This window comes from Homarus americanus, unplaced genomic scaffold, assembly GCF_018991925.1.
Source record: "Homarus americanus isolate GMGI-L3 unplaced genomic scaffold, GMGI_Hamer_2.0 scaffold31037, whole genome shotgun sequence".
NCBI lineage: Eukaryota > Metazoa > Arthropoda > Malacostraca > Decapoda > Nephropidae > Homarus > Homarus americanus.
The window spans coordinates 5,309,245-5,381,333 of record NW_024722227.1 but is presented as its reverse complement, the minus strand read 5'-3'; the positions used below and the strand labels follow the sequence as shown (position 1 = coordinate 5,381,333).

Sequence of the window (72,089 nt, the reverse complement as noted above, 5' to 3'; positions counted from 1 at the left end):
GTTTGCAGTCTACAGTATCTTGTTGACCCCGCAGCTTTCACAGCATACTTGTAGAAGAACGCCTGGTAGCTGTCTTATTGTTAACTGCTGGGCTGATTATGTCATGTTATGACTAGATTCACCAGTGTGATATTTTCGTGGTGAGGTGACGAAGTGAGTTTTTTTTATTAAGACGGCCATCCTAAGAGGCCTCAGTCGACATCTTTTATAATCTATGGAAGTGGGTCGCATAGTCCTGTAAGGGGCACTACGGATACAGTACACCTAATACTAAGCCTCCGGAAAAAGCAGTGTGGCCAGCGCACCACTGTCACATTTACTAGTTCAACTGTAAAGTTAAGTACCCGTTCACAGCTGGGTTGACTAGGAGTGTCATGGACGCGAAGCAGTGACCTTATTATTAGAGGCGAACACTATCCACTCGGCCACTACACCTGTATGGTATGAAAATGGGGTTTGAATATAAACAATTGTAATAGTGATATTGCTTTTGAAGTATATTGCATTTACAGAATTCTAGGAGTTGGTGTTGAACACTGCTCCGCCAGACAAAATTCATACGTAGTATATCAGTAAGCTCCAAATTTGGAGTGCCTAGTTTTATGCTAATTAACATAAAACAAATTTTATGTTTCACTAATAGCTACAGAGGATAAACGCATCAGTACAAAAATACAGAAAAAAAGGCTTTATATCCTAGTTGTTCGGGTCAGGGATGAAAAGTTCTCCTAATTACATGTGGAAATGTCTGAGATGACGTATGCTCCACCAACTCGGTGGGTGTTTCAAGGCAACTTTCAACGCACAGTACAGTACTAATATGTGGCAGCCATAACCATTTCTCGGGCTGTTTGCACCCACCACTACGCGTGCATAATAATGCAAGAGCTTGTAAGGTTTCTCTGTCAATCATGTTATGCTAATATATATTGCGGAATAATTTATTACATAGTGCATTCATTGTTTTGGGAACAATGTACAATACAACGAAATAATGTATACACCAAGGCTTAACATTTTCCTGAGTATCTTACTTTGATGTTGCTATTGTATTAAAATTTCAAGAATTAGTTACATATACCGGTATTGTGTTGACACTAATTAAAGTCACACATTTAGATGACGTTAAATGCTGACGCTCCATTGTGGAAAGTTGTGAAACACCTTTGGGTTTGACGTAAAGCATCCTGAAGTTTGGTGTAAAGATCTTATTGTTTCGTATATTTATCAAATATTTTTTTATACAAGTAATATTGCATTAACTTGTCACGTAATTTGAAGTGGATGTGAATGGCTTAGAGGACAAAATTGTAACCACCGGTGAGAATCAATTAGTTGTGTGTTGTTAGACGTAGCGGGGAAGATGAGAGCTGAAGCACTGCAGTGAGCTAGCTGGGGGGAAGGGGAGTGTGATGCGACTATATATTATGTGAGAGGAGCCCGGCAATAACTTAATGGATCACATGCTGGAGCACCCGTGTAGTGAGATGTACACCGCCTCCAGCATAGTGGGAGAGATTGGGTAAATTGAAGCAGGTGCTGTGTAGTGTTGGGCTGGGCGTGAGTGGCGGGTGTCGTGTTAGCTCTCATGAGTTGCTCTCGTGTGAGTGGTACTCTTGGTATTGGTGGTGCTGGAGGTGGTACTGTTGTTGTTGCTGCCGGTAGTCACGGTAGGATTGCTGTTTATGGGGGAGAACTTTCTGCTGGTGCTGGTGTGTAGTAGCGTGTTGGATGGAAATGGTGGTGGTAGGACTGTTTTAGGTGGAGTGGTTCTGGTGGTGATAGTTTATCACATCCAACAACCATCAAAGTTCACCCAAAACATGGGTGAACTAATTTTTTTTTCGGGGGGTCTAGGTTATAGTTGAAGGTCATGGTCATCGAAAGTTCAAAAGTCACATTTTTCGTGGCAACTCGCACAAAAGCTGCCACATAAAACCCAAAATATCTTGAGAAGTCAAAGATCAAGGTCACAATGACCGAAGAATGTTATATTGTTTTTAATATAATTCATATCTCAAAGAATGGTGGGAAAAAAATCTTCTAATTTGATAGAGAGACACTCTTTGTAGGACCAGCATCCGTTCATAGGATAAAAACGCGATCAAACAGTGAACGGACGTACCAGTAATGAGCGTAGGGTTTCCCTTTTGAAATTTAGATAGAGGACAATAATGTTGTGTGTGGTTCCCAGTCTACAAACTATGGTGTACAGTATTCTTAGCAGGTGAGGCAGATGATGCGTCACGGCCAGGTGTATCAGTTAACACTCAAGTTAAAGATTTCCACTCCAACTAAAACAATTGTTAGGGCTTACTCAAGTTGGTCTTCAGTTAAAAACTCTAGGAACTTGAATGTTTTCACTTTATTTTGTATAAACTTTGCTTTTACCTTTTAATTTATATTCCACACAAACAAGTTTTTCATCCCCATACTGGAAGAGTGTTTGTTAAGGATCAGGATATACAGTAGCTGTGTTCTGGCGTATTGACTGTACATTATACCCTGTCCTGTACGAGCAATAATTTACTTTTTTTCGTGATCACTTATTTAACTTGTGTTTCTCCTGGCTATATTTCATTGGTGACGTTAATGGGCGACGACTATAACTTATCTCAATTTATTACATTTCGTAATGAAGATTAAGTTAGGTTACAAATCATGAACACCTAGACCCAGGCGTCCTCTCACATACTTAACTGGGAAAGAGCGGAGAAGGATAACGAGGATCGATGATAGTGGCTGAACAACAGCCCATAGAGTGGTGGTTGGCACTGACCAGGTAGAGACTGTTTATGTTAGTTGAGATATGACCACGTATTATGAAGAAGTTAAAGAGATTTAACATGCACTTTATCATGTCGGACTTGAAGATGTCTTTGTTGTGATCACTTCAGATTAGATAAGCAGTTACTTTATAGATCTTTTAATAGCTGCTGTCCTGACATGTAACCAAGTATTTGCCGCAGTCTCTTTATTTCCCGTTTCACTCACGTTATTTTCTTGTGTATTGCCAAAAACCTTTCACAGCAAGTTTAACTGCTTTCCCTTCATTGAAGATGTGTTTTCTTATTTATCTGTAGTATTTAATTGTCTTTGCTTAAAGGAATTTTTCATTCAGATCATTAGTGTTCCTGGCGAGAGCTGGGATGAAGTTATTAATTGTTCATATTTTTTCACTGTCAGATATAAGGCTGAGGAATGAGAAGGAACAATTACTGTACCCGGAGTTACAGTGGTTGTATCTACCAGGGCTTCCATTTTGAAAATTTAATCGTACTCTGAGATTTATGGGGAAGGACGTTGAAGGTGTAACCATTTTGCATTTTGGAAAACAAATTATGAAAATCTTGTACGATTCACTTCGTCATTTTAGTTCACTTGCAGGGGCGTTAGTAATCGACATTGTCGTGGGCGTTGGCATTAACAAACGTTTTTTTTTTTTTGTATGTTTAAAGTTCATTTCAGTCTTGAAACGCAACACTTATTAAACTTAAGGGGCATGATTGAAGGATACTAAGTTACCTCGCACAAAATTAGGTGACTCTTATTTGTTGGTAAAGTATATGTAAAGACATAACCAACTTCAGTTCTGCACTAATGCAACATTAAGGTTGTTTTGACTATATAATTATGCATGGTCATCTAAACCACATTGAAAAATAAGGGTGACTGTGACCTGCTTTTGGACAGGTTTAGGTCACAATTTGTGGATGATTATCAAATGCTGTTTAAGTACTTGCCTGGAAAACATATATCTAGCCTGTTTTGCAGGAATTATAGGCCGTTATGTTTTGCGTCCAGCTCTGCTTAAACAATATTGCAACATTCTGCAATCTCCGAATTTTATAAGAATGATTAGGAAACGACACGTAGTTGCCTCCCCGAAAGGAAGTACTGTACTGTACAGCTTAACAAATACCCTTTATTGACGAACTATGTTGATTTCTGACTATATGTTAGCTTTTTTATTTTGTTTTTCCTGACTTGGTTCTCCCTCCACTTGTCACGAGTCATCTCTCATCTCAGGAGTGATGTATCCTACCTCCCCTTGTCCAGGGTGACACATCATACGGGTGTAATAACATGCTTTTAACCTTGATGAAGATGGATACCAACCAGCTGGTACGACTGCTGCTCATATACAGTTATGTACAGAGTAGTGGGACTATTACACGAGCTCTATCTTCGCACGCGTCTTTTCTGGTTTTGACAAGGAATCATATCTTACGTTCTCTATTTGTACACACATTAAGTTTTTACCCGTGTCACGTCTCCCAAGATAGTGCACATCTGCCAGGAGTGGAGACGATTACTATATTAGTGTCCAAAGGTCATATTTACCGTGGTTCACTATCGTGATCTACCACGACCCTGTGTTGCATGAGGAGTGCTGGATCGATCCCAGACTCGCAATTAGTAGAACATTAAAGGTTGGCTTTATTATGGCGTGTGGTGACGTGACCAGCTACCTGTGTTCACCTCCACCACTGGCTTTGGTTAAATGGTGTCTAGGGTGCAACCGGCCAGGGGTTTCTTGACGATTGTGGTTCATTTTGAGGTCTTATTATCATGATTTCGTGTGGGCCACTTTGAGGCCTCACTGATGTGTTGAAGATCCCTTGTGGCTCAGCATTAGGGCTTTTAACCTTGTGGATGCCACACGACTGCACACAATCTGGGAGGATTGGCAAAAAGAGTTGAGGATTGAGACGCTAGTCTCATGTTCCTTATTTTTCTTTCATCTTAATTTGCTCACTATCCACACCGGGGGCCCCATGCGGGCGCTCTGGCCTACAGTACCCCACTATTACATCCCACGTTGATCCAGATACTCTTGTACCGTGTTTAATTCATAGAATACGTTCTGTGAATCACCAAGAAGTGTAACATATTCTTATTTGTACTATGTCTCCATCCTGAAGGCCAGTCGTGCATCTATCGATAACGCCGGGGGTAGTTTATTGGGCACCCTCTTGCATCCCGTGCTACAGTTATTTGATTGAATATTTAATTTTCCTGCTCAGCTTAAATGTATCGGGTAAATAAACTACCGGAATATACTCTGTTCAATCCAAGCTTGCAGCTGGGCCAAATAAAAGGAAGCTCGTGATTGGTGAAGTGGCATCGGGTATATAAACACGACAGGGAGGTAGTCAAATAGTTGGACGTCGCTGATTGGTTCTTTTTCACTTGTATAAATACATTATCAATGTGTTTCACATGCTAATGGTTATTTCCCGGCTTAAGATATCTCTTATTCAACATATAATTAATAATATTACTTGCAATTATAGAATATAAAGAGTAAAAACAAAATGAAGAGTTCTGGATTATCCAACTGTCCTCATTTCGCTAGCCAGTCAGCCCTGGTGCCAAACCTCATGTGAGCGGAGTAAAGGTACAATGTTGTCGTACAAGATTATATTTACTATCAGAGAAATTCAAAGTATCTTGACGTCTTATACCTAAACCGAATACGATTAATAATTTTGTAGATTGAAGTGAGTACCGTAATGTAACGGAATGTACAGTCTTAAGATAAAAGTCGTATCTGAAATTTGGTGAAAACATATGCCGAAGGGCTAAAACTTTTGGTGCGCTCTGCCTTGTGGTAGGGGGCTCATAATATTTCGAGTTATATTTAATCTTCGGACAAAACCGCGACACGACTTTTGTCTTTGACTGTACATCGCTAAACTTGTCTTAAACGAATGATTATTAAGGTCCACAAGTTTTTAGCTTTTTAACAAATATTTAATGACAGTGCTCTGTAAATATTGAATTAAGAATTAATCCATTTCTTTCAAAGTATTGTGTGTTGTAGTGAAAACAAAATAGACTTGTTAGCTACTTATAAACTTATTCAAGGAGGTAGGGGGTGGGGGGGGGAACACCACCTTTCGGTGAATTTTGTTGAATTAAAAGGTCGGTTAGTAAAAGCTAATCATGACATGTTACACAGGTTGATGATAATTGTGTTCATTACAAAATATTACCGGTAATATCTTCTGACCCAGTTTTAGCTGACAAGCGTAACGTCCGGGGCAACAACAGTCGTTACATGTTATAATTTTAATGGAAGTTTATATCCACTCACATTCTCTCTTCCCTTAGATCTGCAACAATTGTGTAAGAAGTACCGTATCGCTCCTTCCCTCAGCCATCCCTCTTTCTTCTCATCACTGGAGGCAGTGGGAAGGTGGAGCGGGGAATACTGCTGTACACTAGAGCGTGAGCCGGTCCCTCACCGCACCACCCTTCCTCCACCCCTTCCCTTCTCTCCCAACATCTAGTTTAGACACTTGTTGCTCCTTGCCGTGTGGCCCGGTGGCACTCTCAACCAGTGCCACTGTGAGGTGTGTGTGTGGTGTGCCACACCGAGTTGGCAGCCGGCTCATTGCTACTGACTCTACCCCTATCCCTGAATGTTCCCACGGCTGTTAACAACGCAAGTGACGCACGAACCAACTTGTTTGACCCCCGTGTATATTTTTTTCAGTAAATAATTTCAAGAACACTGAAAAATGTTGGAAATAAGGAAAAATATGAGAGAGGTTGCGTCAAGAAACCTATTTATATTTAGAACTTGAGTTTGGGGGGGGGGGGTTCATTGTCATACTCTGATTAGTAAGAACTTATGAAATTGGAAACGATCGACATAAAACTTTTGGAAAGATATCCTCATGGAAAAAGTTCATAGTTGTTCATCTAGAGTTAATAGTTAAAGGAAACATCTCTCTCTTAATTGCTACTCATGACGGTTCAGTTGAGACTACGGGAACAGTTTTCCTCAGTGCGATAAAAAGCTTTTGGGTATTGACACTATTGTGATTGTGGTCCTGAGTAAGTGTAACACTATTGTTATCAAGTAACACAGACCACCATGCTTCTGTGCTGTATATATCACCCTGGTTTCACTAACTATTCTCTCCCTCTCTTCCTGGGATGAATTTGTGTGTTTTTTTATATTTTTTATCTTTTAAAATTACTATTATAATGAAAGTGATATGTTTATACAGAACGGTATATATTTTTGTGGTTCAAAGAGCAATTATATGATTTGAGTAACGGATAATATAATAGTTTTATTGTGGCATGATTAATTGTTCATTATCATTCTTATTGAATTAACAAAGTTTAAATAGCAGGATGAGCATCACAGCTAAACGAGTGAGAGTTACTCTTTAACCAAAACAACATTTCCTTCATTAGTGATGAAGTGTCCATACATCTGTGTAGTGCTGCCGTGTGTTGGTTAGATAGTGCTGCACACGTCGTGGCTTGTTTATAATATCTGTAGTGTTTGTTGGGTGGTGGTAGAAGCACCTCACCATCGGTCTTCACCTCACCAGGAGCAACAAACTTAACAATCTTTTTGTCAGGCTTGTACAGCAGTAAATTTTGGGGAAAAGAAGCAAGTTTTTTGTATTCGAGTTTTCTGTTAACACGATATAAAACAACTAACTGTAAATTAGATTGGCGGTGGACTTCCCGCAACTCACGTTAAATTGTAGTGGAAAAAAAGTTTACAAAGTGGTAAATGTGTCCCTTGATGGAGAAAGGTTACTATTGGGTGAAATTAGTGATAGCATTCTTTGTTGACTGTACTGTACCTTCGTCCTGGTCCACCACTAGTGTAAGGCTTTTGTAGTAAACATTTGTTTTGATGTGGTGTGGATCCTTACCCGTTGTATAAGTATTTTCTGGTGTGTAATGTTATCACTGTGGTGTGGTGGGTGCCTCCTCCGGTGTTCCATTGAGGAGCTTAATGGTTTGGATATCCCTTTGTGCTATGTCCTGTCAGTAAAAAAAAAATCAAAACTGCTGTAATTGTTGTGACTAGCAGGCAGCATAGAGAGGGTGGGGCCACACAGTGAGCAGGAAGCGTGTGTGGTGAGGGTATGGGCGTGTGTGTGTGTACGACGTGTGTGTACATTAGGCGGGAAGGGACCCACGTCATGTGGTTATTAAATGACCCCGGTGTTTACTCTACTTCGATAAACAACCCACCCTTTCCTGTCTCTCCCCGCACTACTCTACCCTTTCAGCTTCCTAACCCCTCTTTGATTTCCCCCTTCATTTTTTTCCTTCCCTTTCTCTCCACGTTTCCTTCCCCATTTTCTCGTCTCCCTTTTCACATGCTTCTTGCTTTTCCCTTCCACTCCTTCAATTTTCCTTCCCTTTGGTATATCCTTCACATTTCATCCTTTTCCCTCCCCACCCACTTCACCTTTCCACTTCCCCTCTTGTTTTTCATCTCCACTCTTTTGTTTTACCTTGCATCGATCTTGCTCTTATCTACTCCTCTCCATATTTCCTTCCTCTTTGATATGTTCATCCTCCCCTCCCCCCTTATTCCGTCCATATGACCATTTACTCCCTTCCCCCTATCGTGCTCTTCCCTTATTCCTCTCCATATTCCTCCGTCCCCCACTATTCCCTTTATCCACCGCCCGTTTCCCTACCTTTCCTAATCCCTCCCCCGGGTGAAGCCATTGACAGTGAACAAGCTCATAATATCCCTAACGATGGTTGTTAACAGCGACAGATAAATCCTCCAGGGATTACTGTGTGACACCAAGCCCCGTGTATGCTAATTAATGAACCGAGGGAGTTGAATGCGTGAAGGGGTTTCTCTAGCTAGTCAGTGAATCCTTTCTTGATAGTTTGGTACACATGCACTACGGAATGTGTATGCGTGCGTGCTTACACATACTTTTTTACGTGCACTTATTCGGCAAGTCAACGCACGTGTGTGTAATGAGGGGAGAAAGACTATATTTTACTTTAAGATAAGAGAAATGCTTCGTTACGTTTGTTATGGTATGTTTAAAGCAAGAAGGACGGTGTGTGTAAGACTTACTGCTTGAGTGAATGGATGAAGCCAGAGCAGATACGTGTTAGATCCAGCTGCCAAAGTACGTAAGAAAAATATGAGAAAATATGAGAATGTTTCTATAACTTTAATCCTTCAACTCCAGCAGAAGGCCAAGCCCATGACGTAGCGGAGACACTGATAAGGATGGCGTCTATTGTTTTGGTGTTGGTTTGGGCCTGGGATGAACGCGGTGTTAGCCATTATAATATACTTACACTGCTTCAGCCGTACCCGCATATTCATTATGTGATTATGGAAACTCGGCAAACGTTACCGCCCCTGTTGTTATTGTCTGGCGTATCATTATGGTACACTTGAGGTCGTGACGAATATATTTGTCTGCAGACTTACACCAGCATCCATGAATTGTTTGAGAGATTGACCGCACGTGGAGATGATCCTCGCTGATACCCTTAATGAGTCGTTAAAACAGTGGCCGGCGTATTGCATATCCCGAAACACTCATCAACACGATGAGTCACACTTCTCCACCCAACATTCATGGTGAGATAGACGTCTTGTTTGCTTGGTCATTGTCTCTTCTAAGGTCACGTTCCGAGCTGCTTCAGTGTTGGCAAGATGCTTCTTTGTCACGAGTCGCTTGACAATTACCGTGGATACAGGTCCATCGTAACGAGTGTGTTTAGTGAGCCTTCTCGGCCCTCTCGAGTAAGCTAACCCGGTGGCAGTTGATTCAGTCTTCGTACCCAAACAACTCACTTGTCCCAGAGGCCATTTGCATACCAAAGATGCTGGCCACTTAAGCAGCAGCGACCAACTGTTGAGGGTCAGGGAGTAGGGAAGTGTTAGGGGCAACCTCTTGGAAGGGCCTGGCAGCGGCGTTGATGATTCTTAGGGATTTATTTTTATTTTTAGGAGTAAAATTAGAGTAAAAAGTGATCAGTTGGCTGTGGGTTCCGATGTCTATAAAGCGATCCTGCGTATTGTGTACAGTACATGTGTGCGACGTTGTGAGAAGTAAAAACGAGGGAGTTAGTTATGGTATTTGAAGCCTGGAGGAAAGGAAGACATGAATTACTAAAGGAATATGAGGGAGCGAGAAGTGGTCCACCATGTAGGCGTGGCATCTACTATTCTCTACTGCCCTGGTGTGGCTAGCTGGGGTATTAGCTTGCCTAGTATGGCGAGGAAGTTGATCTCTCACGCTGTATTGATTGTGCCAAGTTGTTAGTAACAGACCTAGTGACCAGGTATGTTAGGTGAAGACTGAGTGATGGTTTAAAAAGTTAATTGTTGGTCATGTTCTACCAGTGAGGTTTAAAAAGTTAGTGTTGGTCATGTTCTACCAGTGAATTCCTTCTATTTCGAATGAATGTGTTCACGCCCATTAAAATGCTGTGTTTGTATGTATGAATAAGCAAGAATAATATTTATATAACTCCGTTTTTTCAGTATTTCCTCCGTTCACCTTCCATCATTTTAAGGCAATTATTTAGATTTATAGTATTATATTTCAGGTTGTATCGTTGCCAAGTTCATGGACGTAGCCCGTTGTGAAGCCTCCCTTGTCGTCCTCTGTCGGTCCCTATTTCAGACCATAATGGATGAGTGAATTGTAAATCGGTTGAGGTATACAATTTCCTTTTGTAGTGATAGTTAATTTTAGATGTGAAGTGCGTTAGTGGTTATACTTACAGGATGTACGCTTGTGAATATTCGACAAAGTGGTAATAGATTAAAGGATATGAAAAGGATTTTGTTATGCGATGTTTGCACTCACGAATATAAGCAGGTTATTTTAGGGAAACTGCCTTGTACAGTACCTTTATGTTCAGAGCAGCAGTGGTGGGCACGGTTCCGCTAACCGCTAATTAGCGAAGCTAACTTTCTCGTTAGCGGATTAGCGTTTTCGCTAACTTCGGAAACCATTAGTGGACCAATAAGCTTCCTCTAAATTTAGTTCCGCTAACTTTCAGTCGCTAAAAAAAATTATACATGTTTGTTCCTGTCTGTTGTAAGCGTGTCGCGGCGTGTCTCCAACATCCAGTCAGGCACGCTTGGCTGACTGCGTGTTAGTGCGTGTAAAGCTTAGAGTTTTCTGTTTATTTACATGACTAAGACCAACAATAAGTTGTATAAAAATGCACTGGTATAATGACTAAGACCAACAATAAGTTATATAAAAATGCACTGGTATAATGTGTATGTGGTTGGTATTGCATATTTACATGAATAATGAATAAGGCCGATAGGTTGTATGAGAATGCAAATTAATTATTTGTGAAATTGTGTACAGTGTACACCTTGATAAGTTGATCATCATCTGATCTTGGCATGATGCTATTTGCTACCTATGCTATACAGTACTATAGTTTTGGGATTCGTTTAATACTTTCTGTCTTTTCGTACAGTAAATAAAGATTATAAAGTGTATGTTGAAACTTGAATGTAAACTAATGTTTAATTTCATTTGTTCATTTAATTATTTGTGTACACCTTGATCATCATCTGATCTTGGCATGCTATACCATTTTTGGAAAGCTCTGTCTAAGCTACAAGACAACATTTGAAAATTTCAGCTCTCTGGATCTGTTTTTAAGGGTTTTAGAGCCGCCCCCCCCCCCTCTCACAAAAAGAAGCTAAATTCATATAATAAAAGTTAGCTGTTAGCGTTAGCTAACGCTATTTTTTTTAGCTGTTTAGCATTAGCGAAGTTAACTTTTTAGTTAGCAGATTAGCGGTTAGCGAAGCTAACTTTTCGTTTAGCTGTGCCCACCACTGCAGAGCAGTTTTCCATATTATTTCCCCATGTTTCTTTTGATAAGCTTACAATAACCAGTGCCTAACCCTGACATTCAGACAGACTTCTGAACCGGAAAGAGTAGTTCACTTTAATAGCGGTATTATTAGGTTTACGCAGCCATCACGTTAATCATTGTCAAGACTGGTTGTTATGTCACCATTATATACATCATGTAGCTAATGCGGCAGCTGTCTTTTCCCTCATCCAGACTTTCTTCGTAAGTTTGTTTGTTAGTTCGTTTACACAAAATGGATCCCATGTACAGTAGTTTAATCGTGTAGACTTTGTATTCATCCTCGAATTACCTGGTTGGATATTGTATTTAAGAATGTTTAAATTATGATTTTTTTCACCAATGGAGAATAAAAATTACTCAAATACAACTTAAGTGTTTCTTGTGTACAAGACTAATCCAGTTAACTGATAAGTGTATGCGTGCTCGTGTTCACCAAACCTGTTACGGGACCGCCCAAGGTAGTTGGCTCTTTGGCGTATTATGATAAAACTAGCACCGGCAATATTACTCAAGCGAATACAGTGTCTTCCCCGTCCTCACTCCAGACATCAGAGTTATTCATTTAGGTGACCTGTGACCTACGTGAAGCTACGAAATAACATAAATAACCGGATCACATGAAGATTACCCCAATCCAGCTTATTTCACCTGAATATTAACCCTTCAGACTAAAGATATGATGGCAAATTATCCCTTAGGGATTTTATTCTTGCTAACGCCAGACGATTTTATTCAGCTGAAGGGTTAAAGACCCTAACCCAAACTTCACCCAACCCATCCACCCAGGTAGCATTAGGGTATTTAATTACCAGGTGCAATAAGGTGTGGTGTTAATCTACATGTGATCAAAATAAGGAAATCAGTATACAGTGTAAGGTTGCTGCGAGGAACCTTTCTTCAAAATGTTGCTTATGTTAATAATTATAATAGAGATGATAGGATCAAACCTTCGTCGTTTGGCTACTTTATTGCGAGTTTTTATCCCAACAATATCGACACAGTCACGGGACATCATAGTACTCCTAGAATGGTTTAATGGTGATTGGTTGGTAGAGTAGAAGAATACCTCTAATTTCACTGTTTTCTTATAAACTTTGACTTGCAGCGTTTTGAATATTGCAAAAAAAAATTTCGATCTGTGGGTGTGACTTCTCGTGTGGTATCTTGTTTAGTTGTGTTGTGATTTGTCAAAACTCTAAAGGAATAATAGGCCAATCTCCCCTCCCCCCCCCTCCTTTTTTAACACGTGAACCTTGTAATAATATCAAAATGTACAATTATTAAGTGTACATGCTACCCTATAGGAGATGTCACCAAGATATGTTTGCTATCGTTGATTTAGCTATAGGTAATAATAGTTGTGGAGCAGCACTTAATTTGGAATATATGTTGTTTCCCTTACGAATAACATTAATAAATTTTCCAGCTTGACAACGATTTGTATGTGGTTAACTTGGCTGATGGAATACATGGAGTGATTTTTGTCCATAATATCGTGTATAAGGTAACGCCTCCGGCCGCTGATTGGAATGTGATAAGACCAATGGTTCTTACCATCGCAAGTATATATGGCTGATCAGTTGCTGGGTACTGATAGTAATGATAATTGGATCAAATGTTTACGTGCATTATCTTACGTTCATTATCAGTTAGACCAAACAAATACTATCACATACTTTTGTTGTTGTACAGCACGGTGAGTCATGTAGTGCCCATAACTTGATGGTTCTGTAACTGTTTTTGTAATATGTAGTTTCAGTTGGGATGGTTATATAAGCTCGTCAATTGCTCATGTAGGAACTCTGATAATAATTCACCGTGTCATTGTTTTAGATGGCCGTCGTGTTAATGAGAGAGGAGGCCTTTATTCTCATGAACTATTGTTGTGGATGATATCACAATCCTTCCCATTACGTTTAAGCCAAAACTAATATTGTGGTACTCGAATGTTGGTGGTGGCGCACGTTGGTCCGTTTGGTGTGTACAATACATTGCACTTGGTCATTTGTATTGATATCTTTGTGTCTCTCAGGTTGTGTGAATTGAATTTTGCCACAGTTGAATACAACGCTATTGGCAAATACATCAAAGGTTGTCGGCAAAGGTACATTCGAAATTTTGACTTGGAGTGTTGTTCTTACACAAGTCATACTCGTGGCGTCAACGACCATCGATCTGTCGTCCTCTTTAGCAGACAACAAATACATCTATACCCAGATGACCATTTATCCATGTTCCTTATGTGTCTGCTTATCTTAATGTCTTGTCTCCTTATAAGAAAAGCATCCAGCTGGTTCTTTCCTTCATAGATAGATAAACAAAGGACTTTTTCCATCCTGGATAAGCATCTCCCGGACTCTCCATATTAGGTTAACATTTAAACAATACTTTTTCGTCATTCGTACACACACAAATTCCCCCATCTTCAAAGGCGCTTCAACACATTCTCCTGGTAAACAGTCATTGAATTTCTAGCGTTTCTAGGTAAATATCCAATGTTTCACGTCTTCAAGTATTCATCCGCCCACGGATAGCTCCGTTTATATTACTATTATTCACCTCTCGTGTCTCCAGGGAGCATAGTAAGCCTGTGTTATCGTATCGCTTTACTTAAGCTGCCATCACCTTTCAACACGTACCCGTCTAAATATTTATTTTCTAATCAGAAAAGGCGTAAATTATATACCATCGTGTACTTTTGTGAAATCCAAATTTTTATTTATATGTTCAAATCACTATCAGCATGTGTCCAGAACATGTATTGCCATGCGTATTGCCAACATGTTAACTACAAATGATATGATTGGCGTTCGTCATCTCAGGGATTTTTTTCAGCGCGTTTTCAAGTGCAACTTTACTTCTCAGCTGGCACCTTTCTGGCAGCATAATATAATTGCTTCACGCCACCAAACGTCTGTTGTCGCTGTATCTCAACACATTTTAAGTTGATTTTCACCGCAGCAATTCGATTTTAATGGACCAAAATACTCGTATAAGATGTGTAGAGATTCGGGTTATTCAGGGTTCAGAAAGAGGATTTTTAGTTCTAGAAGGATAATTTTTGGGAGTTGATTCAGCACAGAAACTTTGTGGGGATGAGAATGAGATGTTTACGGGTCCGTTAGGTATGAGATTATACTCTAGTAGCCTAGCGGACGTGTTTGCATATTTTTGGCCAATTATGTTTAGTTATTGCCGTCGAGTTATTTAATCCTCACTCCTTGCACATTACTATGGAATAAAGCGATCATTGTCTTCATGTCTTAGACTACACTTAAGCGAGGTGCTGCTTATCTGGTGGTGCCTTTATCAGAGTTGTGATCTTAAGTTTTGTCCTTGTGTCTGTAAAATATAACACCTCCGCAGTTTTCATGGTCGATGTAAAGGTCAAGTATGAACACTTCTTCTTTCCGTTCTCGAGTTATACTTCCGATATACATGAAGATATAATTGGGTAAAGACGGCAGTGAGACATGGTACACACGACACTTCCTGCCTTATTCACACCACACAACCCCGTCGGCGCGATTAGCATCCGCAACGTTAGCGCAGTTGTTTGTTTGGTGAGATTAACTTTTAAGTCACTCACCCATAGGCATCATCAGCTACAGTATTACAGGCTCCATCTTATATGAAACATTTGTATTTGGGTTCACACAATCAACTATATTATCATCATGAATCTGTAACAAATCATAACACTTCAATTTTACTTACTGTATTTATATTAATAGATTGTCGCATCCTTATTCACAACACTTTTTCTGATCAAATTTGTAATTATATTAACTTTTAAACATTAATCGGTGAAATTTTTAGTGTAAAATATTTGATTGTAATTTTGAAGAGAGAACAAGCATATATATATATATATATATATATATATATATATATATATATATATATATATATATATATATATATATATATATATATATATATATATATATATATAAGATCCCATAAGTAGGTTTATAATCCTGAAGCTCGAGCTGCTGGAGATGTGACGACACTGTGATGATCACCGGGAAACATTCTCTCTTTGTCATAGAACAGTTTTGTGTTGGAGTAAGTCTTGACATTTTTAGATGTTCCTGCCTTCACTCGACGTCTGTCACGACTGTCACCCTGTGTTTCTAGTAAGCGTTGGGCGCCGGTAAATTACGGTCGTGTATTTGTTAGGGCAGTACCAGTCGCCTGTTGGCTTTGTTTTCCACACATTCAGTTATGTCTTTAATAATTTAAAAAAAATAAAATAAAATCATAGACTGTCACTCGGGAAAATACATGTCATATTCACCAAGTCTTCTCCAGCTTTTACGGGTTCGTGGCATGCACTGTGAATTGCATGTGGCCACACAATAGTTTCCTTGCGGGAAAAATAAAACAATGTGCAGGAAGCACTTCCCTGACTGAGACCACTGCAGCATACGAGGTCTTTGAATGTTTTAACAATAGAGGTATATGGAAACAAATACCACAAACAAATGTATTCTAGACATACATAACTTGACTGTGGACATGGTAAAGCTCCATGTTAGTTTATTAACTAACCATTAAAGATCTTAAGTATTTCATATATATATATATATATATATATATATATATATATATATATATATATATATTACAGAGCTGTAGGAAGTTGGGTGCCAAGAACAGCTCTGAAACTATCCAGTTAACTACTGTACAGTACGAGGGCGTGAACATAACACCGGAAGTGAATTTTGGTTTGTGCCACAATATTACACCATAGGACGTTTCGTTGTAGGATCTGTTAACTTCTTCAGTTTTGCAAGATTTGGAAAGAATATGTTTAGATTAAAATAAATAGAGACAGTTGTGTAAAACTCACTTGTCCACACTGGCTCTGCACTGGATACATTTTAATTAATTATGTTAAAAAACTTACGCGGGCCAGAAGTACAAACTAACGGACGTGCAGTTGGAAATTAATAGACACCCCTCGACATAACCAGTTGGGACAGACCCCTCTAGTTTAGGCAGCAAACTTTCTCACGCAGGGTAGAAGTGACCTGTTCCTTCAGGTTGAGTAACACGTTTACCTCACTTTTTTTCTGTAGTCAAGAATCACTGACACAAGATCACTAATTTACTAATACTGTAGTACATTTTTGCTAACCACATTATACACATATTTCACTTAGGATTTCCCGAGTTCAGTTTCGGGGGCAATTTTTTCTTATCTAAAATTCCCGTTTGTTTTGTTGATTCTCGCAGCTTGAGAACTAGTGTTTATATGCAGTACTGTCAGATTTAGGAAACTGTTACATCAGCAATTGTTTTAGCTTCACTTCCCTCCCTTCCACTTACTGTTGAAAAAAAAAGTGATACTCATGGCTGTTGAGGTTTGAAAAAATACACACAAAAGAAATGGACTAACAGTCATCTTCCGAGCCTTACCTATTATACTCGTGTGTGTGTGTGTGTGTGTGCGCGCGCGCGCGCACCATAATCCATTGGGGATAGAATGTTATTGTATATTTTTCAGAACATTTGAAGACCACAAAGTTCATCACAATGTGCAAATAGCCATTACATTATTATCTGGTGGCGAAAAGGTCATTGTCTTAGGCCTTCCCCTGTCTCTCCTGCGCTGCACGACTTCATACACTTATTTCGCCTTTAATTAAAGATGCTTCATAAAGTCTTACCTGATAGTTTCTTAAAATAGCAGGTAGTGCAGGCCCGGTGATGAGCACCATTTTTAACAGCACCCCACCCTGACGTTCCACTGTTCTGTCTTCGGCTGACAGCATCTAGACAGTTACCTCATTTCCATACCATCCATCAGTTTAAGGCTCGGATGATATCTACTTCCCATCTTCCTCCTTTTCGGTTCTTGGTTTCTGTCCACCTTCACATCCCGTCAAAAGCTTCCTGCCACACCGGGGTTTTGTATATAATGTTCCTTAACTAGCGGTGCTGTGGTCTAAGACACATGCCGGTGGTGCTGACACGTTAGATCACTCGCTCTTCTTAGGTAGACTCGAGTCACGCATTATGACTCACTCTGCCTTCACACATACTGTACATGTAAGTTGAATATTTTGTATAGACGAGTGCACTTCACATTTTTGTATCTTGTGTGTTGGGCATTGTCGTTATTATGCTGGAAGCTCTTATCTTTATATTCCGTTCACAATTTCATACCGTACAACTTATCCAAGTAGGAGAAAGGTTGACAGTGGCAAGCAGACCTCATTGCTTGTTGATCCCTATAGTACAGTGTTGCATTGGTATCTGTTGAAGAAAAATAATGTTAACGTTTAGTAACGACAAAGAAGGGGAAGTTGTTTGTAACATGAATGAGACAGAATGGTGGTGGAAAAAGTCAGTCGGGTGAGGTTACAGTTGCAGATTGCTGTCGCCGCCCTCATGGAGCGTAGCCAAGGATCACAAGGTGCACCGCCAGGCCCTGACTGCTCTACCATCTCCACCACGACCAGCTGCACGGCCAGGAGGAAAGAGGAAGGACGAGAGACATGTTTTCATATCCCAGAAAGAAGGGATAAAGGGGTTGCGACACTATATGTAAGAGCAATTTGACAGTGAGGTTGTGGTACCATCTTTCACAGCCGCTCAAGAGCCCATGATAATCAATGTTTTTACGCCACATTGGTTTGAGACGTGACTTACTCTGAATGCAGTTAGCTTCAGGTTAGAATGTTTTCGGGCACAGCACAACCCACACCCGCGCTTTTATCACTTTTATGAACAGGGTACTTTTAGCCTCCTTGAATCGCTTTTACAAACTCTGGAAGCTTCGGGAGCATGAAGTTCGACGAACAAAGACATACAGACGGGTTGAGAGATGCTTACGTGACTTAATATGATATATGTTTTTATGTACTCGACACTTGAAGGTTATTTGCTATTTAGTGTGAAATCCTGAGAGAAGTAAAGTTGTCTAGATTGTGCCATGTTGGGAGGATACCAACACTGCCGGGGACCGGGTTTACTGGCCACTTGGTGTTTACTGTACACGTGTTGACAAAATGCAGCTCTTTGTGTCATTCGTTCCTAATAATGCTCTGTATTTGATGTCTTGTAAAGTGGGGTTTTTCCTGGTCTAGTGACTTCCCACAGGTATTTTACTCACAGGACCTGCAGTAAAAAATTGAAATTGAGAAAAAAAATATTGTTAAAATGGCGCACGTTTTTTGTAGAAAAAATTATTTGGGAATTGTGGTAGGTAGAATGGTAGACTATAAATTTTAAACGCAGACACGGAAACTACAGTATATTAAAGATGTGTGTGTGTCATCTGTGGGGACGAGGAGGTCGGCGGATGAGGGGATTTGTTCATATGAAAGGTTAAGAAGTCCATCTAGTTGTGTTGCATTGTCTTCTTAACGTTGGTTGGCTCTCTCGTGTCTTGTTACAGTAAGGAGAAGACCAGTGCAAGTATGTAAGATATAATGATGTAGTATTTTGTTTCTCTTTATCAGGTAGTCCGTCCACCTTTACTCGTGCGATGCGTTAAGGTTAGACAGTAGACACCTCTCTTCTTCAGTCCTCACTACGTTATGTGTACTGAGAACCATCACCTCCACACCCTCTCTACCTCCCTCCAGCATCCTCATAAGTCACACCCTCACCCGCATTAACATACCATCATCGCCGCCATCACCACCACCACCATTATCATAATGAGAATCACTATCTCGGCGTTGTTGTTCCCCTCCCCCTCCCCCTAATCCTTTTGCGCTCCTGCTCACAGGATGAGTGTGGGGTGCACAATAAAGTAGCCGTTGTAAGCGTCAAAATCAAATCCCCCTCGTCACATGCCATTGTATAGTGACAGTGGATGAGGGCCGCGTGTCTGTCGGTCGTCTGATGCTGTTTGACTTGTTGACACGGATGTTGGAACAGGTCAAGAGGGAGTTATTATACTGTCTCTCTCTCGTCTGCTGGAGTACTTCGCCCCCCCATCCCCACCCTCCCTCTTCCCCAACACCCTACCTTAACCTACTAGTATTGGTTGGATCTCTAGAAATACCTACTGAGGTTCTTGTTATTGATGTTTCTACTACTGTACTACTGTTAACTACTACTATTGCTGTGTGTTGTTTGTTACTGTTGTTGCTGTTGCTGCTACTATTGATGTGTTGCTGCTGCTACTGTTGGTGTTTGTTACTTCTGTTGTATGTTACTGTTGCTGCTACTGCTGGTGTTTGTTACGGTTGTTGCTGCTACTGTTGGTGTTTGTTACTGTTACTGCCGCCACTGTTGGTGTGTTAACTGCTATTGCTGCTACTGTTGCTGCTGCTACTGTTAGTGTTACTGTTATTGTTGCTACTGTTGGTGTTTGCTACTGTTGGTGTGTTGCTGTTGCTACTGTTGGTGTGTTACTGTTATTGTTGCTACTGTTGGTGTTTGTTGCTGCAGATGACAAGATATGCAACTATCATGTGAAGTTAAGAGGCGAGTAATATGGGTCCCGTGTGACAGGTACTAGACGATATTATCCCCCCCCCCCCAGGCAAGGAGTTGTTCCCGTGATGGATGTTGAAGGTGACAACATCAAACCGCGGGGACACAACAGTAAATAAGAGTAGAATGTTGAATGTGGCGGATTGACGGGAAGCGACAATAGAGGCAGCGGTGTGTGCACACTGGGGTCAGAGAACCCATTGTGGAGTTCTGGTACTGCCTCTCTGCTGCAGTGCTCCCTCTGGTGACGCCACCTAACATTATTAACGGGGGTGATGTACAGTACTGTATATATTAGGCTCAAATGCCGAAAAGCGAACCAGAAAGCGAAATTTCGCTATAAGTTATGGTAGGTTAGGATGTGTTTGTTTGGGTTACGTTGGGTTAGTTTAGGTTAGGTTTTATGAGGTTTCATTAGGTTTGAGTAAAACCCAAGAAAAAAAATAATGCTTTCTGGTTATTTTGAAAAAGTCCATAATGAGTTGTGGTCGTTTTCGTTCTTGACCCCACACACACATACACATGAAACACACACGAGCGCGCGGGCAAGTAAATGGTTGTATGTGTGTGATCATCTGTGGCTTCCTAGACCTAACAAGATTGGACCAGGATACAACAAAATATCATAGTGCACGGTACCTCCCATCGCCCGTCACAGCTGGTGTATTGTACGGTGCACTTATTGATGTGAAGGCTGGTTACATGTGAGTTGTTGCCTACCGGCATGCGCTGCAGGGTTGATTGGGAGGATCACGGGGTGATTGGATCACCCAGTGGGTGGGGAGGAGTGATTCACGTGGAGGGTGAGTGGATCGCAGGGTGGGTGAGTGAGTGATTCATTTGGTGGGTGGAGGGTGAGTGGATCACCCAGTGGGTGAGGATGAGTGATTCATTTGGTGGGTGGAGGGTGAGTGGATCGCAGGGTGGGTGAGTGAGTGAGGTTTACTAAATTTAACCCACTGGCCAGCACAGCCGTTTGAGACGGGCGTGAGACTTAGTTAGGAGGTCCCTGGAACACTTATCTGATCACCGGTGGTCAGGTAATGGTGTTTACCTGTGGTGGGGATGGTCGTAGCAACCACCTGCACCCTCCCTAGAGGTGAGTTTGGTGTCCGTCGTGACCTGGACCTCAAAGGTAGAGAGAGAGAGATTTTTTTTTATCTACCCACGCTGGCACTATTCAGGATTATATTTTGACCACTATTTATCTGCGAAACAAGGGTGTTATGTGGAATACCAAATTATTGAATCTATTTAATGCTTACTCTGTCTCATGAAGTCCTGGCTTATAAGTTGAGCAGTGTAGAATGATGTCAAGTTATTAAAAAATGCAATATATTCATTCAGTGTTAGGTGGGGACAGTCCAAACAAACACACACACACACGCACATATACACATACATATACACACACACACAGTACGTACGTGTGGAGACGTTCCAGGGAGTGGGGCGCCACTAATCTTGTTAACGTTTCATTTAGTGGAGTCGCCGCCAGACAGGTTATGCTGTTTACTTCAGCTAACATAAACACACTGGAGTGTCATTTATTCATATTTACGTCACATTATTATGTTGTTTTTGCTATTTGTCAGTAAGTTTTCATTGTAAATATATATGGTAAATGTTTTATAATGGTTTCAACTAGAGTGTCAAGAGAATTCCAATACTGGTTTTCAGAGATCTACTGCTTCTAGTAGTAGTAGAGCCATAAACCAGCCCATGAATTTTATTGAAAACGTCAGGGATGAAGATCACGGTAAAGGTGATTATTACTGGCTTGCATCATTTTTGGTTGGTCGTCCTTTATTCACCATTACTGGACATGTGTGAAAGAACTACAGTGCCATTGATTACTTGTAGTCCACTATTTAATTTTTTTTTCTCTTGCAGGTAAGCCGAGTGGACAGTGGTAACTACTACTTTGTTTAATACAACGGAGGGAGAGAGGTAGGTACTATAAGACGTTAACGTGAAGCAACTTGGCGACGGCAGTAGATGGTTAACTGTAAGGCTGGTTTCTGAATCCTAAATCGTGCTCTAAGTTATGTGTAATTCGCTTGTGGTGACAGTTATCATAAATGTAGTTTAGTGGGACCCAGCCTACTTATGAATAGAAGTGTTGTCTAAACGCAAGTTAGGTTTGTTTTCTACACATAGTAAAAAGAAGGAGCGAGGGGTGTTGTGTTGGGGAGGAGGTAGGAGGACGGCACGTGACTAAGGTAACAGGTTTGCCCAGGTGGTGATGGTTGTGTTCATCAAGTTGTCCTGCCAACCACCCATCCACACACACACCTGGCTTGATCTTCCGTCGTTCCTCACCCCCCCTCCCCACCACCTATACCCACTCTGATATTAATATGTTACTCCTGTATCCTCGCGGCGCTCCTGGTAGTATTGTGGTGCAGTGTTTTTTTTTTATGGGGATTAGCCCACCCGGGCACAGGTCACTGACCCACATCAGGGCCTTGGGGGCGAAAATGTAATAATAATAATAATTCACATTAAATAAAATCTATAATAAAAATACAAAATTAAAAATGAAATAATAATGATAACAACAATACTACTACTATACTAATAATAATACTAATAATAATACTAATAATAATAATGATAAAGAAATAGAAAAATGAAAAAAATCAATAGTGAGAAACAATATATGTATGTTGTGTTGTCAAAGTAAGAGAAACAATTGAGGCCCTGCAATTGTGTGTAAATAAGGCAGAAAGTCAGATCAGCAACCTGGGACTTGGTCACAATTCTCGTGATGCCATATGGCAGCAGGGTCCACCATTAGACAACACATTATGCTTCCAATATCTTCCTAGGCGGTAGTACCTCCCTGTTTGGTAGCTGCCTACTACCTTCTACTCAAGCGTCTTTTATAACCCCAGTCTTTCTTGTAGTCTTACCGCGCTCTTATAACCCAATAACCAGACGTCAAGTGTGTTAGCCTCACACTAACTCAATACATTAATCCTGATAAGCCTCACACAGACACTGTAGCTTTACATATACTGTGCCCTGATAGTCTCAAGCTGCTCTCGTCGCCCCATTCCAGCCCTCAAGCCTTTCGCCGCCCATGATTCTTTGTTTAACCATCCTTGGTGTCCATCTCTCTTAAGAGGCACAGGACGGCTCCGGTGACCCTGTGTAACTAGCAGATGACGGCGCGTGTTAAGAAAATGTCGGGGACGGGAGAGAAATTGTTTCATACCTTTTTTTTTCTGGTTATGTGGTCAGGAGGGAGGCATGGTGCGAGTTAAATAGTTTCACCACCAGACAAATGTTGGGGTCACGGCTCTCACGTTGGACTACATGCCTTGTGTTCACCAGGACGAGCACAACGAACACACCCACTACGTCATCGAGATAGGGCGAAGTTAAGCCTATTGAACGGCCAAGTGCGGGCGGTGGATTTATCACCACGAGCAACCACCAGCTGATACAACATCACAGCGACAGTGACGGAAGGACAAGATGTGGTGATTCTGGAAGAGTGTTTGGGTGTTCCTACTCTGCTGTGAGACTCCACATTAAGAAATCCTACCAAAATATGTGGATCAGGAGCATGTACAGTGTATTGTTGCCACAAAATCAATAGTATGTTCTTACAAAGATGAAAATATTATTATGGAAAATTGATACAAGCTCAAAAAATGACACAAAATTACTATGAAATGCAAAGTCGAATCAAACTTTTGAAAATATATAATTCTTAAAACAAATCTGAAACAAGCAAATGTGACATTAAGCATTTTGGTTATGAATTGAATATTTAGGCAAAACTTAACTTCATAGATGTATCGATCGTCAACCAAATTTGTTTTTACACAAGTGATTGCCAAGCATGGGTGGCACACTTAAGCGCTTTGTTCGTTCGTTCAGGAAACCGAGTAATCCTTAATGGCACTAAATCCGATTGGGGTAACGTCACTAGTGGAGTACCCCAAGGATCAGTACTTGAACCAATATTATTTATTATATACGTAAATGGCATAGATATAGACGTAGAGAGCAACACAAGTAAATTTGCTGACGACACTAAAATAGGGCGTGTAATTAAATCTGATGAGGACTCCGCCAAACTACGGGGAGATCTAAAAAAAAAATTCGCGATGTCTGAAAAATGGCAGATGAAATTAAATGTGGACAAATGTAAAGTACTTAAGACTAGGTGATGTAAACAGAGAAACCAGATATCAGACGAACAAAGTTGATGTAGAGAAATCCGACTGGGAGAAAGATTTAGGGGTAATGTTAAGTAGGAATCTTAAAAACCAACAATGCGTATTTGCTCGAAACAAGGCTAACAAAGTACTTGGGTTCATAAAAAGGGGTGTTAGTTACAAGACTAGCGAGGTCATCCTAAAACTACATCTTGCGCTTGTGAGACCTCACTTGGATTATGCAGTTCAGTTCTGGTCACCGTACTACAAAATGGATATAGAATCCCTAGAAAGCATACAGGGGAGGATGACAAGACTAATCCCGGGCATTAGGAACATTTGGTATAGGGACATATTAAAGCATCTTGATTTGAACTCCCTCGAGAGACGCAGTATAAATCGAAGTCAGTGCTAAACAATGGTGATATAACAAGGTTCAGGGTACTTAAATTATCCAACCAGGAGCGAACTCGTAGCAATGATAGCAATTTAGATTTAGGCGCGAGTTAAGTAAACATTGGTTTGGAAATAGAGTAATGAGTGGAGCATCATTATTAACTGGAACACTGGTTAGCTTCAAATATGGGTTAAACGGTTATATGAGCGATAGGGGCTGGGTGTAAAGTTGTAAACTACTGCCCAGTATGGGCCAATAGGCCCGCTGCAGTTTCCTCCATTTTTAATGTTTTTCGCTCTCAACGATGAATAGTGACGTGCTTGTAAGCTTTGTGCACCCCATTGAACGTAAGGGTCACCGAGGCGGCTGCCACCACCACCACCACCACGAGTTAAACTTGTTGACAAAGTTTAAGGGATATTTTTCTGTAGTTAACGTTTCTTGTTAGTTTTTGTTAAGCACGAGTCCCCGCAGCAAGTATTTTATATTCCCCAGTCATTTTGTTGCAGGAGTCAGTGCATAGTTCTTTTTGGTCGTTAGTTTGCTGACCAGGTGAAGAAGATACCTCGAGTGCTGATGTTAATATGTGCATTGTGAGTTGAGCAGTAGACAAGAAGAAATTGTTGATATAGTAATTCATCCGTGGATCAGACAGAAAGGTGGTGAAGTGGTTGACGTGTTACCTCACCATGGGAAGTGGTTGAGGGCGATTCCCTCCACTGTGGTGGTGTGGTGGCTGATGCTACCGTGCTCTCTACCGGTTCCGGCCAATTTTGCCATCAGCATACCTGACACTTCCGCCCTTACTGGTGAGCAGAGTAGTTGATGGTGGAAACTCTTCTGTATCTTGTTGATATATGTGGATGTTGGTATAAGAGATTGGTTTCATGCTGCACAAATAAGTGCTATTTGCATTATCTTCTATTAAACTAACCTTCCTTGCTGTCGTGGTTTCAGACTTGCCCGTCTGTCTCAATTTACTGAACTGAGTACTTGAAAATGGTGCAGGCTGTTTTAGGGAAGACTGGTTTCTCTAAAACAGTTATAAGGGAAACCAATGCTTATACAGTATTTCTGTAATATTAAGTAGTTGGATATGCTCTTGTTAACAGTGGTGAGAAACAATGTTAAAGCAGAAGGAAGGTTTGATGACATACTGACGGTCTCTGTTACGAAAAAGCCTAACTCGCGTCATAGGAGTCTATTCCTCAAGGGAGTGGTTTTCATTCTCAAGGCAACTTATTTTTCTCGCGACGTCAAAAGTGTTCGACAGTGAAACACGTTAAGTTTCCAAGGGTGAAATGAGATGATTGTCCTGTAATCGCCAGATTAAACTGTGTGGGTTTATCAGGGTGTCAGTAAATGTAGGCCTGTCAGAAAGGTCTTTTTTAGCCGTACATGATTGTTGCATACCATAATCGACTGTTGAGTAAGCGTAAATGTATGTTTTCTCGAGTGTGGTGTTGTTATTACGCGAGGGATGAAATATTGCATACGTCAAGTGTGTAACGAAAATCTGCGGTACTAGTGTGACTTACAGACTTGATATAGAGGAAGGGGAATGTGCCGTAGTATAGTTGAGGTTAAGTAGTACATAGTTTAAAATTGTGCTTGATAAATATGTGTTTGTGTGTGTCGTGGCAGGCCGTCATCGTACTCCACGTCTTGATGACTCACACCTACTACTCCCACCCTCACCTAATCCGATTAACCATTTCACCTTTGGCCATTTATATCCTCTTATTAAATTCTTCCCTCTAGTTAACATCTTCAAACAGCTGTATTGACGAGAGATACAAGGCTGACATATTGAGTGATGGAATGGTGTGATGTTGACATGTCATCAGGTGTGAGTGAGAAATATTGGTAAGAGGAGAGTATCCATGCCGGTGTTTACGGCAGGTGACCGTCAGAAGCAGGATGTACCCTCATGCCTACAGTAGGCTCATGTCCTCACCACCCTCCAGCGCTCCCATGTGTTTCTACCTCTGGGCTCTTGAGACTCCTGTATGGCGTCTGCTGCCTGTTCAGTGAAGCTTATACGGTCTTAGTGTTACTATGGATGGATGACCCCGTGAATGTTGTTGAATTCTTAATGTTGCTATAAACAAAACCGTTGACTGTAAATATGCAGAGGCTGTTATAACTAGAAGGTGTTTTCTGAATGTGATTATGTGAATGTTGACGTGTTAAGGTTCTTCGTGCCACTGCGATTAAGTAGACATTGGCAGTACCTTTGTGGATGACATTGTGTTGAGGTTCATATTTTTGTTACTGTGACTATATGAAGTGCAAGATTTTGTTTGTTTGATTGTGTTAGGGTCTTTGCTGCTGCTGTGACGAATCGAATTTTGGTGGTTGTATGATTATGTTGAAACCTGTAGCGTTGCATTTGTGATAAGTAGGCGTCACATTGGGGCTCATACCTATACCTCCTGCTGGTGGCTGGAGCACTCGGTCTCACACCTACCCATCTACTTCATTGTTCACACACAAAATGTTTTGCTCTTCACTGACGCTGTGTACATGAAAAATTATGGTTTACTGTAGGTGTGAGCGGACGTACACGCAATCATCTTATCTACTACTGTACAGTATAATTTTGATAAATAAAGGGACAAGCATATGTAAATTTTCTCCCTGGTTCGTGTGGTGTGGTGTGGCTGTATTGGATTTCTCTTGGTGGTTATTTTTACACATACCGGTACCAACTCTGGTGTACATGTGCCTTGTCAAACTTGTCACGCACAAGCACGATCACAATTAGGCACGCAACGTTCCACCCCCATCTCTCTCTCAGATATAGTTGAAGCTTCTGTAACTGTCTCTTGATCTCACCCCGTGGAACACTGTGCTCCTCCCCCGCATAGACCGGAGGAGCAGAGTTGTTAGCCCTCCCGTACGTCCTTCGGTCCGCCATTGAAGTGCTGTTGCCTTGTGGTATCAGCTGACTCCTCCAATTTTTCATGACGCAAACATTTTGGATGGTTAGGTGTTGTTTATGTTCATATTTAGTTCATATTGAATGTTGTTGGTTTATTCCGTCTTTAAGCATAATATTTGTGTGTGTGTGCGCGCGCGCCAAAGTTTGTAAGGGTGGTAGTTTGGAGTTTGACCTACAGTGGCTCAGCCATGTTAATATTGTTATTATTATCCACTCTGTATCTATTTTTCTGGCTAAATAAACTGTTACAATTCAATTCAATTCAGTGTGTTCGAAAATTTTTTTGTTGGAGTGACGGAGGGTTGAGGTCAAGGATAGAGGGAAGGGAGGGGTGCTTAGGGTGTGGTGGAAGAGGAGGTTGGCTGGGGTGTGTTCGAGAGGGTGGCACTGGGCTGTGGAGGAGTAGGGTGTGGGGGGAGGATGTCGGGGGAATGGTATAAAAGTTGGGCAGGGAGAAAGGGAGGGTGAGAGTTGGAGAAGGGTGGTAGGGGACGTGGGGGAGGGAGGTATTGAAGGAGAGAGGAAAGTTGGGGGATGGGGGGTGCGGGAAGGAGTGGTTTAGGTGTGTAGCGGGGAGAAGGGGTGGGCGGGGGGTTGGGCTACCTCCCCCTCCTCCGGAGCTGCGGGGCCGGAACTATTCACCGGGAGTGGCGGCAACAGCCCACACGCCCGCTTCTCAGCCTGCACCGCCGCCAACTCCTCCTTTCTCCGTGTATTATCAGCCAGCTACAACACATAAGAACACCTCGGAAACCGAGGCAAGAGTTCTCTTGTCTTTTCCTTTTGGAAGGGATATTTGACGGGACTGTTATAACTGTCAAAGTGGTAAAGAAAATAATATTGTAAGAGTTCTTGCGGGGAGGGGGAAGAGAGAGGGTTCAGGTGGGGAGGAGGATGATATTGAGTGTGGGCTGAAGGAGAAAGGAAGGAAGGAAGGAAAGGCGACATACACAGAAGGGGAGAGGGCTCAGTGGAAGGGAGGGGAGGAGGTGGTAGTACAGTTCTTCCTCCGTATTACAGTTTCCCAGTAGGGGTAAATTGGAGGGCGGAGCGGCAGGCAGGAAGAGGAAGTAGACGTGTAGCTGGGGAGTAAGGGACTAGGGTGGTGACGAGGGACGACCCAAGCAGTGTGTGAGTGGGGTGTGAACAGCTATACTTGTTTGTATTTGGAACAGTAGGAGAGATGAAAAGAACATAAGGAGACACCAGACGAGGGGGGGGGTAATAAATGAGAAATATATTAATTATTAATACCGACTTCCAAAGCCGAAAGAGTCTGTGTAGGAAGAGAAAGTGATGTAAGAGGATGTATGGAGAAGACAAGGTATAAAAGAAGTGAGGGTGAAAAAAGTGTTGACAGAAGTTGTGGAATGTGTTGAGACAATATTTGTTGTTGTTACATCTTTTGTGTTCGTGACCATCATCGAACACAAGTACATTATCACATAACATTGGAATATAACTATCATTATCCTCACCACAAATAAGTCTGGGGGTCTTGAATGAAAACCAGACTCCGGCCAGCCTCGTCTTGTGTGGGAATTGCCGAGACGGAGCAGCTAAGCAGAAACCTCCATTATGTGGCGTCCAGCTCAGGAAACAACTTGGCCCCGACAAACATCTCCAGAGGCTTCGACAGAAAGGCAGGAGCCACCACCGCCACAAGGGATAAGCATCATTGGAGAAGAGAGGCAAGCTTGACTTAAACTGACTAAAGAGAACTGTAGAGATGGAATAGATAAGCTTAGACAAGATTGGGAATCCCCGAGGAGAGAGTACGACATCTTGACCCAGGTTGGAAATATCAGAGGACAAAGAGGAGAATAATAGAAGCGGGGAAGAAGGCAACGTTGGCCCAGGCCATTGCATCCCTGCAGGTCATCGTCTGACCCGAGACTTGATGGAAACTGAATTGTACTTGGCCGAGATACTAACTTTTACCGACCCTGACCTCTGACATGTTCCTTAAAGAGAAACCGGCGGGGAAATTACAAGTGTGATGATTTTACCGAAGACGGGATCCTGTACACGGAGGTCTGGGATCACGGTTCTCCTCTCTCTTGAATGTTTGAAAACTCAGAAGTAAAAATGGTGGATTATGGACATAGGGAAAGGTAGTTGCTGATAAAAAGTGTGAATAACAAATGCATCTCAGCCGCCAAGTTACTTACCCCTAGCCTAGCTCTTCACCTCCCGTTAGGGGGACTTACAAACAACCAACTTTTCCTAAACCTCGGCAATCCCCAGTAAATGAAAGAAGGACGAAAGGGCTAGATTTAAAAGGACGAAGATGGATATTCTAGGAAGGAGTTAGATGCTAGGTGGTGACAGGATGGAGAAGATGACTCAAAGGAAAAAGTAGGGTGTGTAAGGAAATGCCAAGAGATCCAGACAAGTTCTGAGGCACGAGGAACAAGACAGCATTCTTCCCTCTGTCAGGCGGACACCTGACTCACCTGACGATGACTTCCAGCACCAGGGAAGCTATTTAGGGAATGTAGGCCACCTTATGATTCATCAACACAACACAACACAGTCGTGTTGTACACATCAAGATACGGGAGGAGCTTTGCACAGGTGCTCATAGTACACTATTGTATCATAAATATGCCCTTTATTTGGCGTTAACCAAATAAAGTATTAAAAGTAGTGAAGGGGTTAGGATATCAAGCATAGGAATATTTCCCCCCCTTTTTTGCTTATGAAAATATCTTATGTTACTGGAATTAACAAAGTTCTTATTATTACTGAATCTAATGCATTCTTGTATTGTTTGTACCCTTTGACCTTCATCCACAGTTTAAGCCTCAGCCATCACGGCGACCCTCACCCATCACGGCGACCCTCACCCTTCTGGCCACACCACAGCCTCTCCTTACCCACCCACCAAGGACTGGTGCGTGGAAGGAGATACTTTCTCGTATATATATATATATATATATATATATATATATATATATATATATATATATATATATATATATATATATATATACACAAGCAAATCACTGTACAGCAGGTGCGTATATGCTGTGGTTATATATATATATATATATATATATATATATATATATATATATATATATATATATATGTATGTATGTATGTATGTATGTATGTATATATATATATGTATGTATGTATATGTATGTATATATATATATGTATATATATATATGCATATATATATATATGTATATATATATATATATATGTATGTATATATATAATATATATATATGTATATATATATATATATATATATATATGTATATATATATATATATATATGTATATATATATATATATATATATATATATATATATATATATATATATATATATATATATATATATATATATATATATATATATATATATATATATATATATATATATATATATATATATATATATATATATATATATATATATATGTGTGCGTGTGTGTGTGTGTGTTTTAAACACATTTCATAATTCTAGGGGTGTATTCCTGAGACATGCATAAGGAAAAACTACCTACAGTATTTTAAATACGGGTGTAGCTATACAGGGTAGTTTACCCTTCCCACTGACATTGAGTGAGGGTTGTAAATAAAAGAGTTTCTTTTCTGTGCTTGTTGTGATGTCTTTCAGTTGCGGGTCTCCACTTCCACTTACGATATGATGAAAGCTCAGTTGGGGAAGTGCCACATTGGCAGTGCCATTGTGAGGCAGGAGAGCCACCGCCACGCCCACCCACTCACCAGGCTGAGATAAACTGGGTGACAACCCAACCACGTGGGGTAGGAGGGAGAGGGGAAAGGATCGTACCCGCACCCCAGGAAGTTTAACCCTACAGCTGCCGCCGTCTCGCTAAGAAAACAAATGTCTTGGGTCATCGTTTATCTTAGACCCTGAATCCCACTGTGGGGAACATGTCCTAGCCTCTATTTGAGCCAAAATTGGCTGTCACAGTACTTATGCCCACTGTTTATTTTTTCAAGAAGGATTAAATAAAGATTAGCCTCCCAACGTATTTTGCCTGATGATTAAACACCTTAACGTTACCCGAGGGTTAGGTTAAGTTAGATTAGTTTGGGTTGTATTAGGTTACGGGTAGGGTGATTAATCTTAATGTGATATAAGCCGGGGCTAATCATCTGGTGATGCATCAAGAATACTCTTAAGTTGGTAAGTCATAAAGTACGAGAAGAATGATTTTGCAATATTTCTCAGATGAAAAAATATGAGGACGTGATGATGACGGGTGAAGATTTTAAGCGGTGTTTACATATCAGAGGTTCGGTATTAATGGTTGGGTCACAGGCTGCCTGTGACGGCATGACGTGTGTATTTCCTTCTCTTGAGTGGTTCACCTCCGACGAGTCCCCGATAGAGGAACACGTAGATGCAAATAACTGGATATTGTTGAATGTCACACGCATAAATACAAGTCCCAGGAGAGAGAGAGAACGGTCACATTATGCTGTTCACGTTGCTCCAAGGTAAGGTTGTTCTAGTTACTCTTGCTCTGGCAAATGTCCTTTTACAAAGTTTAGCTGACACTGTGAGAGGGAATGGCGTCCTGCTCTCCCAACATGCTAGAAGTGGCAGTGAAAGTATTGTGTGCGGCTGTGACAGTTTGTTACTGTTGTCAGGTATTGTTGTTAGTCTTCCCACATCTTGTTGAAGCCGAGTTAGAGGGATTGTGAGCAAAAGGGCGTACGTGTTTGGGGTGTCTATTGTTTGGCACTATTAAGGATAATGAAAATTAAATGTTAAAACAATAAGAAACAGATACAACAGATTACCAACGAATGCGCTTCTCTCTCAAAAATTAATGAACATGAAAAATATTAATGGATGTGTGTCGCATTTTCGTTAGATAAATACGAGTAAAACTCACCTGATGGGTCGGAATATTAACTTCATCGAGTCATGGCAGATTAATCATTGTAATACTTGTTGACGTGGACTTTACATTTAAATGTTCAGATGTTTAATTGACGAACGTGATAAATTATTTAGTTAATACTGAAACTATATTGTTGCTTAGGAAACAAACGCATGAAAAACACAAATTCTCAAATAGTATATTGTTGCTATAGAAACAAACGCCTGGGAAGTGAAAAAAAAATCTTGAGTGTATTTTGTTACCATAGAGACTAGCAGATGTGAAATAATGTCGATTGCATATTGCTGCGACGGTAACGAGTGCCTGAGAAATTAAAACACGTTATTGAGAAATTGAATTTGTTGTTGTTGTCATAAAAACGTTCCAGAATCCACAATTAGCTACGGTACTTAATTCGCATGGTGGTCGCGACGCCGGGTAGCCAAGGGTGGCAAATAGGGAAAAAAGTTTGCTGGGTCTTGGTACAGATAAGGAAACTTGGAGGTGGTGACCGGCCGCATAATCTTGTGTGCCCGCCAGGAAATTTTTGTTAGACTGTTGTAGATCAGGGATGGGAGGAGAGGAAAAGGGAGAGACTAGTAAAACAAAAATGGTGTGAGAGAGAGAGAGAGAGGATAAGGAGCGAAAGAGAATAAAGAGAGCTAGAGGAGAGGAGGGGGGGGGGGTGGAAGTAAGAAACTAGCGATAGAAAACCAGAAATAAGGAAGGCGCTCTGGGAGGACTGATTTTACCCGGGCAGGAAATTAAATGATCTATCTTGCTGCCTCCTGGCGGATTCTGGGATGTTATGCAGCCTGCCATCTCCTTCCCCTGTTCCCTTGACTCCTTTCCCGTGCCTCATCTCCTCTTCCCCGTCTCCTCTCCGTTTCCTCGTCTCTCCTTTTCTCCATCACTGCTCCTTCCCTCCACCCATCTCTCCCGAATCCAGAACTTCCGTCTGAAGATCAACCTCGTAAGACGACGCATTTCTGTTCAATATGTACACACATATCTTCGATAGTGCGGTTGAGCCTGCACCCCCACACACACACACACACTGTCACTTTCAGTTTGTGTGACGCTCTTATTACAGACTTGATATAGTAAGTCACACGTGTCAATTTCACCCCCATTACCACACGGGGTCTTGGTTTTGTTGTCATTTTACATGATGCAAAGCTCACTCATAACTTACTTGTGTCCTTGTATCGCGGTGTGTGACGTAGATCATGTAGGACAAAGGAGAGAGAGAAAGAGAGGTGTCTGTTTCCAGCGGTCGGTACAAGGGTCTCACTGTGTCAGTCAGGTGGCCTTGTATAATATCAAATGTCCAGAATTTATAAATAATCATGATTTCTTATAATTAAATGTTTTTTTTTTCAAGGGAATGAAATACTGTGCTAGTTTTTCCCTTCAAAGGACCTGCCCGACACAGAAAATTGTTGAAAAAGTTATTTTTTTTATCAATATGAGAACGACAGGTCGTGAAATGGAGTCTTGTTTGTGTTCGGGGACCCAATACTTCATTCTTGTCAGTATATGAGCGAGGGTTTCCGATTACTGTGTATCAAACCAGGTACAGTGTTCCTTTCTCCACAACTTTGTCATTGTTTTTCTCTTGTTTACAGACACGTGAGGTTTTTTTTCCGTTGGTTATAATTATGGTAATATATTTATATCCCAGCCTGTTCAGAACCTAAGAGGCTTACGATCTTGTGTCTTTGTTACGTTTACTTGATGCACTATTTCAATGTATGAGTATATTCAAGGTGCCTGTCGGTTAAGTCTTAAGAATACCGCAGCCTTCCTTGCGCTATTTAATTTGTGTTAGATTAATTAAAAATAAAATACTGTAGTAAAGGTTGACCAAGACTAGATACAAATATTATTATAAAATAACCGTCTCCCAGTGGCATACTGAAATCAAAACAAAGCAGGAATCCATCGCCTATATATATATATATATATATATATATATATATATATATATATATATATATATATATATATATATATATATATATATATATATATATATATATATATATATAATTTTTTTTGGGGGGCTTCTCTTCGTCCGGCAAATTGTCAATAATTCAGATTAGGACTTCGCAAATTTCCCAGAGCAGAACTCTAGTTTGTATTGTTGTCTTACCACGTAGCCCTTGTTTTTTGTGTACAGTATATCGTGCAGTGACAAGTTCTCCCCTCACCATATAGTGTATAATTATAGTCTGCATGCCGCCACTCCTGTCGAGAGTACCACATTGCACATTCTTGTCACTCGCTCATCTGTCATCTGGTTATTTTTGGTGTATGTATAAAGATGAAAACAATACCTAGCGACTGTGATTAACCGTTATACTGTATGTTTGCCTCGCATGCGTTTGTTTGCAAGCACCTGTCGTGTTTGTGTGTACGCGCTAGATCAAGGGTGGCCTCCGTATGTTTTTAGCCTGTCTTGTCCGCCTCCTGTCTGTCTAGTAATTGTATCTGTCGCTTTTAGTAAATGGTTCCTAATTGGTCTTTTCCTGCCACGTGGGGGAACAGTCAAGTTTTTCTGGTGGACTGTTGATGTGTTCTGGTTGCTCTATTATCTGCCCACTGTCACGTGAGCTGCTAATACTGTGTTATAGCGTCTCTTATTTTAGTGTGAAATAACAGTCCTTCCATTCCTTTACCTCAAAATGGATTTTACTGGAGTTACATCTTATCATCTCGTGTCTCTTGAAGTATTCAATCACCGCGTTTCATATCCATAAATAGTTCGTTTCACCAACCTTGTCAAGTGTTGCTATGTCACGCATAGGAAACAATGAACTTGCTGTCATAAAATGAGACGCGAGATGCTTCAATGCTAGACTGGGGTGTTCATTCCCGCTTGTTTGAACATATTTAAATCATCTCACCTGCGAGATGCAAGATGTTAGTTACGGTGCGGCGCTGGCCTAACATGGTTTGTATCGTGTGTGTGTGTGTGTGTGTGTGTGTATGGTTTACAATATACCGTGAAGAATAATGTAAAAAGGGAGGTTACAGATCAAATGGGCCCAAGTCCTATAAATCCCAACCTAATCATTAGGATTTGGGGCCAGCATTTCCCTTGCCTTGTGTAAGAAGTTAGAGGCGGGTGTGGCACAGATGAAGCCAGCATTTATAATGTGGCTGGCACACGTGTGCGTGATGGCACCCTCCATCATACCCACAAACTTCCTCAGCGTGATTTACTCCTCCCAGGCCAAACCGGAATCCTCTACGTCATGTTTGGCCTCTTCCTCTTGTCCCGCCGTTTGCTTTGTTTAGGACGTCGTGTTTTGGCTAACCCCCGTTTTTGTTTGTTTTATATTGCCTTATCTCTATTGTCTTGCTCAGCTCTATTCTTTTCTTCCACAGTTTTCCAGCTTCTCTTCTAAGAGTTGTTTTCTTCCCATTGTTTTACTCCGCAGCGCGTCTTTTTATACCACCACTCCACATACACTATACACGGAGTATGTTCATTTGTAAAGGTCTTTTTGTGTCCTTTCTGCCCGAGACTTTGTTAAGGATAAAACAAAAATAATAAATTAAGTTTTCATGTATAGTGTCTTTGGGTTACCTAATTAAATTTTCACCTGAGGGATGGAGGGCGGTATTTTTCGTATCTTTTTCGCCAGGTGCTTCTTGACGATGACTCGATAGTTCATTCTGGATGTTGCTCTCTCCACGGTGACACAAACGTTTGTTAGTGTATGTAGGGGGGGGGCTTGTTCTTTACGGTGACACAAACATTTGTCAGTGGGTGAGTAAGGGTGCTGTCCTCAGGTGAGTGAATGGGTGTTGTCTGATGCTGAAGGGTGATGATTAGACAATTGTGCTTGGGTGATGGTGGGGGAACAGGATGGGTGATTTGGTTGTTCAGGGCTAGACTAATAGAGGCACTTGATAGTTGCTGTTGGCCGTGTGGATTACTGTTGTTAGCTGCAGCTGTGTGTGTGGGTGTGTTGTGGTTGGATAAAGAAGGTGCATTTTGACTAGGTGTGGCTGGATTAGTGGGTTGCCGATGGGTGAGGTGGGTTAGTGGTGGCCGACGTGGGTTAGTGGTGGCGAGTGAGGTGGGTTGGTGGCGAGGCGAGTGTGGTGGGTTTATGATGATTTAGGTGGGTTGATAGTGGGTGAAGGCAATGTGCGTGGTCATTTTACCCGAGAATGAGTGAGTGGGAGAAGGGAGGGAGGAGCCGGGCTAAAACATTCAGTAAAATATATCATGTGGGAAGTCTGGTGCGGTATTTTACGTTGGCACCTTGTTAAGGTTTATTTGGCCCAACATCCATTACGTATTTACCAGGAGGCAGGATCAAGTCGCCTTGTGAATTACATGCCGGAAAGATTCTCCTGAAAGCGGTGAAAAATGTCTTACAAATTTTCACTTTTTTATGGTATACTTGAATTGCATCTTGGCTTGTGGTTTTTTAGTAGCTATTTGGGATCACAGGAGTCTCCACGTGGCCCAGCATATTCACCTCCTACAGACTCACACCCAAACACTAATTTAGATGAGGTTAGGTTAGGTTTACGTTACGGTGGTGGATCTGTAGGTGAAGTAAACTGGGGTGGAGATTCGTTCTTCAGGAGATCCGGTATTTGGTCTTGGGATCTTGAGTTGGTAAGAAATAAATTAGGATGAACCGTTGAGGTTTGAAGTTCCTCTGGTGGCTGCGTGCAGTGTGTGTGTGAGGGAGAGAGAGAGGGAAGTCACTAAATATCCACGACTCAGGAGAGTGGAGTTGGGGGGGGGGGTGGCTCTTGTCTTAGTGACCATTGATAGTTTTTTCTCAAATATATATTAGATTTTACTTTTTTCTCCTATTGCTTCACCTAATTTTGTATTATTATTATTATTATTATTATTATTATTATTATTATTATTATTATTGCCCATTTTGGCACCCAAACCAGTTTTAAAGGGGTTAAAAATAAGCCCGAATTCACTATATTTAAAAAAGAAAGAAAAACAAATGTAGTAATGAAGGGGACAGTACTGTAGCTACTGTACAAGATTGTATGTGTGCTAAAAAGGAGCTATGACAAAATATATACCAAGTGGTGCGTGAATCACAAGTGATTAGCAATTCTGGTTCATTTAAGCCAGGGCGGGCAGGCAGGCAGGCAGCAGCTGGGTCCAAATCCAAGCTGGCACATCGATCGTGAGTTGTCCCACACCCACCTCGGTCAACGCTCCTGGGGTTCTGTTGCGCTGGCTTGGTCGGCTTTACTTGGGGTTTACCTGCATTAAGTTTACCTGGCGACCGTTTGCCAATTTCTCCTCTTTTTAAAGGTCGAGCAGAGACCAACTTTCTCGGTGGGCAACATCTGTTCCAACTCCCAGCTGTTGCAGTTACCGGCCCTTGTACCCCGTGTGTTTATGTTGGCCAGGGTCATCATCAGGTGACTCCGCCGAGGTCATCAACAGGTGACTTAGCCAAGGTCGTCAGTCACATGAATTTGCAGTATTGTTTTAATGTAAATTTTATGTCCCGCATTGTGGTAAGAATTATAAACAATATATTAAATTTACTTTTTATGTTGCATATGTTTTGGTTCCTTTTAGCATATGCTTTCCTATGTTTCTTTATCATGGTGTTTTGTGCACTGGAAATATGTATCTCCGTTCGACGTAGATATCTGAACTGCTGAGAGAAAACAACGCCACGCCCCTTTTTAGGACAAAATAATTCACAGTCCCGAGATGTTACTTTCTTTCTCCAGCAGACACGTGCAAAGCCACCAGCTTATTCAGAAAAATCTTGGAAAGTTAAGATACTAAAGTTTGTGGACTACTACTGTACCGTAGTATTAGCAGCCGAGGTTAAAGAAACAGTTACCTGGGAAGCTTTGTCTAGTCACCAGAAAACCTTTGTTCCTTATCCCGTCGAGTTGTTGGGTAAGAAAAAATCTGGGGTAGTCTTACCTAACTTCCTTGTCTTTTATATTCCAGTCGAATAAAAATGGACATGAATTAGGAGATCCGCTAAAACATTAATTTTTGCGTTCCTTTGTGTTATCCTTTCCGTAAATTTGATTTTCAAATCCATTAATTTACCTTATATCATAAGGTAAAAAAAATGGTATAAACCATGGTATCACTAACACATTCTCTTATTATAGTTGTATTATATGTTATCTTGTTATAGGGTTCTGCTCTCACTCCCTCTCGCCTACAACTAAGAACACCTTAAATTTCTCCGAGGAATATATTACCGTGACTTGTGCTTTGGAGGTCTGTTTTGATGTCTATTTTCGGCGCTCCTCAGGCAGAAGACAAACACAGATGGACGATATGAATCATCGGGGGTTTATTTTGATAAGCGCCGGGTGTAAGTTCAGAAAGAAGGCATAGAAGCCAATAGAGATAACTCACCTGACATGTTTATCATCCCGCTTTTCGTTTGGTTAGTGAGTCAGGTCCATCATGAGCAATACATTTCACGTTTGAATCTTGGACGCCGTCTACACCACGGACGGTTAACTTTAATTATGTTATAGGTAAGATTAAAGTTGAACATAGGAATCAGCACATTATAACCGTATCTCAGGATAAACCCGTTGGTTAGTAACAAATTGGAGGTATTTTACCTGTTGTGGTTCCGTGGGAACGCCTGGTGTATTGCGGTCCCGGAGTAAACTGCCAGGTCAAGGAGGTGCAGCTCGCGCTCGTCAGTCTCGTACAGTTTCTGGTGCACGGTCAACTGGCTGGATCAGTCATCCCATTCGCCACCCGCGAAGTCGCCCTCCATTTTCCATCCCAGGAATATGGAGCGCTATGAATTATTGAAATTTTCTTAATTCAGTAAGAATTGAATCCGGGGCGAGATGGGGGTGTCTTTTATACAAGGATATCCGGGTGGGCGTTTTCCAACCCAGTCCTTCACTCACTATTATTTCGTCACTGCTGATTCACAATGCCAACAGCAAACTCATAACATAATTTACGACCCTGTCATTTGAGTTTGTTCTATTTTAAATGTCTTGAGCGACCAAAAGACACGAGTCATTCAGGGAAAAGTGCCGCGAGGTATCAGATGCTGTAGTGAATGTTAAAAAGCGTTTCTAACTTTAGGTAGCCTGTTTGATCGATGTTGGTAACTTGCTTTATGAAGACCCGTGAAGACAGAAGAGCGGCAGCGTGTCTCTTGGTGTCGTGGGAAGATCAATATCGTGTGGAGAACTTAAATTAAGATGTAGTGGTTGGCTCTTGGCCCTGGATGGCCCGGCGGGGAGGTTCTTCCCAGTTTATGGCCCTAGTTGACACTTACAGTATCAGCTCAGTTGTAGGAGAGATTATAGCCTTTACTGAAGATCATGCAGTGTTAGGGGATAGCTAGCCTCTAGTTAGCGTCAATGAGAAAAGTGGCAGAGAACCGCTGTACTCCTTAGTCAGGCTATGATGGTTCAGTATGGTTAGACAAACAACGGTTGTGGCGTGTTTGTTGTACAGGAAAGTCGGTGACTTGTATGGTGTTTTAAGGAATGGTGAGCACGCAGTGGGCAAGACTGGTAAACCAGCTCGGGAGTCTTAATAACCGGTCACTACCACTGGGACTGGTGGAGGTCTTGATCAACCGGTTACTATGAATGGAACTGGTGGAGGGCTTGATCAACCGGTTACTGCTACTGGAACTGGTGGAGGGCTTGATCAACCGGTTACTGCTACTGGAACTGGTGGAGGGCTTGATCAACCGGTTACTACTACTGTAACTGGTAGAGGGCTTGATCAACCGGTCACTACTACTGGAACTGGTGGAGGGCTTGATCAACCGGTCACTACTACTGGAACTGGTGGAGGGCTTGATCAACCGGTCACTACTATTGGAACTGATGGAGGGCTTGATCAACCGGTTACTACTACTGGAACTGGTGGAGGGCTTGATCAACCGGTCACTACTACTGGAACTGGTGGAGGGCTTGATCAACCGGTCACTACTACTGGAACTGGTGGCACTATCAATAATAAATATAATCTTCGTTTCATTAAGTAATATTATTCGACCACCAGTAAGGTATATGCTGCACAACCATTATATATGCAGGTACAACATGAGTGTCTTTACCCCTTCATCTGGGAGTATGTTAGTTTAGTATTTCTCATTCACTGACGTCATGCGTCTTGTACCATATCAGTTGGATCGTTACTTGACGTTGTGTGACTAGAGGACCGTGGTATGCTCAAGGTGTTGGAGTTGAGCACAAGTCGGCCGTCCTGATAACTCTTCCGCCACCTTGTTTTACCCCGACAGTTGCCCTCTTTGTAGCTACTTTCTCTCGGGCAACATTTCTCCCTGGTCTTGTTATCTCTTCCTTGCGTCTTCGTATATATTTTTTTTACATCCCGTCTCCTTATCTTTCCCCCGTCGGCCCACATCCTTGAAGTAAGGAAAACAGGACGAGAAAGTTTGTCCCAAGCAGTGTTTCTCGTCGTTGTTTCTCGTCGCTTTCTCAATGTGACGGGTCACGAAGGTAGATGGTTTGACTTCATTGTTATCGTCCGATACCTACTTGCCTATCTTATCACTGGGCACAACCGGAGGCGTTGATAAGCACACTCCAACCGCCACCACTACCACCGTCACCCTCGCTACCACCACTTAATAACAAAAGAATGAAGGAAACTGCGGCGGGCCAGGTAGCCCAGACTAGGCAGCCCTGTTTACACCCAACCCCTATCTTTCAACTCCCTACGAGTTCGAGTTAATGATGGTGTTTGGTAACTTGTTCTACTCATCCACAAAGCTGTTTCCAAATAATTGTCGACTTAATCCCCGCCTAAAACTGAATTTGTCTAATTTAAAACCATTGCTTCTTTGTCTTTTAAGAATGCAAATTCAGTTTTCTTCATTGGTCTCTTTACTCAAGGTTCCTGATTAACTTTGTCACCACTACTAATGTCACCGCCTTCACCATTACCATGACGAACACCACTACCACGTCCTGTCACTCGCTCCCACAGTACCCAGTCACCATTATCAGGCATCCTCATCACCGACACCGTATCTTTAAGACCGACACCACCATGACCACCACCACATCATCATCGTCGTCGTGATTCAGCACCAACATTCAGGGAACGTTTCCCGTAATTGGGATTGAACTATTTGTTACTGATAACCAATATTTATTTTATCTTACCATTGTGGAACTGAACAGATAACAAGAAAAAACTCATCATCTGGTATAGATCTCGTTTTTTTTTTCAGTGACTTGTCGAATAAGTAGGGCGGTCAGTGGTGTCTGTATCTAAGTTAGTGTGTCCACAGGATAAGAGAGGAATGGAGAGAGCTATAGCGTTTATTCACGGATCTTAAATTTACTCTGACAACCCTAAGAGCTGAATATTTTAGGTCACCTCTTGGCATGTAAATTTGTTTGTGGTTATGGTTGTAACTCGTGCACGGAGAGACTTGAAGTACAGCAGTCATACTGTACTCTATATGAAGTTGTTCGCAGTCATATTTCCCGCCTCTGTTGACGGTCGTTTAATATTTCATTGTGATTCTGTTCTTTAAAAATTTTAGTTTTTGCATAATGTAGTATTACTGGTATGTAATTTGTCTTAGTATGCCTTATTGTAGGTAAAAATAAGTATACAGGGTGAGCATAAAATCTTTCCCTGATTACAAACATTTATTACACACAACATATGCTAGGTACCAACATACAGTTTTTTGCAGCTTAAAACATGCATGGAAAAAAAAATCTATGATTTCGTCTACACAATGCTACAACATTCATGTTTCTATCTAGAATGGTCTTCGAGATATGATTTTTCATAATCAAGGAAAGACTTTATGCTCACCCTGTATATTAAATGCATCTTCCGAAAGCGTGAATTTGCTACCAGAGTTTAACAGTTAATTCATGTATAATACTTCTGATAAACTTCCTACGTGCTTATGTTTGAAATAATGATTGTATGTATCTTTATATAATTTAGCTAAATATCTTTCTTGTCAGAAACGATCATCCCAACGATTATGAATAAACTCATTTAGAAATACATCATTACTTCAGGACAAAATCGGACAGATTTGCAACAGTCAATCATCTGTAAATTTTGAGGAGGGGGCGGGGCATCTTTTCTCAGCTGAGAAAAAACGCAGTATAGTTACGCTAATATTTGTGTGGGTTCACAAATATTTTACACACTGTAAAATATTAACCTTTTTAATAAATTGAAAGCAACACAATGAATCCTTATATTTGTGAAACGATATCATTAAAATTGTGTATTTGAGCTGAATATATTTAATTTCGTGATTTATATCAATCAGTGATGGCAACATTCATTAGCATCTATTTAATTTTTCGACGCATGAAGAGCTGTATGTCTTTCCTCGACGTCGTTGTCGTTGTCCACAAATGTTGAACTTATAGTCACACCAGTGTTGAGAAAATCCCATTCGGCACTGGGACTTGCAGAGAGACCATCAGCCAGATCGAAAGAATACACCGGGACTAGTTTGATGAAAATGGCCCAGCAATCAATGTACTCATTGATGATAAACGTGATGCTTTAACTGAGTGGCAGAACAACTCTCAGTCTCAGACCAAAGCTGATACCTTCTGCAAGAAGAAAGTGACGGCCCAGCGGGAACTTCGCACTCTAAAGAATAACTGGCATAAAATAAAGCATTGTGAAGCACAAGAACTTGCACATCAGCACAAGATGCACGAATTTTTCAATTCCATTAAAACAGTTTATGGGCCAATCACTCGTGGCACAGCCCCACTCCGCTCATCTGATGGTAACTTCATACTTAAAAACGATGAAGGCATCCTTCAACGCTGGAAAGAGCACTTTTATCCACTGCTCAACCGAAACACCGATGTGGATGCCCTGACTACCCAGCAGGTCCCTCAGCATCCAGAGCTCACCCCCCTCGGCTATCCTCCATCCCTGGATGAGGTAGCTACTGCCATCAAACAGATGAAAAATAACAAAGCCTCAGGACCTGATGGAATCTCAGCCGAGGTGTATAAAGCAGGAGGACCTCTGCTTACCAGCCGTCTCCACTCTCTCCTGGAGAACACATGGGAAGAGGAGGAAATCCCCCAAGCTCCTAAAGACGCTTCCAGTGTCAATATTTATTAGAGCAAGGGAGACCGGTCAGACTGTGGCAACTACCGCTGGATCTCGCTGCTGTCAGTACCTGGCAAGATTATTGCCCGAGAACTCCTTAACAGACTTCTTCTTGAGGTGGAAAACTTCCTCCCAGAATCTCAATGTGGCTTTAGACCATCACGTGGTACCACTGACATGATCTTTGCTGCCCGTCAGATACAGGAAAAGTGCAGAGAACTGCGTTGTGACCTGTACATGTCCTTCATCGACCTAACCAAGGGCTTCAACTTGGTCAACAGGGAAGCCCTCTGGTGGACCCTCAGCCGTTTTGGCTGCCCACCAAAATTCATCGCCATTGTGAGGCAACTCCGCGATGGCATGAACGGCAGTGTCCTGCACAACAACACCCAGTCAGTTCTTCCCCATCCAAACAGGGGTTAAACAAGGGTGTGTACTGGCACCAACTCTCTTTTCCGTTTTCTTGGCTGCCTTGCTTACTCGTGAACATCCAGTACCGGGTAAAGGGGGGTCTTTTCAACATAAGACGACTCGGGCAAGAACAAAAGTGTCGGCAGCTTTCATTACTGAACTTCAGTATGCAGACGACCTCACCCTTATTGCTCACACTGAACACGACCTACAGGAGATCCTGAACACCTATGCAGATGTGTATGCACACTTCGGCCTTGAGGTGAATGTACAGTCTCGTTCAAGATTCTTCGAACATTGCTGGAGACAGCTGGCAACTCAAGGCCGTTTGTTTACTGTAGTACGTAGTAAAAATTATGAATAAATGTAAAAGTGGTTGGTTACTTCGTTCCCCGTCGCTTAATTTAATAGTTGGGCTTTGTTGTTTCGTATTATATTTTACTGCGTACTATAGTAAACAAACGACCTCGAGTTGCCAGCTGTCCCCAGCAGTGTTCGAAGAATCTTGAACGAGACTGTACGTAAGACTCAGATTCTCTTTCAACCTGCCCCTGGTTCAGACACCTCCACCATCCATCCAGCTTAACGGTACTACGCTCTCTAACGTTACCCACTTTCAGTATCTCGGCTCCTACCTGTCCACCACCACAGACATCAATGAAGAGATTCATCATTAGATCAGATGTGCATCTCAAGCCTTTGGCAGACTCCGAAAACGTGTCTTCAGCTGTAGGGAGCTGAAATTATCTACAAAGCTGCACGTATATCGAGCAGTAGTCCTTCCCACCCTGCTATATGATAGTGAGACATGGGTTACATAAAGGAGGCATCTCAAGGCACTTGAAAACTTTCACCGACGTAGTCTACGTTCCATCTTCCGTGTTCGATGGAAAAACAGAGAACAAATGCCAGTATTCTTGCTGACACCAACTGTAGGAACATCGAGGCTACCATTATCCATGAGCAACTACGCTGGACCGGCCATGTTACCCGCATGGACGACAGTGACTGCCAAAGCAGCTACTTTACAGTCTCCTAACGAATAGTAAACGTAATGCCGGCTGGCAATTGAAAATGTATAAGGATGTGAACGACGCTGCGGATCCCCATATCTGCCTCTTTAGTCACCTCAAAATTTACCAACCTAGGTGACATCCCTAATAACTCATTTCATTGTATCATAGCTGGATGATCGTCATACTCTATTCCGAGTGACAGCAAAGTAGTAGTAGTAGTGAACTTAGTGTTATATGATGGATGTTATGGAGATAAGGAACCCCAATTTACTTCATCTGATGATTTAACACCCTAATGCTTACCTCAAAGAACCCTTCATTTTCTGTTAGGATGTTTATTCAACAGGTGAAATAAGCGGGGATTGTTGGTCTTCACGAGATGTTTGTCAGTCCTGTACCATTCACCCTTTACCTAGTTTAATTTGTTTATCGTCTCTGCCTGAAGAACTAAGGGTGCTATAGGTTGATCTTGTTAGGCTTGAATCTCTCTTGTGTGTATCCAGGTTAAGCGTGAATATAGAGGTCTGGATTCTTTGGTGCGAACGATTAGCATCTGAAATTGCGTCATTAGTCTTGGAAAATTCTATGGTGCACTGCAGGCGAGCGTCCTCGTTTTCAGGAAACATATATTTTGTTTTATAGTTGATACCCTTGTGTACTGTTGTTGTTCTGTCGCTTCGGGCGAGAAGTACGTTGCAGTAGTGTGTGAGTGCGCACCTTCAACACCCTTGCCTTAACTGCAACAAATGTGCGGCTCCCGCATCGGCCTCCATAGCCACATAAGGTGGCATTAACGCTGCTGGCGTAAACCCTCATCACTCATTTACATAAAGCAGCGTTGGCATAGACTACGAGGGGCTGTTACAAGCAAGTTTGTGTGTGTGTCAGACTTACTAAATGTTGTAATTGGAATATGTAGCAGTGGATTAAATTAAATAAAGTGATACAACAGTAACAGTAAGTTCTGTGAAGAAGTTTAAGAATCAGTGTTATCAGTCATAGTTGTCCAGAGTTATGGCCTCCTGGATTTGCTAGTTGCTGGAGACTTTTCCGTAACTCTAATTTTACATTTACTCTGTTTATAGGACTCTTTATTTATCATATATTCATTCGGGTAATGAATTTAGTCTAGTGTTTTTGTATTCAACCATGTTAGCTAATTCGTTTTTGGGAGGCAGTGCTCGACTCACTGTTGGCCGCTTGTCTCGGTCGCGATTTTTTTTCCCGAGGGCTTCCGTCATTTTGAGCAAGCGGCACGTCTCAGTGTTTGAAGCGCGGCACCACTGTACAATCAGCTGGTGGCAGCAAGAATTCGTTCTATCTTGGCCGTGCTGGCTTGGTTAGGTTAGGTTATTATTTGTTTGTCTTAGTATCTATTACGTTAGGATATGCAATATTAAGCCAAGCATGAATGATCGTCTCTTATTCTCTATTTCTTACGGAGAGTACAGTGGTGCCGCACTTCAAACACTGCGACGGTGCCGCTTGTTCAAAGTGACGGAAGCCCTCAGGAAAATAAAATCACGCGTCCCGGCCAGTAATTATTACTGTGGCACAAGTTCACACTGCACGAGTGACGTATGTTTTGAAAGTTGCACCAGTTACGATGTACATTATTTACCTGCAGTGAAAAAATAACTAAATGGTTGTTAAGCATTGTTTTGACAGCCAATAGGTTCCTGTGACACATGAACATATAAGTAAGATTTAGTGTGTCCATCATCTTGTTGAAAAAATTATACGTCATTAATTTTGAGTTCGTTAAATAGTATGACTATTCATTGTGGAGTTAGCGAATGAGGTAACAGACTAAAAAAGGTGTGTTAGGGTGGTGTGCCATTTAGTAATAAAAGTTTATGACTTGTCAGAATGGCACTCGTGTAGTCAGTCGTCATTTCTATCCCTGTTAGGCTAGCTGCATCCCGCTCTGTAATATTTTAATTTTGTGTTGCTGTTTTAGCGTGTTGGTGATAATCTATGAGTTTTGTTATTTTTTATTGTGTTGGTGATAGTCTATTTGAGTGTTGTTGGTGATAGTCTGTGGAGTTTTAGTGGTGATAGTCTGTTAGTGTTTTATTGTGTTGGTAATGTGTGTATTTTATTGTGTTGTGATAGGCTGTTGGTGTTTTATTGTGTTGTTGGTGATTGTTATTAGATGTACCTTACCCTATTGAACTACACTAAGTCATTCAGACAGTATTAATTTCCTCAGTAGTATCAGTTTTTCTTGATGTTATCTCATATAAGTCAAAGCAAGTTGTAAAAAAGGTTTTTTTCTTGTTCGCTTTGTATATATACCAGAAATCCTACTTAGAGAACTGAAATTGGATGTTATAAGTGCACTCGTCCTCCCAGACAAGTTCTCTATAAGATTTAATATAAGAGCGGGGGGGGGGGCATAAAGAAATTGAAATGTGGAACTTTTTCAAAGGTTAGTAAAGAGTAGTGTTTCAGGTGTATTGGCAACTTATGTGAAGCGTTGTTGAGTGTTTGTGTCGTGAGCAGTGTTATCGTGGACCTTATCTGCCGTGTTTGTTCGCATTGTTTGCTTGTCGGCTGTGGTGACTGACTCATGCCTGGGGTAGGAGGAGGACAGATGGGGGCGTGTTTTGCTGCCCTGCGTCCTTCGCTATAGGTTAAAGTTTTAGCTTCTGTTATATATTGTTGCCGTTATTACATATCCGGGTGCCTAATAAACGTGTCACCATCGCCACTACTGATGGTTATAATAGCTGGTTTAGTTTGGGGATTTGTTTGGGTATAGTACTTTGGTTAATTGTCACACTCAACCCTAACATGGGTATTCATCGTAACTCCTTAATAAACGTTTTAATATGCGGACGACATTTAAGAGATTTGGTAGATTATTAGCTTCCTCATCAGTCACACGTGCTGAAACTATGTAGCCTTCTTTTGTGTTAATGCTCAATCAAGTTTATTTTGAAGATAAGTTGTGTTGTACGATTGATCTTATCCAATTTTCAGTGATCATCTGTGTAACTGGTATTGTGCACAGTCAACTACTAAAGTCAGTTCGCCTCTCCCCTGAACCACGAACCCCGAGATAGAATCGTGAACCCGAAGCAGTAGACTGATTGATATATTATTCTGTCCATAAATGCTTCGGATTCATGAGTCTGAATCTCGGGGTTCGTGGTTCAGGGGAGAGGCGAACGGACTTCAGTAGTAGTCCACTGTTAATACAGTATACTAGACTAGTTTATCTTGGGTCATGATATTTCTCCAGATGCCAAGGATGTGCGGTACTATTATAGTCAGGAGCTCTGTGTCCCCGGAAAATTAAACCAGAGGATTAATCATTGTGGGTTGGGATTACTGCAGGATATATCTGGGCGTCTACGTCATCCCCTCGCACGTGGTAAACAGCCGTGTTATGGGTCAGTGTGGGTACAGTACCATACAGTCCGTCCGTTCTTCATATGTGTTGCCTGCAGTAATCGATTTCGTTTTCAGATATGATTGGTTCGACTTGGTGCCGGGTGTAACCTTTAGCTGTGATTTTTTTTAACTGTGATTTTTAAAGTATTTTATTTTAATTCTGGTTTTTAAACTGATTAAACTTCCTCTTTTATTTATATTATATAGTTTTAACATGATTTATATATCTCATTGCCAGAGGTCACTAGTGTAGGATCCGTGCGGCTGTCTACTATACTTTAGTCCTGGGTGTATACTGTACATATCTCCTTGAAGTCCACTTGTCGACAAATTAATGCATTCAAGTTGTTTATCTACAAATTAAAGGTCTTATCAAATAACTAATGAATTCCAGTGGCTTGCCAGTGATTAAATTAATTTATGTTATTGGGCAACGAGCTGACAAGCCTCGAATTGTACCTTTGCTGTGTCCCTTGCTGCCGACACTACTGTAAGCTTTAGCGAATCATTGAGTTTTATCGTCCAGTGTTATACGTACTTAATTTGTCGTTTCCAGAACACACAGCCCATGAATATTAATCGTTCTCTGTTTCCTGCTCTCAGCGTGTTTTATGTATAGCGTGCGTGTTTATCCACGTTGAATCTTTACACAAAACACGATAATATCCATAAATCCATATCTGTAGCAGGTGGCGGATACAGAATCGTGTCTGTCTGATTTGTTGTTGCGGAGTATCTAATGGGAACTTGTTCATATGATAACATCTGAGTTTATGATGTGTACCTCCATTTTTTTCTTGTTGTCTACCAAATGATGTCTTGACCAGTCGTGTTTACTGGAGTTTGTCTCATGTACGGGCTCCGAGACCTTTAAAATTTTTGCCGGAATTCTGAGTTGTATCCAATATAAAGTTGTGCTAATTATGCAAATCTGTTGATTAAATTAAATGTTTGGTGCGGGGGGGGGGGTGAAGGGAGCAGGCGTAACACCCCTGACGGGAGGCTCACCGTGCCCCCAGGTCTTTTCTTATTACTCCTCACTCTCATATACTGTATGTTAATAGAGTAGACACTTGAATATTGAGATCACGAAGACTTGAGACTTTCAGACGTATCTTCATTCTGTTTATGAAGTTGGTTTATTCAGAATCTTGTTTGGTCCAAGTTTTGCGGGAGACGCCTTGGGACAAGCTGAGCTCCTTATTTTCGATATGCAGTTTCTCCCTAAACAACGGATTGGCTCAGTGAAATCCTCTCGAGAGACAAGGAGGAAACTGTTAATTAAAAAAAAAAAGGCTGCAAAGAATATTGGAATTTATATTGCATTTTGTTGATAAAGTGAGCAAACTTGAAGATGGATTAAGGTAGTAAGGTTTAGAAATTTACTGGAAGTCGCTGCAGCTGGTCCACTAAACGATATTGCGAAGTACATAGTGATAGAGTTGTGATTTGTATTCACCTTGAAAGAAAACATGAGGATGAGGTTGCTTACCAGCGTGTAATGAATATTAATGGTGAGTGACAAGGACATGTTTACCAGGAAGTTTAACTTGGTGTGAAGGGAATACATATAACACGCAAATAGAAGGTGGGGGGGGCATAGTAGGGTCTGCACTCATCCCCGCCCCTCGCTGTGACCGCTCGAATCACCACGACAACTGTACGACCACTTATATCACCTCTACCATCACTACCTCCACCGCTATCACCACGCTATTCATAATCGCAAATTCAGCCACTTTATTTCAAAATCGGTGAGCGGGATGTGGTAGATGTGTCACGTTATCTGCTGCTGTCACCTGTTGGTTCTCGACTCGCCCTCAATGACTGTCCGTTTGTGGAGTGAAGAGTTTCTTGTTGATTTTGATAGAATATTGGCAGCGATGAGGAGGAGTTTGGAATTAACCCTGTTTTCACCTCATAGCAGTTTAAAATTGTAAACGTTAATATATTATATGTATGTATGTATGTATGTAAATGGGTATATCCGTCAGGGCTATTTGCTGATCAGGTTCATTTAAGAGCACTTGATGAAGTGAAGAATGGCTGTAATGTGTGTGTAATATGCAGGTTGTATAAAGATGGTGACCCACAGTACATATTATATTGGAAGGTAGGCTGACTGCTGTTTTGTGTCGGTCTTAAGGGGATTCTCTCAGATGTACCATTGTCTACGGATGGCACGAATAATAGTGAAGGGTTGCGTTGGAAGGTGATGGTGTATTATTATTATTATTATTTTATATATAATATTTGGTGCTTAATTTTTATTGCTGTTATTATCACAATAATATCTTGGAGTCCATAACAAAGTTTCACGTGTCACCATAGTTACAGTAAGCTTCGTATGTCGCAGTAGTTGCACAACTTTATCCGCCATCATTGTAACACTATGCTTCTTATCGTCTTTGTTGTCTTTGAAGGACTTGTGTTATAATTTGTGGTACATTTTACCGAGAATATGGCGAAGGTCAACACCCCCAAGAAAATAGTTGACTCGTGTTTGTAACCCTATCCTTATTGCGACAATGTAACCCTCGGCTTAAGAAACTAAATCCGGCTTGAGTCAGCAGTGCTCTCCTGTGAGCTGCCCACGTTATTTTGTTAAACCCGGTTTCTCTGTCAGTCTTGATGAGGATGATGGAGCAGCGGTTCCATACCTAATAGGGAGTAGCATCTCTTACTGCTGTTCCATATCGGAAAGCACCAACAGTACCGGCACTAGAAACGTGTAGTGATGTTTGGTGCACACAGACCTAGTAGTAGTGGTTCATACGAGGAATCTTGTGGTGGCGGTTCATACGAGGGGAATATTGCAGTAGTTGTGGTTCATACGAGGAATCTTGCCATCTCGTAAACGCTATATAGCGGTAAATGTCTCCAGATGTAAGGAGAAAATATTGCCAGGCGTCACCAGCCATTATCAAAACTGGCGGCAGATATCATCAAGTATAAGTAGAAACTGAAAAACTGATGACAGGTGTTTTCAGGTATTAGATTGACGACAAATTCGTACCACTTATTAGAAAAACTGATTTTAGGTGCCACCTGGTATTAGGGGAATTGGTGATATCTTGATCAGTTTATTAGAAGACGCGAGACACGCCATACAGCTGCCGGAAAAACAGGCGGTAAATATGTCCAGGTGTGATGCATGCAGGTGGCAGATGTTGCTGTCACTTAGGAGAGCAGGTGGCAGGTGTGTCGAAGTGCCTGAAGGGATGGCAGGTGTTTGGTAATAAGACGGGGGGAGTCTTTACCGATGTGAGCAACAAGTGATAAAACAAATGAGACTAACGGCGGCAACAATAAGTTATAAAACCTGGGTCTTTATTTTTAGCATACGCAAGAAGATATACTCAATACCGTAACGAAAATGTTTATATTTTTTTAGGCAGTTTAAAGAAAACAATGGGTAAAATAATATACGAGTTTAGCCTAAGGTTTAAACATAACAGGAGATGGAATAGGAGACTAATGTTTTAGCAAAGCAGCAAACAATAAATTGGGGAGTCTTTACAAGTATATACAAGACATTAGATGATAAAACGGTTATACTATACTGTAAACAAATGTAAACAAGAGATGATAAAAGAGGGAACACTTCACTAATTATAAACAAAACTAGCTATAAAACGGGAGTCTTTAGCTGTGTAAATAGCACAAGGTGATACTATAGTATAGTCTTTAGCGGTGTAAACAAAGCCACGGGTGATATCAAAGTCTTTAGCGCTGTAAACAAAGCAACAGGTGATAGAACAAAATATTTAGCTGTGTTAACACAACAGGTGACAAAACACACAGTCTTTAGCTGTGTAATGAAAACAACAGGTGACTTCAGCTGGCTCTTAACTAGTGACGACATATCACTAGGCTTAAGACGAGAAACATTTGCAGGTGTGTAAAGAAGTGGTTACTACTGTATTCAGGTGTTTTGTGGCAATGACTGTGTCCAAGGTGATGGTAATGATTGGTGATGATAATGTTTGATGATGATGTTTGGTGAGGATGATGGTTATAATGCAGACACTTGATCATCACAGACGTCTTAAAGTAATGATGACTAGATAGATAGAGGTTTATTTAGTAAAAGCGTCCTACGTTTAAAGTAAGTGAATGTGAAGAACCGTTAGTGACTTTTTTTTTGTATTTGCTTGTCACGTTATGGAGGGGGAGGGTGTGGTAGTGGTTAATGTGTGGTCGACATGTTTCTTCCGTGGAGGAGGCGTATTGAGTATTGTTGGTATGGTGTCTTAAGTAAATATTGAGGCAGAGGAAGAAGGTGAGGGAGTTGGCAACCCATTAGCAGGTTTTTATTTGTGTTGCTGAGAGGGAGGAAGTTCCGGGTAGAGGCAACAGGATGTGGTCCGTGTGTCTAATGTTGGCATTGTGGCGCGGTGGATAAGGCTGAATGGGGGAGTTGGACAGATTTAGAAGGATGATGCGAATTAGTTTTCGTTTGGATTTTTCCCTCAGTATCTAGCGTGGTGATGCAGTGGTTGTGTGGTGGGTCACAGGATGGTGGTATCTGTGTACATTGTCTGGGAGGGAGATGTTAGCAGCAGCGGTGGCGTTGTTGTTGTTTATCACTGGGTGTGCTGTCGTAATGGACTGTCGAATCTTGTTTAATTCGTTGGTATCCACCTGACTTGCTGCATTTTGTGCTATTATGTGCTTAGTGAGGGCTGCCGTGAGCTTGACAATGTTCTGTGGCAACAAGCTCCTCTGGATTAGTCAATCCCATTCTTCCCAGTTTCGGTGGTAATGCAATGACTGACCTTTCTGCTGAGGTTAAATAAGCTGCATGTGGCTCAGTTTTAGCAATCTCCGACAGAGCTTGATTTTTTCTTCACCCACTCGTTTACCTTTCCCGTTACATACTCGGGTCTTGAAATCGTTCGTGCCTATTACCGCACCTAGATGTCTTTGGCTGTCCTTAATTATTTTGACCTCACTTTCGCCGAATACCTCTATAGCCCGATCATGGTATTCTGGCTTCACAATGAGGAAGGACTTGCTGGCATTTGGGTGATGCTATCAGGTCCCACCACTTTTTGATGTCCTTCACTTTTCCTGCTCCTGTAAGGTCATCAGCATACTACTACTGTTGGCCGGAGAGCTGCTGCCTTTCATTGTAGGCCAAGTTGTCCAAGTCTTTTGTATTCATAAATATCGGCTCGGCCACCACACACACTGACGCACCCACTGCTTTTTTATTATTATTTTTTTTCATTTAGTTAAGTTACCTCACTTGGCGAATAACTATTTTGCAGTATTTTACTATAAATAAGGCTGTGTTCTTTAGTGAAGGGGAAAACACACTGCTCGCTTGTGTAAGTTGAATGTAAAATATACCTTGACTTTGAAAACTTACTATTAGTTATTTACTCCAAAACGGCGAGTACGACACGGGAACAGCCACTTCTTTTGAACTTGGTGGAGGTACAGTAGCTGATAATTAACAGTAAAAACATTTGTGTACTTACTTTTAGAGGAATCGATATGATAGACAATGTTGGAAAGATTTAGGATGGAGAGTACTGTACCCCTGAAGTGTTGGTACTGGTGTTGGATATCATCTTTTAAACGGAGTACAGTATTGTAAGAGGTGTTCACTCGTAGACGGTGTGTAGAGTTGAAGGTTAGTGATGAGACATGTTGACAGTGTGTGAGTGAACGAGATGACAAGTTTAGAAGATATATATAATATATTCAATAATCGTGATGAAGAGAAGTGCCCAGAAAGCACTTGTGTTTATGACGCGACAGGTAATGCTGTGATGAACACTAAATATAACCATTTTATTACCAGCAAGGTATTTTTGTTGACTTATTGTTGGGTGGTCACATGATTTGTGTGTGAACTTATTAAATGAACTCTCACTCTTAATTGTCTTTCAGTTATCGCTCATCTCTTCCCATTTTGCCTTGTTCATTTTCCCATTTCTTTACGTTGTACTTTAATATATTTTTAACACGTTTTCCTTCTCGGTACCTACAACCGTAAAAGAGGAAAGTTGACTGCGGTGTCTTAGAAAAGTATTACTGTAATTTCTTACTGAATTGATGTCCTATATTAATTGTTACTGTAGGGTACTGATGCTATGGTTTCATGAAGTTTTTATTTACTGTATTTTGTGGCTGACTGTAGCGTGGACTAGAGTTGTGTTGTTTAATGTGGGTTTACGTGGAGCGAGAGCGTATTAGGGGCAGGTTCCCATGGTGCATGAACACCTTGCGCTTAATTTGATTTTCAGTTAGTGTCACTAGTGTACTCGACTTGCCTTTTTGATGATTTTAGTTCGTTTTCGTTTATATTCTTGCAAACAGTAATTTTATACTACGTGACTAAAGTTCTGTATTGTTTTGACATGTCGGGCACTGAAAATTCGCCATTAAAATTAGGGTTTTCAAGTTTAAAGTATAAACTTAAAGATGCGAGAAGCTTTGAACACGTCATCGTTTAACAATGCGCGGTGGCGGGGATCGAACCGCCTTTTTAGGGATGGGGGAGCGGCGCATATGTTTGCCAGCTGTAATGTGATGTTGACTGGTCGGCCTCGGTGTGGTCCTTATTACGGTACATTTAACCCATAACGTCGCTAGATACTTAATCAATTATTAAACCGGATTTAGAAAAAAATTACTAAATACAATATTTTAATTTTTATAAAGACTTAGGGATCTATATTAATGCGTCAGAAACTTGGCTGTCTCCGAATTAGGTGGTTCATACTGAATTCTTTCCACTATGAATTTTTAAACTACTTAAAAATCCTCTTAGCTACGTAAAAGACACTTATGTTGGAGGAAATAAGATAAGTGAATAACTACTAACCAAAAAGTTAACAAGATGTGATAATTATTGGAGCTTCGGATATTTATGTGCCGATTTATTTTTTATTTTTATATTTACTTGTAAAGGAAATTCATGAAAAAAGAACTTAGGTATTAAATATAAATTTTGTGTGTAAAGAATGAAACGTGATTAATTACTATATCAGCGTGTGCCCTGGGTGACACCTCGTGCTGAATCAAGTTGCTGTGTCCTGTAAATATTTTTGTGTGTGTGCATTAGCGGCTGTGTCGAGGAAATGTAATATTTAAGTGAGTTCGTAGTGTTTTGTAGTAAATAGATTGGCTGTCCGTCATGTCAGTGGGCTCGGGTGGAAGTGCTGCAAATTTTCATAACTGAGTAGTATTAATGTTATTATTTACGGTTTACGTAGAGGGTGTGTGTGTGTCATCAGTGGTATCTTCGTAACCGTGGGGTAGTACAGTGTAATTAAGTTTGATTCAACTGTTACATAATGCGGGAAGGGTATACAGTAGATCACTTTAGCTCTCGTGACACAACTCTCAGTACGAAAAAATGGGATAATTGGTTGTGAAAAAAAATATATTCCACTGTTGGTGCTGTTACACTAACTAAGCTCACAACAGGAGAGAGAGAGAGTACAATCCGCTCATGTTGCCGTTTTTTAGGCTTGTATGTTTTTATTTTATTATATATTATTTGTTTGTGTTGGAGGAGAGGAAGGACTAGCGTAGTGAGCTACTGTATGGTGATGGCCTGCAGCAGCAAGTATCGGACCTTGTTTAATTTTCATCCTATAATTTTGGATGGAGTTAATATATTTCATGCTTGACTTTTCATCACTGAACGTTAACCTTGAATAAATCCGTGTGGCGTTACCCCCAAAAAAATGGAATACCAAAGTACGACGCTGCCCTCTAAAGGATTAAATGCGTTGGTTCACACACACACACACACACACACACACACACACACACACACACACGAGACAATTTGGTGTAAGAAACTTGATGAAAGACTTCTTGCCTTTTTTTTTTATAAATGTTTGATATGACCTTGATTTAGGGGTCTGTGCTCTTATCCTGTGGCACCACATTTTTTGAGGTCATGATAGTAAGGGTGATAATTTTTGTTTCTTGGCAAGTGTCTAAATATTTAAATCAAGATTTCATCGTAAAGAAAGGAAGTTGACTGATTAATGTCATCCGTAGGAGAATTCTGGAATAGTTTGGTCGTAAAAAATGTTCCGAAAATAAATGAGAATCCTTGATAGACGACACGACAGCTTCGGTGTCAGCCAGTTTTTAGGCTGGTGTCCAAGTTGTCAGGAGGGAGATGCGACGACGGTCTGTTGGGAACCTGCATGGGGGAGGCTGCCACGCGTCCCCAGCACTCACATACCAGCCTGGGGTGTGTTATTGCATAATGTTCATCTCACAGCTTTGATGTTATTCCATTACTTGAGCTACATTCAAGGGGTATGGCGATTGAGAATTAAATATATCACTTTTACCTGTCATATCTGCGCCTCTGCTAACCCAGTTTTTACTGATGTGTTGACAGTTCATTTTACAGGATTTGGAGGGATGTTGACGGTAAAGCTCCTGTGGTTTCTGTAAACTCGTATTTGTTATCAGTGATTGTGTTACGTACAATATTGTACGGTAGACATTCTGAGTTGGAAGTTTGGGCTCTACACCTTGAAATTTATATATGTTAATTTTGACAGATAGTTCACAACTATAAATTTTCTTCAAGAAAAGTAAGAAACTTAGCCGTACTCAAAATTAGAAGTAGCAACAGCGTACTTTAGTGTTGTGTAAGAGGTGTGGTGGACAGTGATTGTTTAATATACACAAATATATATTATATATTTGTGTGTAGGCAGTGGCAACAGTTGAAGCAGAATCCTGGTGTGGAAGTGGGAGGAAGAGCACAAAAATAGATGTGCAAAGTAGGTGTCAGTTTTGCTATCATGCAAGGATCTATTTTTTTTCTGAATGGAAATATTCTTGAGTGTGCACGCACATAATTACACGGCGAGATATACAATCAGTCGAATACAACAAGGCGAAACACTCCTATAATTGGTTTAGCAATTTTCTTTATGTATATTTGTGTGTGTGTGTGCGCGCGCGCGCACATAGAATAATAACCAGAGCCACTTTTATGATAAATGTTACCGTGAGAGAATTGGGTGAGGTTATTAGTCCCTCTACGTGTGCACATTAAACCTGTGATACCTGTGTTTGTCCGACACACACCTCACGTGGAGCCCCCCGGGTCTGGTGTTTATATATGATGACAGTTTCCTTTGTGTTTTTTTGGATAATTTTGCGTTGTAACTACTCTGTGTGTTTTTCTTGACAGGTTGGTTAGGATTTTTTTATTGTATGTTTTGTTTTAATGGAATTTCATTTATCCTGATTGTTTAGTATTTAACTGTTTGTTTGACTTAGAATCAGTGATTATATAATGAGTTTTATGTTCTTGGTGTTTCAGGCCATTTAATATTTGTTGTATTAATATTCTCACTGACTGTAATAGTATTTTTTTTCTTGTTTTTCAGGTAAGTTTTGGTTGGTGGTCAGATCCTTCCCATCAATGACATGATCGACGGAGCAGTTGTGTACTGTGTTCAGGTACTGTAGCTACTGCTGGAAACGCAACACTATCGTCATGGAGCTTTAAGTTAAACAAATAAGGAATTAACAGAAATGGAATATTGTTAATTGTGGCTGCACCTGTGCGTGCGTGTGTGCGTGCGTGCTTGTAGTGGTCTGTAGTTGTATCCACACCACATTGTGCCATGACTTCCACCTGGTAGTGAGGTTGTGTTGTTTCTTGGCGAGTCGTTGACTTTTTAAGATCCCGAATATTGAGTGACAGAGTCCAGTTCAGTCCAACCTATTCCTATCACGGCTAGTCTCTCAAAAAGAAAAAAGTTAGTAACTGCTTTGACCTGTCCAACTCATGACCGGAGCAGATCAGACTGGGTGTCCGGGATCCTATGGTATTGGTAGTGCATGGGGGTCTGTTAAAAATGCCAGATCCTGACGTTGCAATGTTATGCGATCTGGATGTTGGAAAATGTCACGATTCTGATGTTGGGACTCTCTTGTAGGGCCTGGGTTGTTGGCAGGCCATGGTGGACTTATGTAATGTTGAAATTGTTAAGAGAGCCGCTTGATGTTGTATGTCAGGATTTGGTTGTGTTGCGAAAAAGATTGCTGCTTATGATTATAAGTGTGTGTGTGTGTGTGTGTGTGTGTGTGTGTGTGTGTGTGTGTGTGTTTTGAGAGAGGTAGAGAGAACGAGAACGAGAGACAGTGGGAGGGAAGGGAAGAGTAAGTGAGGAGGGGAGGGAGGGAAAGGGTGAGTGTGGGGGGGGAGAGTGCGGCGGGGAAGGAAAGAGAGAGGGAGGGAGGGGAAAGAGAGAGAGGGAGAGGGAGGGAGAACGTGGTCCTCCCTTAGGGGTAGTGAGACCCCGTGCACACCTCGACACACACTGGCAGTGGGCCGCTGTGATCGATACTACCAACCCTCCCCCCTGCTAAAATCTTGATACCTCCAACCTCCTTACGTTTCCTCATACTCCTTCCCATCTATCTCTCTCCCTTTCTCTCTCGTGTGTTATCAATGTTATCTGTCTTGCCTCTTTTCTGTTCCCCCTCTGTTTTGCCATTAAGTCCCCGCCATATACAGTATATGGAAGGGTCGTGTACAGTAGTTCCACCCATCTCAGTCTGTTTGTCCCCACCACTCATAGTTTCCTGTCAACAGCTGAGGAAGGAAGGAACGGACTGATCGTTTTTTGTTGTTATGGATTTACATGACAGATTGCCATAAAGGATTCGATAATCACCATTTTCCACCCATGGTCCCCTGAGTTGTTGCGGCCCCCCCCCCTCTCTTCTGATAGGTATGTAATTTCTGGCACAGGCAAATCAGGTTTTCGAGCAGGTACTTCAGACTGTAAGGAAGGATCGAAGAGAAATTTGGAATCTATAGAGATTCATGTCATTAGTATATATTGTACCTCGACCCAGTGTGATTCTCACCTTATTCCGTCGGTAATGGCCACAGTTACGACTCCTGATTGGCGTGTGAATATTGACAGTGATAGGTGTTGTTACCGAATGAAATAAATAGTAACAGTAATTATAATAATAATAATAGGAATTTCCCCACGATTTTACAACAGTTTTGACCAATGTTCCATTATCACCTTCAACAATTTTGTAGTGTGTATTAGTCCTCTCTCTTGGTACACTGACGAGGACGATAGGATCATTGGTGTGTGTGTGTGTGTGTGTGTGTGTGTGTGTGTGTGTGTGTGTGTGTGGCACACTATCAATGTTTTGGTATTGAATTTGTTGTTTTATTGTGTTGGACAATAAATGAGTGTTTTTGTTTGGTAAATGTGCTGTTTCACTGGTTCTGAAACTGTCTCCTATCTATCTGTCTATCTATCTGTTTTTGTTATATATCGGTTGACCCTCAGTCATACGGAAACCACGAAAGATTTTTTTCCATCCATGTTGGAACAATTTTAAAAGAATGATAAAACCCGATTGTGCAAATGAATGTATTTTTTTTTTATATTAGTTAGAAAAAAATTAGTCGAATGGCGAATACATGTGAGGATGTCTGACGTTACAGGCTCTCTCTCTCTCTCTCTCTCTCTCTCTCTCCATACTTTCGTCGGGTGAATGTTTACATCTTCCTTTTGTTAATTATTTATTCACTTGTCCAGTTTTAATTATCTGCCTCGTTATTGGTCATGGTTTAATATTGCTTTTTGTTTAGTTACTTTTGGTGTTATGTTATTTATTGTTTCTCGCTGTTTTCCATTTTGTTGTTGTTGTTGTCTTGGTGTTTGGTTACCGGCTAGCTTTTGTTTTGTTGTTGTCTTGGTGTTTGTTACCGGCTAGCTTTTGTTTTGTTGTCCTGGTAATTGTTTGTTTCTGCAGGCTCATTCGTCTTTGTGTTTGTTTATATGTTTTAATAATTTCTGTAGTCTGTTTTGGTTGGTGTTTGCTTTTGTTTTTACAGACTAGTTTCCTGTGATGTAGCTTTTGTGTTTTTTTCCGTGTGTCGTCAGTTTTGATTACATGTTTTATAGTGTTCGCTTATGCGTTTGTTCTTACTGTTTTGATTTACATTATGGCTTTTTAATTTGTCTTTTATCGCGCTTTTGACAGTTTATCTTGTGTTTCATTGTATCGTTTTTCGCTTTCTTGTGTAAAAAAAAAGTTGTTTTCTCCTCGGGATTTCTTCAGGTGGTAAGAGTATAATGCTCAGCTTAGTTTTCTTTACGCCTCGACAAATAGTTATCTTTTCGTATCTTGTTTTTGTTTGTGTTTTACTATTTTCTCTGCCGAGTTTCATTATTTCTTTTCCTCAGAGCTCGCCTTTTGTTGTGAATTACCTTTCTTCTCTCACTTGACTTTCTGCGAGTATTAAAAGTTGGACTCGCGTGATACATTCCGGTAAATAAATTTCTGAGAGTAAAACTTTTCGTCGTGGTAAGTGGGCAAGTGACAAACACCTGAGGCTGGCTAGGTGGCGCCTCCTAGCGGTTGTTGCTGAGAGTAGTGCAGTGTTTTAATGGGTAGTGGTGAGTGGGAGTCAAGCAGGACACACACACTTGATTTTAGGACGGGTGTAGAATGTAGATAGCGTGTGGATGAGGCCAGCGTGGACACTTTAGCAAAGATAACAACGTAACAAGCGTATGGAATAGATCTAATGAGACGATGACTCACACAGAACTATATAAAAAGTAAAAAAACCTACATGGGCTGACTAACGGTTCAACACGATGATTAGAATGAATCGGTGTGGCATTCATATACAAGTGAAAGATAATTTACTACAGTATATACTAATGGTTATCAGGAAATTGGCATGGGAAGCACCTGGAGATGAATCATAGAAATAAAGATGGATGATACAAGTTGTTCCCGGAGTACGTGGATAAAGAAGCACTTGAGCGTGACAAGACCACACACACAAGCGACATCCGTTTTCTAACAGTAGGTTGGTAGCCTACACTCTCGCAATGAATACTATTTTCTGGACAATTATTTAACTATTTTCTGGACAATTATTTAACAAGTTTTGAGGAAGAATTAGTGACAGGCTTGTTGTGTAACTGTTGATTAGTAGAAATGGTGTTTGGGAGATACTGTGAATAAGACCAACAAATATTATGTCAGAGAAACTTTTTGGCTGGTTGATAAAAATTGTCAAATGATGCTCAACGCAATCAGTGACCAGTTCTTGGTATCTTGTACAAAAGAGTTATAGTGTGTCCAGGATGAAGACCTGTACCAGGTAATGAAATGCAAAGCAACAGTAGTCATGAGGTACCATTAAAACTTGTGTTTAAATTATTTGTCAGTTTAATACTGTATTAATGATATTGACAAAATATTTGATGCTCTTCTACACACACGACGACTACATAAATCAGTTAAATGTCTGTTGTTCCGTAATGTTACAGGTAAACACTATTTTTCGCGCTTGTTACTCTGATGTATGCTAGAGGGAATCTGAAATTGCTGTACTGTATAGATGTTTTGGTTACAGAGTTTATTAACTCTGTAACCAAGACTTCTTCTCCACCTTTTCCTTACTCTCTCTCTCTCTACCTTTATTTTATTCCCCCCTCAATATCTTTGTCACTGTTTCATGTCCACCTCTCCGGTGGACACTTGTGACCCAGCCCCTTTTTTCTGCAGCCCTCAGATAGCCTTGTTCTTCACACACAATAGAAGATATTGGTAATTGAAGATTATTTATCCTTCTTGTTTCACATCAGATAAGTTAGATGGGATAGAGCGTTGACTCCACCTTCCAGGACTTGTTTTTCCGACCTGACCCTTGGGGCGGGGTGACCACCTGGACAGAGAGAGAGCGAGAGAGGATGCTTTATCTCACTGCACACTTCGTCACAGTCACGGTAGTCAGTACCCGCGTCTCCTCGGGTTGTGGCTTGCCTCCCAACACAATAGCAAAGTGGGTTGTGTGCACCTGACCGCCACCATCGTGCCTAGTGTTCCTGCAGCACGAAATATGTAGCTACTAGAAGATTTTCACTTGGCCACCCTTATGGACCAGGAAAGATGTGTCAGAGATAGTCAAAATTGAATCGGGAAATAGATTCAGTTTACCTGTTGATTCTAAGCTGTATGAAGAATTCAGATATGTAAATATTTAGTGATTGTTGAAGCCTAAGCTGTGCCAGGAATGGAGGCACAGGCAGCCACAGCTCCAGAACTCTCGAAATTGTTCGCAGGTGTGATAGGTGGCTGAGTGACGCCCGTGTGTCAGAGGTCAACATGTTGCTACCGTGTGTCGAAATTCATCAATTGTCATCCTCCGCCTTGTGTTTTGGCCGTGGTATTGACAAGTCAGTTGTCCTTGGCCTGGGTCTGTTCTCATCTCTCACCTGCTTGTAACAGAGAGACATTTTTGTTCTTTTATGGTGAGCAGGCATGGAGTTTAGTGAATTACTGGTTTCTTTTTACAGCTGTTGATTTTTTTTCATTCTACATCTTGTCCTCTTATTTTTCCTCCTTTTTACAGTTGTTATTAGATACGCATGTGCTAACGTGTGGCGTTTTGATAAGGTGTTGTTGTTGTAATGGGATGATGATGCCAGTGTGAAGCGATGTGGGTGTGAGCTAGCGGTGGCTGAGAAATCCCTGCCTGGCAACTGCTCGGGACGACAGGTTCAGCGCCCTGGGTCTCATCGTTATACACCCTCTCCCTCCCTCGCTCCCTGCACGCCACCGATATTGGTACACTCCCTGCATACTCCTGGATAATGTCACTCCCTCTTCTCTTGGCCGGATAACTCAACAAGCTGCTACTCAGCCCTCTTACTTCCCTGTGTGAGAGAGGCTCCCGTAACAAACAAACCAGTGGGAAGGAAGGAGTCAACTCAGCATACCCCGTAGTCATTGGTGTAGACTGTAGACTCTGTAGAGCGTTCACCTGGTTAGCGTCGCTCTTGAGAACTTTCATGGTTAAACCTCTCCTAGGTAGCGTGTTGACCCGCTGGGGCGGTGCTGGAGGAGACTTTTATGTTGGAAATTTCTACCCGTGTTTCGCGCAGTGTGGAGGCGTTTTTACCGCCACTGTTCCGGTCATCAAGCCTCAGTTACTGTTACCGTTAGTTGTAATAACACCATTGTTCACTAGAACTATTACAGTGGTAGTAAATGTACTGAATTTATTCTTAAATGTTTTTTTTTTCATTTCCGCCACAAAACATTTATTTTTCAATTGAACTGATTGCAAGGTTGTTAGGAAATAGATGAAAAATAATTGTACACACACACACACTACATCCTTGACCACCGAAGGGTCAAGACGTTAAGTTGGCCCATACCAACTCCCTCCCCTGAACCCTCCTCCCCACCGGAATATCAACAAGTTCTCGCCAGAAGTTGCAATTTCATTTAGGAAAGGAATGGAACCAGTGTTAAACAGAGGTGAACAGTGGTGAACAGTGCGTAAGTCAGTGAGAACAACTCAACAGTAACAGTCGTACCCAACTTAACCTTCACACAGTGAGGTCCCAGGTACCCAGTGATAACGGCCCATGAGACCCAACAACAACCAGCGATGTGTTAATCCGTCTACGATAGGAAGGATTGGGACCACACCTCACTCATATAACACCATCTGTGAGGGAATTACTACACCACGTCAGGTCCTTCATAACACCATCTGAGGGAACTACTACACCACGTGAGGTCCCTCCTAACACCATCTGGGAGGGAGTTACTACACTACATGTTTGCTGTTCAACACCTACATTAATCTGTATGCTCACTGTATGTTCCTTTACCTTTCTCTAATGAAGGCTTTTGTTAAACCACCAATGTATGTAATAAGTCATTTATATCCAATGTATATTTTCAGCCTTCGGGCTGCAGAACTTTTTTTAATAAACCGTTAATTATCATTACTATTATTATTACACACACACACACACACACACTAAAACTTTGACGTTTATTGTCACCAACTTGAGTACAGTATCTGGGAGCCAGACGGCGGTAAACCACATCTTTGTACACTAAAGAATCCATTCCGTCTGATGATGGACGTGTGCAGTTATTAGTTAAAGCCACGCTAACAAAACTAACATTCGCGGGTTAGGAATGGTTATTATGGTCTTGTGTACAGTGTGGCTTATAGTATGTGGTTGTTTTTGCCATTTTTTCTTTTTAGTGTCTGTCAGGCAATGTCCATGTTACTATTATTGGTATTTTATCTAGAGGGTGCGGGTTTACCTGTGTATGTGTTTTGTTAAGTTTGTGATTAACCAATGTCTTTGTTGTGATTTGGACGAGTCAGCGTAGATCCTGGGTGGGCGTGTGAGTTTCTGTTTGTGTGTGTTGGGGGGGGGGTGTAGTGGAGGTGAGAGAGGTCCAGGTGAATGACCAGGTTCAGTTGAGGGAGTGGGTGTGGAGAGTGAGGGGTACGGAGGGGGGGAGAGAGAGCATAAGTGAGTATGGAGTGAGTGGCAGAGTCCGAGGGGAAAAGAAAGAATGTTAGGGGGTGGAAGGAGACGGAAGAATATCCACACAGATCGGCCAGTGAAGCATCCCGTAATAAAATCTCAGGACGGTGGTGTTGTGTCCCGGCTTAGGATCGAAGTATCAGCTGGGGCTCAGAAAATGTCCTTTACCGCTTTCGAAAGTTAAGAATAAAAAAAGTTACCGACATACTAAGATACCTGAAGATATAGTGTGCACGGATCTCAGTCAAGTTTTCATTGCTTGATGTGGAATTACAGAGAAGACTATACTTGGAAAACGAAATGGTGGTGTAATATTGGAACGAGTCTTCAATTTCCCGACGTTCAGAGTCAGTAGAACAAGTCAATGAGTAATTCGAGCGCCCCTGCTATTAAGAACTTCAATTCCTCGGCAGCTCCTGTTCTTCCTCTGCACTTCCTAATTTTCACCTTGACGCTTGATGGCAGCATGATGTGTCAGGTCTTTATTTGTAAACATTAACTTGATTGTGTTTTAAAGTGAAAACACTTAATACGTGAATGTATATTCTAGTTTCAAATACATTTTTAACATAGTAAAACTAATGTGATATTGAACTGCGGGAAGAGCACGACACAGTCAGATCTCATTGTAGTTAGGGATAAGATTTTACAGTACAGTACCTGGCAGTGGTTCTCCTATGATGCTTAGCCAGGCATGGCACTATTAAATTACCTTTACTGCATTGGCTGTAATTTGATTACCAATTTTATTTGTCAGTGTTGGTAGATCTGACCTAGATCGTCTACAAAGAACATATACTTCTGGAACACATCAAAGTTACTAAGAGCGCCCGGAAGCCCCCACGAGACACTCACTGAAGCGTAGGTGCGAGAGGTACTAAGTGTATATCCTCTTTATGTACTAATCCTGTAAGGTATTAAAATGTATAGTCGTTAAAATGCCCACGAAAATCATCTTTTACATGAACGAGTTATGTTAACCAAATAAACAAGATAACTACCGTCGTAGAATGTAAGGGGTCATTAAGTACTTGTACAATTAGACACCACCGTATCAACATCCCCGGTCCTAAACATTTAAACTGTTACCAGTAAGTATAGGGCACATTGTGGGAAGACAAGTGGATGTTTTAAAGAGGAGCTGTACTAGTAAAGGCATACTGTACTTGGTTTGCCAGGCTGTAGTGTAAATGTTGGCGTGTGGTATGTACTGCAGGTAACAGTATATGATCAGGTCGTCACACAGGGAAGCACGGTCGTAGGCTGAGCTGCGTCGTACAAAGTAACCACTGAAACCAGCTCCAGATATACATCAGGCACTACTTCAGCTCACAGAAGTGAAAGGTCCTCTTGATCCAAGGAGGGATGGGTACCAGCATGTTTGCGATGGTAAAGACCAGATCAGGGTCGAGTGTGGCTCCATCTATGGACATTAAATTCACATCATCCACTGTTAGCTGAAGAACAGGCAATTAAATGGATATCAACACTAACAACGGATGGCCTCATGTTGGGAATGTTTACTTATTTTAGAATATTCACTTTTTATTATTAATACTTGTTTTTGTGACTTGAAGTTGTATCTAATGTTCTCTATCCCGACGAGGGGATATGTAGCCGTGTGTGTGTGTTTGTGCGTGGATGGGTAGTGAGGCGTGGCAGGATGACCCAGGAACCTTTGAGGCAGCTTCCTGCTTCACCTGTTGCCATGAACCACGCCCATCATTAAGGGCGGAACTGCCACGCCTCTTTTTGTGCACTCAGGCTGATGTAATCAAGTCCAGTACAGTATTATGGACGATTGAGACGCTCATAGTACACATTGTGACATACTGATGGATTATGATGACGGAGGAGGAGTCGGATTCATCACTTGTTGTTTACCTCTTGTCTCTCCCCACCTTTGAAGGTCTTGGCTTACACTTGGACTGTGACATTGTATTTCTGTGCTTTGTTTAGTTGTGGCCTTTTGTTCAAGACAGTGCATAGTTTTGGAGCACCCAGCTTATTTTATACAAAGATTAACTACCCTAACGCTAACTCTCTCTCTCTCTCTCTCTCTCTCTCTCTCTCTCTCTCTCTCTCTCTCTCTCTCGTGAAAATTAGCTGTGGGGCTAAATTTCGGATGTTCCATAATTTTTCCATAGTAATAGGATTAGAAGAATGAATGACCGAGTGAGGTGAAAGTTATCAGACTCGTCCGTCCACAATAACCCTCCCTCGCCTTCCTGCTCATTCACCATCTTGGGTTACGTATTTTCATGTGGTGAAGTTCAGTATATATGGGTATGTGTTTGTATTCATGATATGCACGGATGATTCATGTGTGCTTAGATGGGTTGCGTGACGCGTGCTGGGAGTTCGTGACCGTAACAAGTCTTTGGGATATGTTGACTGACGGAGGAGAGAGTAGCCAACACGCACCTCACTCTCACCAGCGCCGCTAGTCCACCACCACTACCATCTTCACCACTACCATACATACCATACACTACTACTAACCACTGCCACCACACACAACCACCACCGTCCCCTCACGGCTGTGGTGGGGTTGGATGAGCCCTCCCACACCCTCTCCTTCTATTTTTAGCTGTTCCTAATATCTCCAAAAGATCCTCTTATGTATAACTAAAAATTTAGGGAAAAGAGGATATTATTTTGAGGAAATAAAGGTTACATTTGTTCTTTATGTGAATTATTTTTTATAACGTAAAGGTCGAGGAATTACCTAGAATACATAAATGTGTCGGCCGCCCTAAATTGTGAATTCTTGGCAACATTGACATATAATTACAGTATAAAAACACCATGTGGATAGATATAGGTACTTATAGTGTATGTATTTAGATTCAATATATAAACACGAATAACAGTATAGGTACAGTATAAAAGCATCACATGGATATATAGGTACAGTATAGAATCCTAACATTAATAACAGTATAACAGCATCGCATGAATATATTGATCTCCTCAGTGGTCGTCCGCTACCCCTCGGCACTTGCCTTCCCTGGACAACTTTTCCACCTATCGCGCACTGACTTATTTTCGTCCCCATATACACCCAATTGTCCCCTCCCCTCCCCTCTAACACCTTCTTTCCTCACTTTTGTCCGCTCCCATTTGTTACTTGGACATTACCATCTGTTCTCTTCCCCAAGGATTAACCTTTTATCTCCCCTTTCTTTTGCACCCTTTAGGCTCATCCCTCTCGCCTTTTTCTCGACGTTTTCAAGCAGGATTTTTCACGACCTGGCCAGCTAACAGCTTCCACCGGGACGGTACCCAAGGTGTGCTCGTACGTCAGGATGCCACACCGATATATCAGCTGATGCACCTGGCAGTCACGCCTCACACCCGCCCTATAGCCTAGGTCCTAAGGGAAAGAAAAGTGCATTGTGTACTCTGGTTCTCAGGTGCTTGTATTCCCAATCCCTCTCCCCCCACCAAAAACAAAACAAGAACACCTGATGTAGTGTTTGCAAGAGGGATGATATCTCTCTTCGCTGCCACTCGCTACACCCATGTTGAAAATTGGTTCCACAACCCCCCGTAAAAAGGAAAAAAAAAGAATAGAATAGTGTGGTGACAATGATACCACGACCCTTCCCCAGTGTGTGTCTTTTGTGTTGCTGAACTAGGCGTCAACAGGGGTAAATCGACCCCATCATCAAGCTCCTCAGTTACCACTGAGCCTCTTCCCCCACACGCGCCAGATACCGGGTACTTGTATAGCTATAAGTGAAGCCTGACTCAGATTACCGTGTTTTCAGAGGCTGGTGTGGTCAGGGTCGTGATAACACTGGTGTGGTCAGGGTCGTGATAACACTGGTGTGGTCAGGGTCGTGATAACACTGGTGTGGTCAGGGTCGTGATAACACTGGTGTGGTCAGGGTCGTGATAACACTGGTTTTGTCAGGTTGTTGCCAGGATGCTGATAATACTGGTATGATCGTGGTGTTTGTAACACTGCTGTGGTCAGGTTGTTGGTAATACTGGTATGGTCGTGTTGGTTGTAACACGTGTAGTCAGGGTGTTAGACTGTTAGTAATACTGTACTGGTATGGTCGTGTTGGTTGTAACACGTGTAGTCAGGGTGTTAGACTGTTAGTAATACTGTACTGGCATGGTCGTGGTGTTTGTAACACTGGTGTGGTCAGGTTGTTTGTAACCCTGAGGCAGCAGGGGTCAGGTATACAAAATGTTAAAGGTCATTATTGTGGCAACAATGACGGTGGTCATTGTACAGCGAACACAACATTTTTGTGTATGTATTATACTATGGAGTAATTATATAAACCATAAAATTGTTTTTGTCGTATTTTTCAGCCTGGATGAATGGCCAAATGTCAGGTGGAGTAAGCCTCTGACGGTGTGGGCACAGTACTAGTGACGTACATTCCTCAGTCGTGCCTGCCTGGGATATTATTATCACATTGTTTATCAAGTAGCATGAGTAGTAATAAAAGAACCACGTTATTGTTCCCTTCAACTTTATAATGTAGTATAACTTTTTTTATTATATTGGTGTGATTATTTTCGATGCCTTGGCTTAGTGTGATCATGGCTATACAGTACTACGTACTTAATTTGTGGCGCTGTATAACCCGGCGTCATGTTGGCTTTAGGTAAAATTCTCCCCAATAACCGGTTGTGTATTCCATGTTGTGGCTGGCAGTATTTGTGTTGGATATAGAATACTTGTCCTGGGGGCTGACTCTCGCCCCTTACATTTATTATCAGGAAAAACTTGCATGTAATTTTCTCCACCATAGAGTGTCTCTTAGTATTCACGGTTGTATGTGGATACCAGTTAATATATACAGTCCAGTTTCATAAAAAAAATCAAAATTTTGATATAAAGACATCTAGAATTTTCTTGTCCCCTTCACTGATGACCCTGTACAGTACAGTACAGTACATAAGAATGGAGGAAACTGCAGCGGGCTTATTGGCCTACAGGTATACTGGGCATTCCCGTTTACACCCAACCCCTATCGCTCATATATCCATCCAACCTACAGTATATCTGAAGAAAATGATGTTGATTGGTAATTTGTTCCACTGATCCACTAATCTATTTCCACACCAATGTTTACCTATCTCCACCAAAATCTAAATTTGTCTGCTTTTATACCATTGCTACGAGTTCGCTCCTGGGTGAATAGTTTTGAGTAGTCTCTACATACTGAGAGTAGCGACAACTTGAGATCTGACGCCATCTTGAATCCACAGCTGCCGCGCCTCTCTCTCTTTCATAAGAACATAAGAAAATAAGGAGTCTGCAATAGGCTGGTTGGCCTGTGCATGGCAGCTCCTGTCGAGAGTTAATACACACACACACACACACACACATATATATATATATATATATATATATATATATATATATATATATATATATATATATATATATATATATATATATATATATATATAATCAATACATCAACCCGCCAGGATTCGAACCCACGGCCCACGAGCCTATGACTGGGCTAATGAAATATGTATATATATATATATATATATATATATATATATATATATATATATATATATATATATATATATATATATATATATATATATATATATATATATATATATATATATATATATATATATATATATATATATATATATATATACCATTACAATATTATACTAGAGTATTGACAAACCAAATATCCAAAAATGTTATATATTTGTAATTAATACTATCGGTATCACATTCGCTATCCTCCAGGATTCTGGTACTACACCCGTTTTTAATGTTAAAAAAATTTGCCAAGGGCATACTAAGCTCTTCCGGTGCTGGAATAAGATTAGTAATTTGCCTAAAATAAACACATTGCATGTATATTGTGACGGTTCAGTTATGTCAAGTGGCAGGGCAGGGTGCGGGATCCTTATAAGACAGTACACAGAACAAGGAAATGATGACATCAAAATTGAACTTCGGTTGAGCAGTTTTATTTCATCAACACAAGCTGAGTTATATGCAATGTTAGTAGGATTGGAAAATGTTGTAAAGAGGTATAAAGATGCATATATTTTTGTTGATAGTAGGGCAGCTTTGGATTCTTTGAACAGTGGGAGTCCAGTCTTTGAACACATTATTGGTTCATGTAGAAAATTAGTAAATACAATAAGGAAAAATGGCCATAATGTTCAATTTGTATGGGTCCCTTCACATGTAGGCATTGGTCTTAATGAAGCAGTGGATATAATAGCAAAAAGAGCCAAGGAAAAGGCCGAGATGGACATAATATGTACTAAAACCTTGAAGCAATTAAGGAGCAAATTACGGAAAATGCAATCAATAGAAGATAATTTCAAAAGGAATGAAATATACGAGAAAAGTGAAACAATGAAACATTACCATCATGTTCTCAAGAACACAAAATTTACATATGGGAAAGATAGGAGTAGGTGGAAAGATTCAGTGTATATGAGGCTAAGATTAGGATATAAATATTATTGAAAACTTGGAGCTGAGAGAAGTGAACAGGATAAAGAATGTAGAGTTTGTAGAACACCCAGATCCCATACCCTGCCACATTATATACTGGAATGCCCATTGCTTAATGTATATAGAAATGCCCATATAAATAATGTCCCCATGCAAAGAGAGTGGATGTTTAAAAATAGGAAAATAGATGTAATATTAAAGAAATATAGAAATTTTCCATCTAGAATATAACTATGTACTATAACTGATTATATGAAATATTAGGGATTTATGTGAGTCCTGAGAGGGACATTCCTGGACTGGGGTGGGGATGACTTATGACACTTCATCCCATTGAGATGTATTAATGTTTTTTGTATCTCAATAAACGTATCAATCAATCAATCTTCCGGTGCTTCTGTAGTATGCGGTCTACCGAGCTGGAGTTGTATCTACCGGGATATTTACGCTGTAGCATCCATTAACTTAACCTAACCTAGCGTAACTGGCCGTAATGCGGGAGACTCATGAACCTGGTACCTGACACACCTTGATGAGGTTGGATACACCTTAGCCGTCCTATACTGTACTCCTCACCTCTGGGTTAAGCCGTGCACTGTACTTTACTATGTGTATTTGTAATTAAAGGTTAACACTGTTGTATGGTTTGATCATAAAGTGTATTTTATGATATATAATTCATTCACTCACTTTACTTCCTCAGCATCCGAGATGTGAAGATTTTTCCTGATATTTTAGGCATATAAGTTTTCATTGTATCCATTGTTATTAAAGTTGGTTTGTTTTCCTGAGGGAGTGACAATATCTGGAGTA

The 72,089-nt window shown here is 41.1% G+C and overlaps 1 protein-coding gene across 1 annotated transcript; it reads right to left on the bottom strand.

The window, feature by feature from the left end:
* Positions 1-40,006: 40,006 nt before the first annotated feature.
* On the bottom strand, positions 40,007-63,297 carry LOC121862494 (uncharacterized protein DDB_G0271670-like). Its single transcript, XM_042360800.1, has 2 exons — positions 63,224-63,297; positions 40,007-40,484 (listed from the first exon to the last, which is right to left on the bottom strand). Exons 1-2 carry the CDS (start codon positions 63,295-63,297, stop codon positions 40,007-40,009), a joined length of 552 nt encoding a protein of 183 aa, XP_042216734.1.
* Between the last annotated feature and the right edge of the window lie 8,792 nt (positions 63,298-72,089).

Bases quoted from the DNA above. Each gene is read 5' to 3' on its own strand.
- LOC121862494 (XM_042360800.1), bottom strand. From the start codon at position 63,297: ATGAAAGTTCTCAAGAGCGACGCTAACCAGGTGAACGCTCTACAGAGT. The intron at 40,485-63,223 runs GTATGCTGAGTT...TATTATTGATAG, and splicing joins TCTACACCAATGACTACGGG to TGCCACCAGTTCCAGTAGTA.